Source organism: Pleurodeles waltl, chromosome 7 (assembly GCF_031143425.1).
Source record: "Pleurodeles waltl isolate 20211129_DDA chromosome 7, aPleWal1.hap1.20221129, whole genome shotgun sequence".
NCBI classification, from domain to species: domain Eukaryota; kingdom Metazoa; phylum Chordata; class Amphibia; order Caudata; family Salamandridae; genus Pleurodeles; species Pleurodeles waltl.
In genome coordinates, this window is record NC_090446.1 from 106929678 (window position 1) to 107001766 (window position 72089).

General features: G+C 42.2%; 1 long non-coding RNA gene across 1 annotated transcript; it reads right to left on the reverse strand.

The window, feature by feature from the left end:
* Nucleotides 1–10168: 10168 nt before the first annotated feature.
* Nucleotides 10169–52760, reverse strand: LOC138247208 (uncharacterized). The gene is made up of 4 exons (XR_011194364.1): nt 52715–52760; nt 47291–47334; nt 11500–11623; nt 10169–10256 (listed from the first exon to the last, which is right to left on the reverse strand). It is a non-coding gene; the product is annotated as an uncharacterized lncRNA (long non-coding RNA).
* Between the last annotated feature and the right edge of the window lie 19329 nt (nt 52761–72089).

Here is a 72089-nt window from a genome sequence, read left to right on the forward strand (position 1 = left end):
GGAGTTGCGGACTTCAGCGGGGCTGCAGCGGCATCGGGCCTGAGAAGTTCCAGCAAAGATCACGAAGTCGGTTTCAGGTGGCGTCACCAGATTCAGCAGCGACGTCGGTCCGTAGTCGTCCAAAGTCGATTTCCTAGGATTTCCACCAGCTTTCCTTTCAAGGGCCCAGGGACTGGATAGGGCACCACTTGTCAGAGCAGGAGTCTCTCCAGAGACTCTAGGTGCTGGCAGAGAGAAGTCTTTGCTGTCCCTGAGACTTCAAACAACAGGAGGCAAGCTCTAAATCAAGCCCTTGGAGATTTCTTCACAAGATGGAAGGCACACAAAGTCCAGTCTTTGCCATCTTACTCTGGCAGAAGCAGCAACTGCAGGATAGCTCCACAAAGCACAGTCACAGGCAGGGCCTCCTCAGCTCTTCAGCTCTTCTCCAGGCAGAGGTTCCTCTTGTTTCCAGAAGTGTTCTAAAGTCTGTGGTTTTGGGTGCTCTTCTTATACCCATTTTCTCCTTTGAAGTAGGCCTACTTTAAAGTAAAGTCTCTTTTAAATGTGAAATCCTGCATTGCGCAGGCCAGGCCCCAGACACTCACCAGGGGGTCGGAGACTGCATTGTGTGAGGACAGGCAGAGCCCTTTCAGGTGTAAGTGACCACTCCTCCACTCCCTCCTAGCACAGATGGCTCATCAGGAAATGCAGGCTACACCCCAGCTCCTTTTGTGTCACTGTCTAGTGTGAGGTGCCATCAGCCCAACTGTCAAACTGACCCAGACAGGGAATTTACAAACAGGCAGAGCCACAGAAATGGTATAAGCAAGAAAATGCTCACTTTCTAAAAGTGGCATTTCCAAACACACAATCTTAAAATCAACTTTACTAAAAGATGTATTTTAAAATTTTGAGCTCAGAGACCCCAAACTCCACATGTCCATCCGCTCCCAAAGGGAATCTACACTTTAATCAGATTTAAAGGTAGCCCCCATGTTAACCTATGAGAGGGACAGGTCCTGCTACAGTGAAAAACGAATTTAGCAATATTTCACTGTCAGGATCTATAAAACACATTACTATATGTCATACCTTAACCATACACTGCACCCTGCCCTTGGGGCTACCTATGGCCTACCTTAGGGGTGCCTTACATATAAGAAAAGGGAAGGTTTAGGCCTGGCAAGTGGGTACACTTGTCAATTCGAATTTACAGTTAAAACTGCACACACAGACACTACAATAGCAGGTCTGAGACATGATTACAGAGCTACTATGTGGGTGGCACAACCCGTGCTGCAGGCCCACTAGTAGCATTTGATTTACAGGCCCTGGCACCCCTAGTGCACATTACTAGTAAATAAAATACGCCAATCATGGATAAACCAATCACATACAATTTACACAGAGAGCATCTGCACTTTAGCACTGGTTAGCAGTGGTAAAGTGCTCAGAGTTCAAAAGCCAACAGCAACATGTCAGAAAAAATTAGGAGGCAGGAGGCAAAAAGATTGGGGATGACCCTGCATAAGCAAAAAAGTCCAACAGTTTCCTTGTAAAGGTTTTGCAGCTGCTGCTGCTGGGGGGCAACACTCATTTGCGCTATTGGAGGGGTCGCCCCTGAATAGCAGTGGCAGGAGGAGTGTCACAAAGTGCATTTTCTAGGTTTTATCACAGATTCCTAGACATCATGGTTAGCAAAGTAAACACATTCATATGTTTATCAAATATGCCCCAGTATTTGCAATAGACCAAAGGAATGTTTTACCCGGTTACATAGTTTCCCAGTGCATTTGGCTGTGTTGCTGGCACACATATTGCCAGATGCCCCCCTGTGCAAATGAATATATATATATTGAAATATGAAAGCCACCAATCCGCACAATGGACAGGTAATGTGTGAAGATTCATGCATCACAAGTGACCCTATATGTAAATTATCAGGCAGCACTCATGACTCCTTTATGTTCTGCGAGAGTGAAATACATAACCGACTGTCTCGGGGTGAAATAAGAGAATTGCTGACACACTGCATACAGTGACCAGAACTGTTTGTGTAATGTGACCTAATCCTTTATCCTTTTCATGCTTTTTAAGAAGACAGTGTATATGCCTTGCATCCTTAGATACTGACACTATATTTGACTCCATGAACAAGAAGTCACAGGCAGTTCAATAAGGCACATAAGACAACATGGTCCATCATCGAAAGGACCTTTGGCAAACTAAAGTACAGGTTCCACTGCCTTCATAAAACTGCTGGAGCACTACTTTACAGACCTAAGCCCACCTAATTTGTATGGACGGAGTTGGAGGTCTAGTTTCATTGCTCCTCAAATCTGGAAAAACCCTGGTGGTAAGGGGCAGTGAAAGCCGCTAAATTCTCCCCTTGCTATGGAACAAAACTCCCATGGTGATGGGATAATTTTATTTTTAATTTCCAACAGGATTTTTTGTTTGACAATAATAAAGAAAACAGTTTGGTGCAGCGCTCTGTCATGTAGATGGAGCCATGCAGCAAACTGTAAACAGCACTAACAGGAACTGCTGCGATGGTAGTTCTTGACAATGTTTTAGAAATGGATGCCAGCTTGGTGGTCATTTCAAAATTTGGTGGACAGAATGGTCTCAAGCTGGTGGACATTAAGTCCTCCTCCAGTCCAACGGAGATCACGCCGTCCGCCAACAATTAAATTGGGGCCTTGAACTAGTCAGGCATTGTGGGTTTGTCAAGTGTAAGCTATTCATCAACGAACTATTGTATGCACGCTTGGGATGGATCTCGAATACTAACGGAGATCAACCAATGAAAGTGAGTGGAGTTGGTGGTGCCATAGTAGGTAACGTCCAGGAACTACAGCTTGGAATTGGGGATTCTGGCAATGACTCCCATGTGAACCCGACCATAATGCCTGGTAAGGCAATGCATCCCGCATGCTTTGGCCATGTTCTCCACATTATAGTGGCACAATCTGAAATCTCTGTGTGGTCCCGGAAATGCTTTACCCATATCACAGGGGCACTATGATTTACCACAAGAAAACACTTAATCTGTCAAACACACTCACCTATTTTCAACATTACACATGCTTAACCACCTGTATCCATAATGCATTCACTATAATGGTAGTCAAACATGGGCTATGGAAAATACCTTCATCACACTACCTAATGTAAGCTGTTGAGCTATACATGCAGTGCTCTTTCCAACTGAGTAGAAATAGGGCTCTGTTAGACTAAATTCTGTGTCACTTAGGCCTTGGATATGAGGTGGGTGGATATATCTGCAGGGATACCATGACAGGGGCCAAGGCATGGCTGTATTTACAACCCAAAACTAAAGTAAAATGACTTTTCCTAATTTGCAATTTCCTATTAGGAAGTTGCAATTTAATGATTTCCTAAATTGCAACTGCAAATCTATAGAAATCGCAGTTAGAGGAATACACTCCTACGTACATTTCATATTGCAATTCCTTAATAGCCATTTTTACAAATTTGCTATTTGGAATGAGCTGAGCTAAAATTTCCTACATAGGGCCCTTACTTCTGTTGCAACATGTCTGTTGCAGTAGATGTACACCAATCAGTCCTTATCCTGTTGCACCATTTGCACCCATGTTTCAACTGAAGGGGATGTCGGAAACACCCACATGCCTTGACAGTTGGCACCAGTTCAGAAACTCAGTAATGTCAATGAAGAAGTATAAAGAGGCACAGATGTGGACCACAAACAAGAGATCATGCCTCTAGCCTCCTAAAGAGAAAGTTTAGATGCCTGCATCATCTAAGAGGTGCACTACCTTACACACTTGCCACGGATTTTGACACTGCAGTGTTATATTTCATGCATCAAAACCTTGCAATCAAGTGACACATACTAATTCCTCAGGAAATTGAGAATGGGGGGAGACAGCACAGATGCCTCTACAGCAACAACAAACACAACAGAATGTGACAGGGAATGACATCCAGTACAATATCTTCATACATGTTTTGACAGCGAACACATGCATCATTATGAATCATGTTGATGGCTATCCTGTCCCTCAGATTATTGTGACAGATGAGCAAGGTGAATTAGGTGGGCCTTCTGGCACAGTGCATTATATTGTATCAATATAAACTTCCAATATCACATGAGTTATGTAAGCTAATTCTCTGCTACAGTATGGCATTGTTTCTTTATTTCATTAGGTATTTAATCAATTTAGACATTGTAATGTAATCTCTGCAATTGGGAAGGGGGTTATGAGTGTTGGAATGGCACCCAAATTTGGTGAACATGTTTATTGGACATTGGCAACTATTAACACAATCACTAGGATGGATGTCACAATTTTCTGACAGGCATTCATTTTCGCAATGAAGGTGCATATACACAGACACACCACCATCACTTGTCTCATTTCTTTTATGTTGGGTTCCTCCGACCTCTTGCAAACCACTGATGCCTTCCATTTCAGACATGCCAAGTATGGTCATATGTTTTTCATACCAAGGGCTGCGATAGAGCTAAGGTAGAGAACCTTTTCAGTAGTCAATCAGCTTATGAACCTGGTATTCCAAGGTTTGGAACCGAACCTCATTTTGACATACTTAACATCATGTGGATATGGTGATACAGCATTGATTTTGTCTTTTATTCCATTCTATAATTGTGCTTCTGTTTCCCTTGAGGTCTTTGGCATGAGGTGTCCCATCAGATGGCCATATTGTCTGCCCACCTCTTTCGTCAGGAGTTTCGGCTCAGGCTCTTTATACCTCATAAACAAGCTGGAGTCCATGACAGATGATATTAGCAGGTTTCTGCTTGCGAAAATTAATCATTGCCAGGAGACAGCAATGTCATCTGTTTGTTCTGTTTTAAGATGCTAGGCCACAAAAATTGATGGCTTGCACCCTTCTACACAGGAAGGAGGTGTTTGTGACCTTTGGGATATCCGAAGGACCTTCTGGGTGCTGTCCTTTATGGATTCATTTTCTCACTACATGCACTGTCGATGTCTGGAAAGGCGTCTTCCTGGTGTTTTACACATGCACTATGCACTATTTATTCGGTGTAGTATCTATCACATGCAGTAAATAGTACAGGTTCTGTGTTTCACAGAATCCACTGACACTTTTCTCCTCCCTCAACCCTTTTAAATAGCCTTCAAGGGCCAGACTCTGATTCCTTCGTCTATCCCTATTCATGACTTTTATTGCCTCCTCTTTTCAGGACTCTCTGTCATATTTTGAATGCTCTTATTGTAAGAAGGTAATTGCTATGATTAGGTCCTAGGCACCAGCCCATTTATTTTCTGAAGGTTTAGCGGGTCTAAGTTTGTGGCTGACCAAGTCTGAGGTTTTGTCCCCATTGCTTTCAGATTTAAAAATCATGATATTTTAAAGCACACAGTTGAAAGTAGCTGACAACTTGTTTATTTTAAAGCATGTTAATCTAAAATGAACACAGTTTAAAGGCATTCACACAGCGGGATCTCAGGCTTCCCAGATAATAGGAGGGAACACTGATGCCCTGTGTTGTGTGTATGTAACACATTTGGTTAGTAAAAGTGGTCACATTCAACAAGATTTAAAGACACATTTGCTGAGTTTTTGGCGATTTCCTTGCAAAATACTTTTATCATGAGTTGTGTGGCATATGGAAAATCAGAAAGTACATTGGAACAGTGACACTTGAAATGCCACAGAATGTAAACACAATTTTACAGAGGATTTGGAAGTCGTTTGAGAAAATTGGAGTCAATGTCACTTTTTGAAATATAATGGATCACTAACAAAGATGAAAGCTGGACACAATTAAAGGATTATTTATAGGTCATGCATTAGTACTTCAAGGAATCCAAGAGTAAAATATATGAATTTTTAAAGCAGTTTTGGAACAATAAATAATGTTGATTGGCTGTGGTTTCATACGATTTCCATAGAGAATCTGAGACTGATGGATACACATGAATGAAATTGTTGCACATTAGTGCCAGTTCACCTCTATGAGCTCCATTGTATGTAATAGTACCCAATCAGTGCCCACTAATAAGAATGTCTGTGGAAAGCTCTAAAAGCTGTAGCAATATTAGTCAGCAACTACTATTAGTATTCTGAACAAAGGTGTCATTATTTAAGAACTAATACAAAAGATTTTTAAAATATATTTTTGGAAGTATACGAATTTCATCTCAAACATCTGTTTTGCAGTTTATGAAAATACACAGATTTTGCTACCAAATGCAAGCTTTTCAGTTTGGGAAATTTAACTCAATTTCCCAGAGCAAACGTTCATCAATATATAATTGAAAATGAGTGTTATCCTTAAAAACCCGATTTTTCATTTTCAATACATGTATTTTTGGTACCCACATGTCAACGTTCCAAATTAATCAAGGATATCCCTGTATTAATATGACATATGTTCCCTCTTCTGCCCATATATCACTGTCTCATGCAAATAATGCCCATAATATATTGGGGTCAGTATTGTACAAGAGGTAGGGACTGTCATGCTAATGCTGCCCATAAAATGCAAAAATAATCTTTGCTCTGTCAGGGTCAGTACTATAGTAGGAGTGGGTGTCATCATGCCATAGATGCACGATGCAGCGCCACTTTCAATAAATCTGCCCCTGAATCCGCAAACCCTCACAGCATGAAGTAACGCGTCACAGACAGCAAGTGTTTTTCAGGGACTGCTCTCCTTCCAGATTAAAAGGAGAAACACCCTCCTAAGGCTGTGGATGCTAAAACAAAGCCCAGCAAAACACATAGGGAATCCCTCCGGTGAGGGCAAATGATAGTTAATACAATGTCACTCACACTCTTTATCACAGTTCAAGGGAGTTATTCGGAGTGTCACCATGAAAACCTGGCAATAAATGATGCTAAAAGGTACATTTTCTAATATGTTGTCCCAGTGGAGTGCCATCAAAGCTCCACACGGCCATGTTAATGGCAGGCTGTGCGCCAAACAAATGCCATTGACATAATACTTGTCAATCAGGAAAAATGTGCACTCAGATACACTAAGTGCAATGCGAATCCCGCTGGGTATCAGCCATTGAAATTCAGGACGAAATCATAAAACATGAGCATTATTAATTTATTGTAAAAAAAGTGTCCAGTGGCTGGAAGGGGTTAGAGTCGACAGGGAGTTTCTTTTTTGAGTAATCATTCATCTGTTTTGCAGAACACTGATTACCAGCACATATGGACAGACCTACACTGTTCTCCCATGACACCACAGGAAAGCGCTAAAAGTCAAAACGCGTTAATTGAAAGCAGGGCATCTATAAATAATATTGGATACATATTTTGTGGAAGGGTTTTAATATTACTTAGTATTCCTTTACCAGATGTATTAATTTTGTTACAAAAAATAAAAGCAGGGGACACAAAGATTTTCTTAGGAAATGTCTGCTGGTGCTTCCAAATATCAGGGTTGGTGTATACTAAGGCTGTGTACTCTTGATTTTACCTCATGCCTCTTTCTTCCAACACCATACAGTTTGTCTCTTTATCTCACTCTTGCAAGGTCCTTTTCTACCTTTGTCCTGTCCTCCTAACTTTGCCTCCCTGCCTTGTATTCCCTTTTCAGGTTTTCTCTTTCTTGCTCTGGGTTAAATTCCGATGATGAAAACAAGTCCAGATCCCCAAAAAATATTACAGGTTCTGCCCGCTCAAGAACACACCCCTGAATGACACTTTCAAACAGCAGAATAATAACAAAGATGCTGGTTTGCCATGCTTGCTAGCAGGCTAAATCAAAGGAAGTTTTAAAAGAGGCATTGTGTAGGGTATAAACAGGTCGTAGCTGATCACAGATGGGCCCAGAGGAGGAAAACAGTCAGGCATTATTAGATGCTCTGCTTTTCTCTGTCTCACCTGGGTATGCTGTGGGTAGCAGTTACAGGGTAATTTTATTGTTTCTATGGTAGTCTCTGTTGTGGTCTAGACATATTGGTTAGTGAAGTCGATCGAGATCCAGTGTCAGATGGATTCAAATGCAAACACTAATGCCAAGTTTTTGGAATCACCTGCCCCGGCTGGGGAGGAGGTGATCAGGATCCATGAGAAGCCCGGCGGCAGGCCCTTACATATCTCCGGCCATGTGTGGCTGCCACTAGTGGACTGGGCTTACTGCACTAATAGAACAGAGTGCAGAGTCTCAGAATGAGGGCAGCTGTCAGCATCAGGGACCACGGGTGGGTGACACTGGAGGGTCTGTTGATAGAAGACAATGGCACAGCTAAGCTTCAGGACTGGGTCTGGAGGCCCTGGCAATCAATGGTGTACACTGAAACTGCACAGTTGGGAGCTTAATGCATGAGGTGCACCACCACCACAGTGCACTGTGCAACAGAGGACCATGAAGGCAGAATGGCAGCTGTGGATGTGTAAGAGAGGCACACGTAGATCCAAAAGCTGCAATAAATTACATGCACATATATCATGTCGCCAGGGTGAGCATAACTGGCCTCTTTGGTGTCAAAATCAACCGGGAGCTTGCCAGATGGAGCCCCTATCCTTGGCACTCAGTCTCCACCTCACTTCCTTTCTTAATCCTTTCCTGTGTAAATGATACCCCTTCCACACCTGAGCTACTGACTGATATGGCACACATTACATAATGCCATGGTCTCATCACATTGCAACCCCCAGCAGAAGCAGGCAATGTTGGACTGAGATCTAATAACAGATCTGACAAAAACTGTGATGCCAGCCCTCCACTGCATAGGGGTAGTTAACTCAGCAAGTGGCCTCAAAGCTTTCTAGTATATTTGGGAGTTCTCTTCGGAGAGTGGGACATAAATATAATTCCTGAATTAGACCGAAGAAGTGAGCATAACAAGCAAGCCTGATTTCCAGTACAGGGCATGAGAATATTTCCCTCCTAAAACAATTTTGAAAACGAAAGCCAAACAGGGGTTTTGTTCAACTCTATTCTCACATAAAGGTGCACAAAATAGGTTCAGGAAGGTAGGCATGGTTACCCATTTTATAAGCACTCAACTTACTGCCCTCATAAAGATGGAAGTATGCATTGGCATGCAAGACTGCATCTTTTGACTTGGGGGGGGGGGATGTTTAAAAGATGTCAGGGTGATTGTGCAAGCAATTCCACAATAAATTAAACTGTTTATCAGACGTGTGTCAAGACTTCAACACAGGTAGCTGTCAGAGGAATTTGTTCAAAACTTTTGGGGCAGTAATAGTGTAGGTGATCAAAACAAATCATATTTTTTTTAAATAAACTTCATCTACACATTTCTGTCAGGAAACGTAGGAGCAGCAATTTACTGAAAGAAAATCAGTGACAAAAACTGTATTAAAGTGTAGATATGATACACCAGCAATACAGTTGGATTAAATGTGGATACACTGGCAAAATAGAACTATGCAAAGCATCACTGGGCTGTGTACCGTGCACTGCTGGAGGAAATAAATGTTCTTAATCAGCTTTTACAAGAAGAATATTTTCATTTTTGTATCCTTGCAACAAACAATGTTCAAATACATTAATGTGTACAAACAACAGCAACACACAGATAATATACTTAGGACATTATGCTTGCCATTTCTCTGAGTCAGTCACAACTTGCAAACTAAGGCAAAGTTGTTTGGACCTAGGTGCTGTTTTGTGGAACATGGGGAGCGTATGAATATTTTATGTTTAAATCCGATGCAGAATTGCTTGAATACTGTACAGCTCAAATTCCCTCTGGGTGGTTAAAATACGGATATTCACCTATATTTGCGGACATCTCACCTCCGCCCATTGCAAGGCATGCTCTAACCACAAAGTCAACCAAAAGGAAAATACTCACTGTCTCGTTTGTCCCATCAGCCGGCCTGGCCATCAGGCCTGGATTGGAAGCACATGGCAGAGAGCAGCCCACACTTAAATTCAGGTGCAACAGCTCTCCAGCTTTCCTCCTCCGTTCACCGAGGACATTCCCCACGTGGTACTTAGCCCGCGTTTTCATTTGGCAGGCAGACACTGGGATGCACTTGACTGGTAATAGTAAACATGCTGCTGAGCGCAGATAAAGCAACTAAAGAAGTGGGGAAAAGACATGCATTTAAAATGCTGTAGCACTGGGTTCTGACAAACACAGAGACCTTATACAACCTTTTAATTGCCTTATTAGATCATCTGGACATGTTTATATGTACTAATTACCTCTAGAATCCTGCCAATTAAGAATGTTCGTGGATTATTATTCTTCAGCACAAGAAATGCCCCGTGGCTTATTTCACATTCAGTGTGTGATTTCCTGAAAAAGACACAGTTGTGATGAAAAACTGTAGTTTTTTACTAATGGCCTCACTTGTTGTGGAGTTCAACAACAACAATAATAATAATAATAATAATAATAATAACAATAATAATAATACATAATAATAACATATGTCTGCCGTCCTCATCTTCATCCATTGGCCTATTCAAGTGGCAATCACTTTTCGCCTCTGCTCATCACAGCCTACACCATGAGACAATGGATCAGTCCATTTAAGCCATTGGCTCTCTTCACTGTGAGTGAAGTAATTTTTCTCTTGCGCAATGCCAAATTCACTTAGTAAGTAGTCAAATTCAGTGTCAAGATTATTGGTCCTAACTCTGCTTTCACTCCTATGCATGACACTTTGAGACACTGAAATTTTAATTTTTGTTTACCATTAAAAATTTGAAGTCAATTGCATATACTTGCAAAGGAAATAAAAAAAAAAAAAAAACGCAGGCTTGCCAAGGCTGCACCTACTGACTATAACAATGCATTTTTAAATGGACGTTCTGCCCCAGCAGACACCCTCACACTTGATGGAACACATGCACTGACATCTTTTTCATTTCTTTCAAGTTCATATTCAATAACCAGAGACAGTTAAAACATTATTTATTTCAATTACTCGATTCACAATAGAATATCAAAAAAACTTAAATACATCAATTTACAAAAAATGGGGCACAGCGATTGTGTCCGACATCTGAATCAGACAAGACAAACTCTTAGTTAGAATAAGCTTTTGCATTGTAGTGGAATAATAAAACCCTTGCTTTAGAGTAAAATGTGGTAGTGTCTTCTCACTCAAAAATACCCATACCTGTACTAATTACGTATTGACTCATCTTATTTAATTATAATTGTGAGCAATTATTTTACACATTTCAAATGGTATAGCAAATGAGTTCCTAAACTTTTGACTTCTGTGGATCCCCAGTGAATTAATACTGGGGCCGTGCCCCCTACTTAAGCAATTTTATGATAGAAACCTGAAAACAATACACACAAATACAACTAACAAATACAAAATGAATTAAATACTTTCATCCTCAAACACAAAATTATGCAAGAATTGAAATTTTAATTTTAATGGGAAAGTAGACCTTTTCGAAATTTGCAATCCTATTCACAAACTTACACATTAGTAAATTTACATTTACACGTTTGAGTAATTATACTACTTTAGGCTATTAACCACTAACAAGTGTAAAGTTAATCAAAAGTATTGACTTACATATCTCCACCCTTTTGAAACAGAGTGTATAGCCAAATGTACTGGTGATAAGTTTCTGCAGAGAAGAGTGAACAACAGTAAATCCAGCACCACACATGGTCAACCAATTTTCCTGCAGCACTCTCTGATTGAAAATAATGGATGAAAGAACTTAAAATAGAATCCTCTAGGAAATACTGTTGAATGAGACTAACTTATTTAGACACTTTTCATATATATGATTACCTTAATGTCAAAAAAGTCAAATATAATTGAAAAAGAAATAATAGTTTATGATAAAACACTGTAATAAACTTTTTATTTTTAAAATATTTGTTATTATAATGTGTAACAAATAAAGTAATTTAAAATAATTTTAAACATATCAGTTTGTAATTTCTAAAACATAACATAAATATTTTACTTTTTCAAAATAAATATTTAAAGAAGAATGTCCATTTATTTAATGTTTTCAAAATAATAAATGTTAAAGTTAAACTAAGTTATTAATCGTACAACTTTTTTTAAATTTTGGTTAACATTTGAAATAAATATATAAAATTATTTTGCAATTACATTTAGCCTAAAATATTTTTACTATATATATATGTTTTCAAGTTTAATACATTTTTAAAGTTTTTCCAATAGTTTGCCAGATGAAGAGCTCCAGAATTGTAATATATTGGTTTTTTTCTGAAAACTCTTCTCATAAAATACATAAACGTATATAAAATATATTCAAAATAACTAAGTGTTATTATTACAGTACAAACATTAAGGGCCGTCTAAATATAAACTGTTAAAATTAGTTTTCAGGGGCCTTTTACAATTAGCCTTGCCACTGCGGTGTGGTGTTCACATGTAGAGTGATGATATGCTACTTTGGCTGTGTAAACACCTTCACTGTAACTGAACCTTGTTGCTATATCCTCTTAAACTTCTACTGACCCATTGGACTGGTGTAATCTTTGTTTAACATAATGCAACTTTCTCTTTCGCTGTCCTTGTGATGGTATGGGCTCACAATAAATCTACAAAGGAATGGTATGGTGAGAAACACCCACTTTCCACTCGCTGTGTTACACTTATTTATCTGCAAGGCCCAACATGATACTTATCAAGACTGTCTGGACTTGATTTGTCCTCATATCTCTTACTTCCACCACCCTAAAATTCCTGCCTCCTATGTCACCTTTTAAAGGTTATTTTTCACCTCTGCTTTGTCACTCTCTCCCAACTTTCTCTTCCTTCCTCTTTCCCCATTTTCCACCTTTCTCTCATTGCTCTGACTCAAAGATTGCCAGGGACCACCACCTACACAAATTAAGCACTGACTAGTATTTCAAAAGTGCAAACCTAGCTGAGGGACCACAAGTGCTGTAGATTAACAAGTAGTCGTGGGGAGTCAATACAATACTGTATACATCGCTTGGGATTGATACATTTGAGTTACCCGGTTGATTGTACTAATGAATATCAACCCTAAGAATATTGTATGCAAGAATATCGAGGACAGAATATCAACGGACAAAAAATTGAAAGGTAAGTGTTTATAGGGAAGTATAGATTTAGAGACTGGTTTAGAACTTGGTGGACGGGTTACTCCGTTGCAACGTTTAGGGATATCCCGTCCACGGAATCTAAATCCCATTATATCTTATGGGATTTAGATTCTGTAGATGGGATATCCGTCACCTTGTGATGGACTAACCTGTCCACCGAGTTCTAAATGTTCCAAATTGCACATCTATGTACCTTGAAGGTATATGTACTTTCTAAGTACATATATGTGGAGTTAGGTATAGAAAATCTTTATATACTAGCTGTCAATAATTTGATTTTTACATGTAGTCCTCGATATAGTGTCCATATATATTCTGGGGTCGATGTATAGGCCACACACACCACGAATATAATACATTGCACATATTTAAAGTTACATTGCATTCAAAACATATTCACAAGGCACAGAGGGATTAAGCTGTTAGCCACCAAGCCATATGGCTTTGGTGAAGTTCGATAGCTGGGAGTTAAAGTTTCGGATCTCAAAACCTGCAGCTAATCTACTAGACCACACCCTCTCTCCTTGCAACACCAGGATAAAGAGGAACGTCTCACAAAAATGAAAAATATCATTCTCATTAAGTGCATATGTCATAAAACTACCACAAAGTTGGTGCATTCCTCACAACATGTATTACTAACAACAAGCAGTTATTGAAAATAGGGATGTGGGTTTTTAGGCCTTTCTTAATTACAAGTGTCACTGACTCAAGGCTCCATCAACAATAGGGACAAGTGTCTATGAACATTTATTTAAAACAAGGACTCAGTGGCCAGCCCAGGGCTTATTTTTATCACTGAAATGTGATCTATCGTAATTCTTATGTTTTGGGTTACCCACGTTTTGTGTAATCTTCCCTTCAGGTGGTTACCCTTCTCTGAGCAATTTTCACTCAGTAGAGACTGGTTTGAGCAGAAAATGTCCTACAGAAACTGTTAAGTAATATGTGAACAGTCAAAGGCATTTTCTACTTAAAGCAGTCTCTTTCTAGCCCTCCAGCACTCTAAATATTTTCAATGTGGGAGTAGATTGAGAAGGACTTTTGAGGGGGTGGAGTCCAGGAGGAGGCAGAACTTTAAACCCATAACTATCTTGTCACCCATGAAGTGGGTGGCGGGACTGTGAGGGGTTGGGGCTTAATGCCAAGCACATTCTCCTGATCGGACACCCCTACCGTCTCAAAAATATTACCAGACTCCTAATACTGTCCCAGGAAGGTTACAAAATCCGTGATCAACCAGCAAATCCTCCACACCATATAAAAAAACTTTTTGTCTCTCTCCTTAGGGGTTTACAGCTCACCATCTGCTCACTGTGTGATATCGGCTCTTCTCCGTGAGGCCATGTTGAGAGAGCCAGTGACAGTTGCACTGTGATAATTGGCAAGTCTGCTCTTGCCAGTGCTTGTTTGCACAGTTTATCCTTTTGTACAGATTTCTCACAGGTGACTGGTGAAGTGCATTTCACGTGTTATGTGTACTTTTTGTGAAAAGTATGCACATTTTGGGACACAAAATGTGATTTCGACCACCCATCTATAGGCACTCTTTAAAATCAGAGTGAAGAGGCTTAAGGCATTTGTCAAAAAACAAGGACCAAAGTCTACAAACATTCTTCAAAAACAGAGAGGGATGATTGCATGTTCTTCAAAAAAGGGGATAGTGGCTAGCACTTTGTGTGCAAACTCAGTATAAAAATGCAGCTAAGCTCCAAAACACCAAATAAAATTTGTAGAACGACCAATATAATTGAGATATACATTTCAAAGCTAAAAGTGTGCAAACGAACATTGACATTCTGCTGACTACAATATTATGTCTTACACAAACTACACACATTTTGAAGAACAAAACACAGTATTTATGCAATGGATTCTCTGTGCTTCAATTTGAAACAAAATCATTAATTACTGGTGAATAATATTTTCATTTCTCATTTCTTCAGAGTCCCTTTTATTTTCTAAAGCACTGTGAGCAGTTGATCAATACCAAAGTGTATTTAAATAATAGCTTGCTACGAATGCAATAAAATGTTCCTTATAATTTACTCATAATCACAAAATCGTCTGTGTAATTTTCCTTTCTTGAATGCATAATTCAGGCAAGTGCACTGCATAATTTGTGCCCCAAAACTGCATATTTTCACTGGCTCTGTTTGTGGCGACTACTAATCATTTTAGGATAGTGGTGCATGCAAATATTTCACTGTGCAATAAAGGAATCGAGATTAACTCAAACAACATGCCAGGGAATCCCATCTCATGCCATCATTTATGTACATAGTAAAGCACAGGTGAAGCTATATATTACAGCTGTTGCAGCCCTACTATGGTTTTGCAGTGGAGTGCACAGCACCTAAATTATGGTTGTTTTTAAATAACCAAATACAGCCCTGGGTCTACTTCATTGGTATTATGGCCCACTTGCTCTTTCACTGTAGTGAACTAGACAGCTCTTTAGTTTAGCATAGCTTCCATTGGTGTCAGGGGTGTGGTTTCCATAAGTGCAGCAGGTGCAGTGCACTGGGGCCCAGATATCTCAGGAGCCCGCTGAGCCCTGATTATTGTTGTATTTTATAACTCAGACAGCTGCCAGCGGGCCTACGTTTGTCCTTGAACTAGGGCCACTTAACACACTTGCTGGGTAATGTAATGTACTGTGTAATGTGCTGTTTCAAAGTTATAAATCAATTAGAAGTCACTGACAGATGAAATACTGTGCACTAATAGAGTGAATCGGGGCCGGCTTTAGGGCAGTGCGACTGGTGCAGCTGAAAAATAACTCATGGGTTTAAAAACACTGCACTTCTTTGTGTCCAGCAGTTTTCAGAAAACAACAAAATGCAAGATAACTCTGGTGATTCATGCTCCTGCTGGTGAGAGATTGGAATGTTGTCTAGTGGCAAGTTTGACACATAGTAGTAGCATAGAGGGTTAAAGTGTGTACTATGATGAACGGGTACCATGCAGATCACAGAACCGAGTGTGAGTGAGCTAAGTAGCAAAGGGAAACAAATGAAAAGTATGTCAGAGGGTGCTGTGGAGAGATGAGGGCCCCTGCTGGAGGGTGGTAGTCGGTGCTTTAAATGGAAAAATAGAAGTGCAGGTACTCTCCCATTAAATGTATTGGAGCAGTACTGAGAAGTGCAGGTGCTCCCCTTTTCAAATTAAAGAAGTGCAGGTACTCAGTACCAGACAGTACCTGCCCATTTAAAGCACTGGACTGGTAGTGAGAGAAGCCGTGGAGAAAGAGATCATGGAGGGCGTAAAAAATTGTTCACGCCTCTGGCCACCAGCGCTAAAGCAAGGCCCTGCTTGCCAGGTTTTGTAAAAATCCCTAGTGCAACTTGAACCACTGTAATAAACTTTGGCTTTTTTCTAAAATGTCATGATTTTGTAAGTTTAGGGAACTGATGTTCAAAGAACTAAGGTATTTTTTCCAGGTGACACGATGTGGTCAGATGGGGTAAACTGGGACTAGACGCCAGTCTCTTGGACGGAGCTTTGTGAATGGGCAACCCTGTTAGTCCAATGAATTAAATTGCGGTATATGATTTTTCATTTTCGAAGGTGAACTTGGACTGTGCAGAGTGAGGAAGGACACCATGTTGTATGATGCTGCATCAGTGAGTTGGACGCTCACTACTGAAACACGCAGTGACCTGCAAATCATTAGTATGACTCTCAACATGGCCGACTCAGCCTTCCATCCTTTCGAAGTGTGTACATAAAACGTTTGTTTTACGCATTACTTAGAAACAACAGAAGGGCCGAATGAAGGGTTGTAATAATATTATTATTACCCACTATTATCATGTAGAGTGGATGCTTGGTAAATACACAGTGTGCTCATTCCTTAAATTGTGCAGGCGGTGGGCACCAGCACTCGTTTCTGGGGCTCAAAACTTTCTTATGCTCATTAGACTTTGACCACTGGAAGGCAGGGAGTATGGCAGATGAGGGAGAATGGCGAGAAAACAGTGACAAAGGGGAGTGAGGGTCAGGGTTGAAAAAGAATCAGCAGGGTTGATGTAAACAGGCAGGAAGTGTAGGGTGGTTGAAGCAAAAGGTTTGAGGGGGAATCAAGACTAGGCAGCTTTGGTATTTGGTAACCCTGACATTCAGCGGCACTAGTAGAGGGCTCTTAAGCAAAACCTTGGGCTGCTAAACTTATATTTTTATAAATTAAGCACTGTGTGTACCAGAGACTACCTGACATCTCAGGGAGGTCACTAAATACAGGCTCAGAGCTATTATTAGTGCAACAAGTTCAGTGGTACCTAGGCCAAGGGAGGACCTGAGAACTCAGAAAGTTGCTAAGTGCATACTCGGGGTTCTACCTGTCATTAGACCAGCAGGAACAGTGGAATCTGGACCGAGGGTTGTGAGAAGCCTGAGACCTCAGATAAGTCACTAAACGCACACTCCGTACGATACCTGCAGAAGATGCAGTGGCACGGGGCAAAGGTGTGGGAGGCCCCACTGCAACCTAATTAAGGCCTGATTACAAGTTTAGGTGTTATTTATCATACATGATAAATAATAATACCATGGGGTATTTTGCTTATCAGGTGCAATAAATAACACCTATTTTGGGGTTATTGGGAAATAACGGTGATTTTGGGGTTTAACGCACCACAACTGGCATCATACAATAAATACACAGTATGCTTTCTCCCCATTACATTTCGGTGGTGTGACCTGTTGAAATTAATGGCAAACTCCGGCATTTAACGAAATACCTACCAACTCGTAATTCTGACCTGTGCATAAACAGAGGTTTATGCATGGGAGAAAATACACCTCCCAACTCATAATCAGGCCCATGCTGTTTATGTCAACAGGGGGTGGGGTAGCATAGCCCATAATACCCTTGATAAGCCACTATGCACACTTTTCATTAGAATTTGTAATGTTTTAATTCAAAGGCTGGATGAACCATTTCCCCCACATCAAGCCAGCCTCTGGCTCATGGAGGTCATTTAGGGTCACCAGGGGTCGCAGCTGCGACCCCTGGCACTTCCTTTGCGACCCCTGTCCTCAAAGTTGGCAGAATGAGTGCCTGGAACACAGGGACATCTCTCCTCATGGTTGGGGATACACTTTCCTGGTTTTATGTAATTTTTCACTATCCAAATAGTGAATCACATTCTTCACTATTTGTGTGATAAAAATGGAGTACAATCAGCTGTGATATGACGCTGTCTGGCAGCTAAGGTAAGTAAAACTGCTTTTAAATGTATCATGTACGCATGCCTGCAGGTGAGAGTGTGTTTCTGTGAACAAAAGAGTGTGAATATGTGTGTCTGTGTAAGTCAAAGTAAAGGTCAAATGGCGTGACGTGTGATGTCACTTCCGCTACCCTTGGAATTTTGGTGAATTGACCCATGCTCTGACTGCCAACCAACCAATGCCAGCATTGTGTGTTAATTTTGCAACTCAACTGGAGGTCCCACGAAGCCGCACGACCGTCCGACCTGTTATGATCGGCTTCATAGATTTTTCTCACACTCTATGAAAAGAGCATTAGAAATTTGTGTTTTGATGACACTGTTAGCTTCAAATTGATTTTCTGCCGTCTCCATGCATGTTGATCGGCACTGAGCCGTAGCCAGCAGGACTTTTAACCCTATCAGAGAGCAGAATACAAAGTAGACCGGCTATTTACATCAATTTATTTCCAGGGTGCTTCGTTTGTTCTGGTGGTGTTGGGACGTGGGTGCCAAAATGTATTCTTTTGGGGACCAAGACATATTTTTCATCACCAGTTTCTGAACCTGAGCAAGAGAAAGTCAGAAAAGGAAGCAGAGAGGATAAAGGAAAATATTTAAACAGTGACAAATGAAGAAAGTAAGGATAAAAAAGAAACTGTAAGGCTGATAGGAAGGGACAGGAAGTGTATAGCGGTAAAAGAAAGAGGCATAAATTGGAATGAAGGCATGGAATTAACATAATATTAATGAAGGATGTGCCTGCCCTGGCACACATGCTTCAGGAGCAAAAGGCTTTGGATTAATTTAATTTCCTGTGCTGCAGCCTGAAGGTATACATCTCTGCTCCTTTTACTTCCTGAAATAAATGAGTTCTTGAAAAAACAGTTTTCCCATGTGCTTGTATTATTACATATTTAAAAGTGTTCCCAGTCTGTGGAAATTGTGCAGCCCATGACAGTTTTCACCTTGCTTGAGAATAGTTTCTCATTCTTCTGCCTGATTAAAATGCTGCTATTGTTTACTTTTGTATATTGTGGTATACAGAGTACAGAGTGGCATTTTCGTAGTCAATAAATATGCATTTTCAGACTTGTTCAATTATTTGCTCCCATTTAACCCATGCCAAAGATGATTTTGATGCCAGGGCAAGTCCATGCAAGAAAATGCAATTACTGACTAAAAGAAGTGGGGGCTTGTGCTTAATTTGTAAACTATAAGTGCCGTTACTCAAAGGTTTTCTGAGGAGGTGGTGTGAGCAATGGGGGCAGAACATAGCTGTGCCTACATTATCATTACCATTCAGAACCTCTTGCCACTTCTGTTAGTGGCCAACTATTGCCTATACAGGCAGGCTGCTTGGCTGATGAGCAGCATGCGTTGTATCTGGGACGCGAGAAAGACTCCATTTATCTCCACAGTTTGTCGAAATAGAAGAATGGCTGCCAATATACTCAGTGCTGAAGGAGCAACACATTGACGGTCCTTCTTCTATTTCCATGGTCCCATTGTGGAAATAGAGGAAGTAACATGTTGTCTCTATCAAATCTGGATATGAAAGAAGCTTCAGACTGGGACAGTACACGATGTGGAACTGATTCCTGGTTCCATAAAATAAGCACAAGTGGTGCCTAGCCACAGCAACTGGCACTAATTAAGCACCAACTGGGAAAATTAAAACAAAAATGTAATATCCATACTAAAAATTATTCTGAAGGTCTCACTGGTAACTTGAATAACAATCTATTCGTTTTAGATATGAGATGTGTCTGCTTCCTCCACCTCAAAAAAGAATCTATCTATCTATCTATCTGTCTATCTATCTATCTATCTATCTATCTATCTATCTATCTATCTATCTATCTATCTGTCATCTGTCTGTCCATCCATCCATCCATATATACACACACAATATGACTAAAACAGTGGTGTGTTACCACTAAAACAAAACAAAAAAACACAATAGGTCCAATAGGTTTGGACCTGACATCTAAATAGCGCCATAGCGCCATCACATACAAACAAACAATTTTGTGAGTGTCAACCCAAACATTAAAGGTCTGATTTTTAGAATAGCAATATTATTCAAGGGGGCGGGCACTCCCAGTTCGACCCTTTGGCTCTACCTGCTCAGACAATAACTGCCTGGGAGCACCCTCCCCTTAGATAATATTGTTGAAGTATTAACAGCCGCCATTTCAAGATTGACTGTTCCCCAGGTAGGTAATGCAGGCACAATTTGGTGACATACGGGAAAGTATCTGCAATGCACCATGCATAACTGAAAGCAAGGCTGCAGTGCCAAAATGCTAACAAGATCATGTTTTCAGGAGAGGAGTGGAACTTAGCAAAAAGAGTTAATTTAAAAACAGACATCGTTCTTCAGAAGAAAACATTGGTCTAACAAAAAACTATAACTACAGAGGAAGGCCTGGCGTGATGGCCATGGAGCTCGATCCACCAAAGATATATCATATATCACTTGACCACCCTCCCAATTCCATCACAGGATTAACTACTTGTTCCACCCTTCGCCTGTCATTAGCCTCCATTTGCTTCTGAAGCGCTCAGGAGAACATACTACAGAGCGAAAACAGGGCTCCTCAAACCTCATTTATTTTCTGTTCCTGCTGAAGCTACTTCAAGACTCCTGTGACAAGGCATCAGTGCCGTCAGAAGAAAGGAAGGGGAAACAGAGAAGTGTTTCTCCCCAAGTCCTGTGCTTTTTGAAATTATTTACAGATTTCAAAAACAAAGCTGAATTTTGTATTAATCCCTTGTGTGCCTCGGACAGCTGGGAGCCATCCAATGTCACAATGCTCGTGTGCATAGGACGGCTCCCAGCCATCCACGCACATGGCACAGGAAATCCAACTAGTGCGGACGCAGCGCGTTGTGTCATTTCACTGACAACGAAAGTGAAGTGAGCCGATCGGGTCATCTCACTTTCACTGCCTAGGTGCTCAGGGTGCTATCTCAGTGCTCTGAGTAACTAGCCAGATGGGCGAGGTATCATTGGAAAGGGGAGATAAGGGCAATAGCCTCTGATCACCCCCCCCCCCCCCCGGGGGGCAATAAACTCACTAGGCATCAATTTTTTTTTTTTTATATACACACACAGGGGTGTGGTTACCCAGAATGGGCATGCCAATGACCCCACCCACCCCCATAAACAAATGAAAACAGTCTTTTTGCCCCCTGTGGGCAGATCTGCCCCCAGGGGGAGGCCAGAAAGTTCACTAGACACCAATCAATCAATCAATCAAAAACATTTATATCGCGTGCTACTCACCCGTGAAGGTCTCAAGGCGCTGGTGGGGGGGGAAGATCACTGTTCGAATAGCCATGTCTTGAGGTTTTTTCTGAAGAGCAGGAGGTCTTGGGTCTTGTGGAGGTTGGTGGGGAGGGAGTTCCAGGTCTTGGGGGCGAGATAGGAGAAGGATCTGCCTCCTGTGTTGGTGTGTTGGATGCGGGGGAACTGTGGCGAGTGCGAGGTCGGCTGATCGGAGGTGGCGGGTGGGAGTGTGGAAGTTTACTCTTTCGTTGAGATAGGTTGGGCCGGTGTTGTGGAGGGATTTATGTGCGTGGATGAGGATTTTGAAGGTGATCCTTTTGTCTATGGGGAGCCAGTGAAGGGATTTGAGGTGTGGTGAGATGTGCTCATGGTGGAGGAGGTCCATGATGAGGCACGCAGCTGTGTTTTGGATTCTCTGGAGTTTGCGCTTGAGTTTGAGTGTGGTGCCGGAGTAGAGGGCGTTACCGTAGTCTAGCCTGCTGCTGATTAGTGCGTGGGTAACGGTCTTTCTGGTCTCTGTGGGAATCCATTTGAAGGTTTTTTTCAGCATGCGCAGTATGTTGAAACAGGAGGAGGTGACGGTGTTGATTTGCTGGGTCATTGAGAGGGAGGGGTCCAGGATGATGCAAAGGTTGCGTGCGTGGTTTGCGGGGGTAGGTGCAGGGCCTAGGGCGGTGGGCCACCAGGAGGTGTCCCATATGGTTTTGTGGGGGCCGAAAATGATGATCTCGGTTTTGTTGGAGTTGAGCTTGAGGTGGATAGCTGTCATCCAGGCGGAGGTGTCAAGGAGTGCAGCGAGGAGGTTGGTTTTGGCGGTAGTAGGGTTGCGGGTGAGGAAGAAGATGAGTTGGGTGTCGTCTGCGTAGGAGAGGATGGTGATTCTGTGTGGTTGGCGGATGTTGGCTAGTGGGATCATGTAAATGTTGAAGAGTGTGGGCCTGAGGGAGGATCCTTGGGGGACTCCGCAGATGATTTTGTTGGCAGTGTATTGGAAGGGTGGGAGTAGGACTTTTTGGGTTCTATCGGTGAGGAAGGAGGTGAGCCAGTCTAGGGTTTGTGTCAAATCCCTGAGTTGTGGAGGCGTGTATGGAGTGTTTGGTGGCAGACAGTGTCAAAGGCTGCGGAGATATTTTCAAAATAAAAGGGATGGGGGCTGCCCACTATGGTGAAGGCCATGCTCCCACCCAAAATTAAATAGGAACTAAAGTCTTTCTGCCTCCCCAGGGAGGCAATATGGAATTTTAAAAAATAGAGGAACGGGGGCTGCCCATCACCATGGGCACGGTTATGCCCCTCACCCCAAATGAAGGGGGCAATAGTCTTTCTGCTCACCCTGTGGACTAAAGAATCTCATCCCAATGTCAAGCAAGTAGACATTTGACTTATTTGGGTGTTGATTTTACAAAAGAGCCAGGAGAGCTTGGCTAACTCACAGTATCATCACATGTACAATGGTGAATGGCTGCACTTTTTGGACTTAGGTAGGCTGCCACCGGGAAAATCCTACCAGACCTAGACACTTCTGAAAACAGGACAGTAGGGAAAGTTCAGGGTGGTGTACTTCACATGCACCCTACACCACTTTCCTACCCACAATGCCCTGCAAACCTCCAAAATTGCCTGAGGTGATGATTTTTCACTACATTTCTTTGATGGAAACTTTGCGAATCTGCAAGAATCCACAAAATTCTTACCAACCAGCATTGCCCCACCTGTGCCGATAAAAACCCTGCCGCATTTGTGTGGCTGGGCGCATTGCCAGTGACTGGAACACATCCAACAGAGGTCAATAGGAGTCTCTGCGCTAGTACTACCATTGTCCTTGATTTGAGACTTGAGGGGATGCCCAGTGGAAGGAAGTTTGTGGCTCCCCACAGATTCCAGTACTTTCCATCACAGTAATGTAAAGAAACTGTGTTTTTTAGTCAATTGTTGAGGCTTGCAGGGGATTCTGGTTGAACAAATGTGTTGAGAGCCACAAGGCAGCCCGGCCTGGCTACCCCAGGTGTCTAGTTTTCAAAAATGTACAGGTTGGTTAGGTTTTCCTAGGTGCCAGTTGAGCTATGGTCCAAAATCTAGAGCTACCCACATTGGAAAACAAAGCTCAGTTTTGGTTGAATAAATGTGATGTGCCATGTTGCCTTTTGGGCCGTTTCTTATTGTGGGTATCAGGCCTATCCACACAAGTGAGGTACCATTTTTATTGAGAGACTTGTAGGAGCATACAGTAGTAGAACACTTGTTATTACCAATTAGATTCGGCTGTATTAGTGCCATTTTCAGAAATACAAAAGTTTCCTTGATACCCACTTTTCACTCTTCCTATTTTGCTATAAAAATTGGTCTATAATTGGTACTGAATGAAAACCCATTGCAGGATGCAGCTCAGTTATTTGCTCTGAGTACCTTGGGTCTCTTGAGAACCTACAAACCTTATATATCCCAGCAACTACAAGGGTTAGGTTGACGTAATTGCTTTTGTCAATCTGCCATCGTGACAAAAAGTTACAGATGAAAATGTTGTCACAAATGCCTGTTTTTTCCTAGTCATTTTCGATATTTCTTTTTTCCAACATTTTCTTTCCTTGGCAAAACCTTAAGGGAACTACACATATGATCCTTTGTTGAATTTAAACTATGCCTACGTTTCAGAAATCATTAGCTTTTCTGGATCACCTCTGGGTTTTATACTGGTTTCCACCACAACCTGGAAGAAGGTTGAGACAAAAAAAATATAGGGAAAATAGGCTACCTCTTAGAAAAATGCTAAAACTGTGGTACAAAATGTATTTTTTGATTCAGCTCTGCATGTTCCTTAAAGCTGGGAAGATGGTGACTTTAGTACAGCAAACCATTTAAGGGTGCCATTTTTGGCCGAAAAAACAGACACTATTATCTGGAACACTTTTTCCCTATTGTTCTGAAAAAACTCAAAATGTTGTCATATCTTTCCTATATCCTCAGTCCCCTCCAGGGGCATCCACAAGGCATGGGCACCTTAGAATCTTTGGGATGTTGGTAAAAAAGACACAAATTTGGTGTGGGTAGCTTATGTGTACAAAAAGATATGGTGCTGTAAGTACTGACTACCAACGATTTCCAAAAAAGGGCTCAGCACTGGGGCCTAAAGGGCCTAGCAGTGAAAGGTTTAAGAAAGATGCAGCTTATGTGTCTAATTCTTCTCGCTGGCACCAGATGTCGGTCTGCTCTGCTTTAGTTTTCTCTACTGGAAATACTTGTAAACTTTGAAACAGGTTCTTCCCCTGTCAAGGACCCCGCTTCAATATGATGGCCAGCCCCTCATAAGAAATTCCCGCATGACTGCCAGAGGTAACAGTGACAGTGTAGGGCTGCCGAAGAGTAAGGCTGAAAGAGCTGTCTCTGGCAACCCCAAATTGATGTCCATGTGCTGTGCTGATTCCTGCACAGGAATAACTGGTGCAGTGAGGAAAAACATGCTCCAGTCAACACTGGCAGCCAGAAAACTAAGGGCCAGATTTACAAGGCCCATGTGCCAACTTGTGCCACATTAGCATTATTTTCTATCTAATGTGGCTCAACAGGGCAAAAATCGCTGTGCCACATTTTCAAAGTGGTACAATGCATGCACTGTGCCACTTTGTGACCCCTTGAGCCACATTATGCCTGCGGCAGACATAATATGTGCAAGGGGGGCGTTCCGGCGCTGGGAGGCCCGCAAAAATGGTGCAATTAAATCTACAAAATTTAATTACGCCATTTTTTGTGTCATTTTTAATGCCTGCTTAAACAGGCGTTAAAAGGACGCACCCATTAAAGTCAATGGGATACTCCTTGCACTTTGCTGCACTAGCATCAATATTTTTTACGCTAGGGCAGCAAAGGGCCACAATAGCATCAAAAATGTTGATGCTATTGGGCCAATGTGCGCCATGGGGCATCGTATTGTAAATACGGTGCATTGGTGATGTCATTAGGTGGCTGTGGGGGGGGGAGGGGCTCAAGAAATCTGGTACATCAATACTGATGTGCCAGATTCTTGTAAATCTGGGCCTTAGAACCCCGTCATTAAAGAGCTGGTTGCTCCACATCTACAGAATCTGAGCATAAGTAATGAAGTCACTGAACCAGTGTATTATGGAAATGGCAAATACTTGGGAATTGTATGCCCTCTTTGCGTTTGTACATTGCATGGTACGTTGCATTGCATACTGAAATGTCTCACATGGGACTCTTCACACACCTGGACGGAGCAGAAAGATGGCAAAACCATCACAAGGGGAGAAAGCAGGAACCTGCAAGAGCAAGCAAAAGGGGCAGGGAGTCTCTGGCAGTGAATTAAAGACTATTGGCCTTGGCATTACACATGCAGACCTTTATTGCACCGGTTGCAACTCATAAGAGGCGTTTTGGGGCACCCGCATTCCTCCTTTCACAAATTAAGCAGTTGGTGGAAGCCACCTTTTGGATTATTGTTTTAGTCCCCGGTGGCTGTCATAAATCCTTAGGACTTATTCATTTATGTTTTTTTTTTTAAATGGATGTGTTTTACCCTTTTTGCAGCCACTGTTCCGAGAATTCCTCTCTTGATTCCAACTGTACAGCTTGCTGAGTAGAAAGCCCTCTAGATCACTGGTTCCCAACCTGTGGGCCGGGGACCCCTGGGGGTCCACGAAGCCTCCTCAGGGGGTCCGTGAATGCTTACACAATGAAATAATATGAACAGATTAGGTCCCCAGCTTTCAGTAATGACTCAGTGGGAGATCCCCGGATTCCAAAAATGATTCCGCGGGGGTCCCTGGGTTCCAGTATTGATAAAGTGGGGGGTCCACAGAAGTCAAAAGGTTGGGAACCACTGCTCTAGACTTTGACCCATTCTGTACACCACATTGCCTTTTGAGCCTCTTTAAATCACACTCTCCAAAATATATTTTTTCTTCAGTTTCTCTTCAACCAATTCCGCATTTCGCGTTGGCCATTCAACTTCTCCTTCTCCAGCTGGAGTTTCACTGTTACATCTTCCACACTCAAGCCTTTCAGCTGGCTGGCTTTGTGATCGATACTGATTTACGGTCCAGACATCCTGCTTCGAGCCTCTGATTTGATTCAACCTGTACATTCAAAGTGACCATCAAGGTGGGCTGTTTCTGTCCTATCTTACTTCTTTGCCAATTTTTGATAGTAGAGCAATATTTATTTTAAATCCTATTTACTAGACCCGGGCGAAATGTAAATACTCCTGCGTAATTTGCATATTTTTGAGAATTTCTTGTTAATGGCACTACGCCACATTCTGTAATTACACCATCATTTGTGGCAGAATTATAGCGTGAGGGTGTGTGAAGAAAGTGAACAACAAAAATGCGATTGACTGTTCGCATCTGTTGTATTTTTCTCACCTGTTTTGTTTTAGATCAAAATCCATCTTCGCACCAAATATTGATGCAAGTAAGCATTCTTCACTCAAATACAGCGAGAAATTATGGAGTTTCATTCTGCATAATTTTGTGTCATTTCACGTGATTTTCGTGAAATTTTGCAAAGTAATGCAAAAGCAAATGAACTGAATTTTTCACAACTCTGTTTACTTATTTTTCCGACTGTGTGAATTCATTTGTTCTATAACAGTTTTTGATATCTTGACTGTATTGTTGTTTGCCTATCAGTTGTACAGACATCACATGCATGTTCTCTGGGGACAGCTTTGCTGCTAATAATACCAAGTAACCAGAGGGCACCAATAATTCATTACAGAAACTAGGCTCATTCTGAGAGGTCAGATTGTTTGCTCAAAGTAGGATTTAAATAGACCCTCGTGAAATTTCAATTACGCTAGCGTAATCTTGCATAATTTCAGGATTTCAGAGTACATTCTGATTATCATGCAAAATGCCTGAAATTACACCACATCGATTTCTTGAGACTTCATTTGAGTAAGAATCCTATCACAAGAGCACAGGAAGAACACAAATGAACTAAACGCAAGTGACAACTGTTCCGTCACATAAGATAAGGAACTTCTTTTAAGTGCGAAATGTGTTCTCACAAAAAACAAAAAAACAGGAAAGGGCGCTTTTTCAGCTGAAACAAAGTGCAAAAAAGCCTATGATGTAATTTCTTGTAATGACATAGAATTTGCCATAAAGTTTTGTGCATTTTGTGAAATTTATGGAAAGGAAATTGCACCCATCTCACAGAGGCCTATTTTTTGTCACATATTTTTTGTCACAACTTTTATCTCTGGTTTCTCTCTCTCAACACTATAAAGTCTCAATCTTTTTTCATGAATTTATGTGTATATTTATGTGACATATAGCCTAAACCTAGTTACTGGAATGGAGAAGTTTACAATTAGAACAGAGAATAGAGAAAAAAATGGTAGAGGAGATACCTATCACTAATAGCAAGAGCAGGTTTTACTTCACATATTAGTTAAATTAGAGTACCCTTGCAAGGGGGTCTGCTGGAACCAATGGCTCAGAAATATCGGAAGATGTGGTCTCTTTGGTGGCAGTTCAGTATTGAAGTAATTACCTTGCCACCAGCTGAGTATTCAGTCACATCTAAAAATTAAGATGGGATAATGTTTGCGAAAACTCCACAGCATGCTTTTTTTTAACCTTTATCACTGCAGAAGGGCTTGTTGGCTCCTTTCCCTGCACTTTGTGATTTATGGTCTGATGATGGTGTTTTGCTCCGGGTACTGCAAGAAACAAAAAGGATCTTAATACTGGTTGTTTGGTGGTGAAGCTGGGAGCCTTAGATTTATAAGCTCTTAAATCTTCTTCAAGCTTACAGAAGAAGCAATTGTGGTTCTCTGACGTTTGGTTTTTCTTTCATTCTTCTATAAATCTTTTGTCACTCAAACTGAGCTTGAAGAAATCTATTTAGGAGTTTCAAGCAAATTTTGGAGATACCAGCTAGCAAAGGGTGCTCTCCATTTATGTGGGAGAGGAATAAGGCTTTAGCAGAGTTTATAGCGCATTTTTCTGAGAGAAAGCCCTTCACCTTGTAGAGTACGGACAATTTTTGAGATGCATTTTGCCTTGTTTTCTATGTGGGTTCTCCAGTTAAGTTTCGATTCCATGTAGAAACGAGTCCTTGGTGGAGTTCGCACAGTTCTACTATGTGTATCGCCGCAAAGTTCTGAAAAAATGTTGCCGCGCTACGTGGAGTTCCACTAGCGGCAGAGTTTGGTTAAGTTGCTCTGTTCACGCAGATTTTCAGTGCCAGGAGTTTCTCCTGCGCTGTAAAGTCAGCCCGATCGGCATCAAGTGGAGTGCCTGAGGGTGCTAACTTCTTTCTGCTGCTTCAGTAGATTTTCTACTCGAGCGGCAGCTTCCTCAGTATGAGCTTATTTTGAAAAAATGGGGCAACTCAGTTCCCCGGGACATGGGTGAGGGAATAATGTAACAGAAAAATGTTTTGGTCCCTCCGGGGGAAGGATATGAATTAACCTCCATGACAGTGGTTGTACTATAAGAACTTTCTGTACCGATGAAGTTTGTGAGCAATATATCACATTTATTAAAAACTTAAATTCCACAATTTAAAGTAAAGTAATAGAGGTGCTCCTGTATAACGGCGCAGTGTGAGTGAATTATGTGTTAGTAGAAGTGCTGAAGTGCTATTTACATGAAAACTAAAACCAAACTGTGGTTAAAATCATGACGTCTTAAATAAGCACCTATAACCTTAGGTACTGAGAGCCTGCTGAATTTTTTCAAAAGCCAATCCTCATTTTCTAATACAATGCCGACGTTTCGACTCCAATCAAATAAATTAATTCAGGCGGGTCATCAGCAGGACAGAATACTGAAATAGGAAACACCCCTATTTGATTGTATTCAGACATATCCTAGTCATGTTAACAATACAACTATACCAATTTGCCTTCCATTTCATGTAGCCCTGGTGTGCTGTTATTAATACCACTTTTCTACTTTACCATCTAATTGCTTCAGGAAGGTCTTTGATCGATTCATGAAAATGACCCCATTGTTTAAAGTCCTTTCTAAAACATGTTGGCGTGGACAAAGTTAAGGATCTGAAGCCCTGATTTGATCAGGTGAAATGCTTTGGTTGGTAGATCCATTTTCTGTTCCATTATGCTCAGTGTGAGCGGCCGCTTTCTCATCGCAAGTGGTCACGGCCTACCATGACCACTCACATTCAGATATCTCGCTTGCACTCCCCAACTTATCGATTCCCATTGCTCGCGCTCACCAACGTTATGTTGACAAGCGCGAGCGATAGAAAAACTCTGCCCTGCATACGTTTGTGGAGTTTTTCAGAATTCCGCGCTCCGGGTGGGGCACAGAGTGGGGAAAACTCTGCAAACTCCACCTGTGGAGCAAATTCTTCACCCACCCCTAGTAGAAACCCACAAGTTTGGCACTTTTTGTAACTTAGAGCGTGAAGCCATCCACACTCAGGATTATTGCTGAGAGACATCATTGAACTTGTTGTTGCTTGTTCTTGTTCACATTTCAGTTGGGTGGTCCCACATTAAAACTATAGGGCATGCAAACAGAGTCTGCCCACACTATTAAAGCTCACCAGGAAGCAGAGGCAAACTGCACATGTGAAACAAGGGTTTAATCTTTTGTGAGTATATAATATTTACTGGTAGGTGTCAAAAAGAAGTGCTCCGTGCTCGTGAGTATTCACTCAGTGATCAAAAAAGTAAATGAATGGTATAAAGTATGCTTTGAACAATAATGAAAAAGGAATTAAGGCCTTTGTGCCTCCCTGTTCCACAATAGCATCATTTTTTTACGCTAATGTGGTGTTAAGGAGACCATTTCCCCATGTCATATTTGCAAAGTGGCACAATGGTAGCAGTGCACCACTTTGTAACTCCTTCCACCACATTATGCCTGCGCCAAGTATAATATATGCAAGGGGGGCATTCCCACACAGGGAGGCTACAAAAAATGGAGCAGGTAAATCTACAAGATTGCACTGCAATATTTTTTCCATTATTTTTAATGCCTGCTCAGGCAAGGCATTAAAGTGACGGGCCCATGGTAACCTATGAGCCTCCTTAGTGCTTTGCTACACTTGTGCTCTAATTTATGGGGCTAATCCAGCAAAGCACCACAATAGTGTCATAAATTATGATGCTGTTGTGGAAAGGAGTGCTCTGGTGCACCGTAATGTAAAAAAGGCATAACCATGGTGTCGTTAGGTAGGGCAGGAGCGGTGCAAGAAAAAGGCTAATGCGCCACTTTCTTGCAGATCTGGCCCTAAATGTGTTGGTAAATGGTGACACAGTTAATCAGGTGTCATGGTCACATTCTTTCAATGACTGCCCCATGGGTGATGCATCCTTGGCCCTCTATCTTCTAGAATCAATATTGCAGTTGTTGTCCTTGCCCCCAAATGAATAAATATCATTTATGACCCATCCAGGTATATTCTCTATCGTTGTTTTAAGCCGTTTTTCCAACTCTTTGATCATCTAACATGCCTTATCCCAGATTAATTTGAAATGCAAGTTCTCCCATACTCATCTTTTTACTGATTACGAATTTTGGGTGACTGGTGATGGGTTCACTATTTGGCTCCTATCCTCACAACATATGGTGGATAATTAATTTCTGCTTTGTTACTTTTTAAAATATTTTTTTCTGATCAATTGGATCAAGTATGTAGCCCATCAGCATACTTACCTATTTTATAACACACCTTGCTCATACTGTAACTACATGCATATACTTCTTGCATCTTCCATTAGCACATGGCTGGCTGCTTTGTTTGAGTTTGATCAGTCTCTGATGATGACCCATTATTTAATTCGAGTTGAAAGGCCATCGACATAAAATGGCAAATTGAACATATGTGGATTTATTCACTGGCTGATTTGCTACTTGATGTATTAAGGGGGTCACCATTTATCAATTCATATTACAGAAGGTGCCCTGAAAGTATCCGTGGCTCCTCTATCACACCAAAGTTACTCCAGGGTGCACAGTGTGGGCAAGCACTTTCTATAATACAGTCCCAGACTGTGGCTACGCCATACCTTTTCCCATGTTTCATTGTAAATCATAGTACCTCATTTCATAATCCACAAGCCACACTATATGATTTCAATACTTAAACCAACATCCATTGTTTAATCTATGTTGATCCTAAAAATTGTTACATACAAATATTCAGCCAAGTCAGAAGGAGGAATAAAATAATGATGGTAAATTAGCAAACAGACAGCTGAACCTCTCATTTTTCACAACATACAACTGCATCAGTAATTGTTGTGTATGTTGAAAAATGAACCCGACAGTTTGAATTCCAGGAAATGTGCCTGTTTATAGTCTGGAATTTTTGTAACTGCAGTGATTCCTTTCTACCAGTCAACATGACATATAAGCAAAATGATGTACACCCCAAGTCTGAGATTAACAAACATTTTGTGCTGAGTTTGCATCGCAAGTGTGACACAAACCTGTGCAAAATGTCTTTTTAAATGTACATTCCAGTGGAAAACTTATTTTGCACTGGAACGTTCCCTCAAAGTTCTCAAAAGCAGAGCATAGTGCTTCTTTACTATACTCCACGTGAATTTGACATTCCTTGGATGGTACAGGGCGTTCCCATGCAACCATGAATTGTTTTTGATGCTAAACCCTATCTACTAAAAATAGTAGACAGGGTTTTGCCCTCCCAAAAGAGCATCAATTTGAAGCAGGAGTTAAAAAGGAGAAATGCTTTTATTTCTACTAACGTTTCCAACTTCACATGTATGCTGCACTGTAAAGCACACATCCAAAGTGAAAAAAGTTCTAACTTTAGTCTAGGCATAGTATTTTGTATTGGAAGGGTATCCCACTCGCGCCCTAAGGTACCTATAACTCGCGTCCTTGCCATGCACAGTTTTTTTTATCAATAATGTTATTGCAGACGGTGCAGTGATATCAAAGATGGCATACAAGAGGTCATCAATGACATAATATGTGGAGTAACTAGCTGTGCATGGCGAAGACGCAAGTTATAGTTATCTTTGGGTGCGAGCTATAGTTACTTGAAAGAACTCTAACTATAACTGCTGAATTTCTATGGTTTTGCATCAGTAAATTCAGAACCTAACTATGACGTCTCTGTCACATTTTTGTTAGTGAATTTCTATGGTTTTTAATAATTTTAATGACTATATGTTATTCCAACCCATACCACGCATAGTCTTCAGCAGTGCACGGCAAAGGTTGGTCGCAAGTCCTAGCCTTGCAGCTAGGCCTTGCAGTCAAGCTTTTCTAATCACCCAACCCCACGTCACGCATGGCCTGTGGCCGTGCGCAGGGCAGATTGGCCACAGGGCCTATCTCTGTCAGTGGATATGTGAGTGAGTGCGTGAGTGTTTGAGTGGGTCTGAAAGTGGGTGCGTGAGTCTATGAATGGGTCAGAGTGGGTGTGTGAGTGGGGCCTGAGCCTCTGAGTGCATGTATGAGTGAATGCATTAGTGTATGAATGTGTCTGTATTTTTTCTTTCAAATGTTTCCATATTTGTGATTATTTTGTGAAAATTCATGAATTTTAGTGAATATTGCGTGCTGTGATGTGTTGCATAACTCTAATAAACCTATAATGTGTCCCTAAAACACACCTGTACCACACCCCTGGGGACAGAGTACCTTAACCCGGATCTCTTATGCTACTCTCAATTTGAATTTTCACCCTGGGGACCATGTCCTGTGAAATGAAACAGCTGTCACAACTTTCTAATCAGGTTACAGTCAGCCAATTGCAACGCTTCTTTTTCGCATGCGTATTTGTGAAAATTCACACATTTTGTGAATTATTCACATCCAGAGATATACAAATTTCTTTGCCCTCAAATATCTCTTAAACTACTGAATGGATTTATACCAAATAAGCAAAAAGATCAATCTGCACTGCTGAGGGCATGAGTTATATTTACCTTAGGGCACGAGTTATAGTTACTTAACATAACTCTAACTATAACAGGCATATTTCAATGGTTTTGTATGTTTTAAATGTGAGCCTAACTAAAACATCCCTTTAACCATTGTTTTTTTAAGTGAATGCCTATGTTTTTTTTAATGTAAAGTCATTTTCATTACTATACGTTAATCCAACCACCTCCACGTACGGGCAAAGGCCAGTCCCTGCCGTCAACCCCCCTAACCACCCAACCCTGAGAGAGAAAGAGAGAGTGAGAGTGAGAGAGAGAGCGATTTAGGCTTTAATGAATGATATTCTTAAAATTAGATATTTCCGGAAAAATTGAAAAGAAAAATATTTTTGTCAAATAAAAAGAGTGAGATCACCTTTCAGTATGTAACGTAAATGTTTATGGTTGAAAGGTAACTAAAGCAGGAAATGGCAACCGAGTCACCTAGATTAGAACCCTTAAACTTTAGTGTGCATGTCTGAGACCTTAACCACTAGGCCAGAGGTGACTCCTTACTATGAAGTGTTCAGACTTAGCTATCACATTCAACCCACAGATTTTGAGGGGAAAAAGACTTCAATGTTCCATCACTTAGAATGTTTAACAGTCAAAACAATAGAAAGTAAACAGACACACTACCAAGCAATACTAGGATTTGAACCTTCAGCCTACTGAGTGACAGCACAAGACCTTGACCATTAGGCCAGAAGTGACAAGGTTCTGCTCTGCATCCAAACATAACAATAACATTCTGGCCAAACATATTGCTAGTTTGACTCTTTTGAAGGTATTGTATGGAGAGACCATTGCAATAACAATCTCTCTCTCTCTCGCTCTTCCATTCCCTTGTGGGATGAAGAGAAAGACAGTGACAGGACTGTAGGGGGGGTCTCGGCCATGAAAAGGCTGGTGGGAAGTGGGGTTGTAATCAGTCAGGCAGCACCGATTACAGCACCACCATGGCTGATTACAAGCCGGACCACTGCCAACCCGCTGGGATCCATGACCCTGGCGGTGATGGCGGGCCGACTGCCAGGGTTGTAATCTGGCAGTCAGACCACCAGGAGTGCAGCGTTCTGACTGCCACCGCAGGTTTCGCAGTCCTCGGACCACCAAACTCGTAATAGGGCACTTGCTCATTTATAGCAAGTGGAGTATAAATTACATTGTTTATCAACTGTTGGAAAATGGGTTATTGGTAGGGCAGGTAGGTACCTACACCTAGCAACAAGCCACTAACCTCCACATAGGTACAGTTAGGTCTCAGTAAATTAATCCCAGCTCAACCCTTGGTAGCTTGGCAACGAGCGTCAAGGCTTAACTTAGGAGACAAAGTGTAAAGCATTCAAATATCACAAAACAGTAATTAAATAAAACACAGGAAACAGTTTAAAAATCCAAAACCAATTTATAAAAATAGTTTATATTTTTATCTTTAAAATGACACAAAAACGATTAAAATCGGTTCAGGGGAACCGGAGATATGAATTTTTAAAGAATTATTACTTTTCTAGCGCTTAGAAACAAAAAGCGCCAATCGGGTCATCTGGTTGCACCTCTACCGGGGCAAAGTCAAACTTTCAGGCCGACCGCGATGGAGCCCTGCTCGGCTACAGGTCGCGGTAGGCCTCGGGTAAAAAGTTACCTTCTGACTTAGTCTTTATTTTGAAGTTTTTCTTCACCGGGACGAACCTGCCAGTTGAATCCGACCTTCTGGAGCCCTTGTCCGGATACGTGATGTGGGTTTCCTCGGTGGAGACTTTTACCTTCGGACTTAGTCGTTTTTTCGAGATGAAAATCCTTCGACCGGGGTAAACCTGGATCTTGATCCGACGTCCATGGAGCCCTTCTCGGATACGATGGCTGGGAGGTCCCGGTCAACTTTTTACGTTCGGTCTTAGTCTCTTTTTTGGATGTTTTTCTTTACCGGGACGAACCACGAAGTCAGGCCGGGTCGCGGTTGAGGCAAGCCGGCTAGAATTTCCGCGGCGGGTCGGTCCCTCTCTGGAGCTTTTTTCCAAAAATTCTCAAATCTTTTCCAAACTTCTGGGGCTTCACCCAGATGTTCTTTTAAGGTTCTTTTGGGGTCCACAGCTCACCCCAAGGGTCCAGAAGTTCTGTGATGGTCCTTGGGGGGTGCGGACTTCAACTCCCAGAATGCACCTGGCGCAAACTCCTTTTTGGCCACTGGACAGTGGTCAGCTGGTCGCTTTCTTCAGGAGTTGGTGCAGGGGACTCTGGTTTAGCAATTTTTCACCTGTAGCAAACAGGGAGTCCCTCCTTGAACCAGTTGAAGCCAGGCAAAGTCCTTCTTGTGGTGAAGCCCAAGTGTGCAGCTGGTGCAGTCCTTCTGAGTGCAGGGTCCAGGTGCAGGCCAGGGGTCCAGCAGGGCAGTCCTTCTTCTTCTTTAGTTCCTTTCTTGTTGAATTCTGGAGGGGATCTGAGGCGTGGGTGCAGGTCTGCCAGTTTTATCCTTGCTCCTGGGTGAAAAGCAGGGGGGCCCTGGTTCTCCAATCAGGGACAGGGTCGTCCCCCTGTGATGACCACTTCCTGGGAAGTGTGGCAAAAATCCATCCCAGAAGGCAACAGTCTCTAAAAATCCAACATGGATGAATCTGATTTTTGGAGGTTACATCTGGCTGAGCCCACCCACTGGTGTGGCTAAAAATCATAAACACACCCCTCTCCTGCCCTCTCCTAAGCTAATTGTCTGGGGTTGCAGGATGTGGGGGTGTTGCTGGGTGCTCCAAATGTCCTTCTCTGCCTTTGAAGACCAGTTTGGCAGCCCTCCCCCTTCGTGCCTCACCATCTGCTGAGGGGAGATTCTCTCCCCCAAGCACATTCCTTTGTGTGAAGTCAGGCCACTTCACACCTCATCAAGGTAGCCTGGCAGAAGCTGCTGCAGGCTGGCCAATCAGAGCACAGCAGCAAAAACAATGCAGAGCTGAAATTGGCAACTTTTTAGGTAAAGTCTAAACTTTTTACCTGAACTAGTTATATTAAATCCCACAACTGGAAGTCGTGGGATTTATTACAACAATCAATTTGATACCAAATTCTTGGTATGTAACATTTAAGGAGACTTTAAAATTTAAAATAAAGTCTGCCCATTCTAGCCTATGAAGGCCATTTACTTCCATGAGGGAAAAACGAATTTGGCTGTTTTTACCTCACCAGGGCTTATAAATCTATTTTTATAAAGTCCCTGCTTATAGTTACATGGCACCCAGCCCTAGGGGCACATAGGGCACACCTTAGGGGTGACTTATATGTAAAAATAAGGTAGTTTAAGACTTTGGAAGTACCTTTAATTCCAAAGTCGAATTTGCATATAACTTTAATTTAAAAGCAGCCAGCAAGGCAGGCTTGCTTTTAAAATGACACTGGGCACCTCAGCAATGCACCCAGGTGTGCACCACCTATGCTGTGGTCCCTAAACCTACATGCCCTACCATATACTAGGGACTTATAGGTAGGTTAACTTAGCCAATTATAATTAGCCTAATTTGCATATCCATTTTACACAGAGCACAGGCCCTGGGACTGGTTAGCAGTACCCAGGGCACCATCAGAGTCAGGAAAACACCAGCATAAAGTGGAAACTGGGGGCAAAAAGTTAGGGGGCCTCTGCAATCAGCCCTGTTTTCCCACATCAACAGATTATGAAATGGATTTGCGGGCTCCCATGTGGATCTGCAGATCCACTGCAAATTTACATGGGGCTGGTCTGAATGAGGCAGTGGATCCGCAGATCCCCCCCAAACCCTCTACCAAATTGGGCATCTTTACAGCAGTCTTAGATTGGGTTAAAAAAGACTGATGATTCAGAAGTGGTAAAACAAAAGTCAAATATGAAAGGAAGGTTGTGATTTACTTTCTGCCATGGGTGTCACTGAAAGAAAAGTTGAAAATGTTGCTTTTAATGTTACCTTTGTATGAGAGTGGTATTCCATTCTTATGCTTCTGAGTTCACATTTTCATTAAGAAGAGATTCTAACTGATGCTGACAAAAACAAATTACAAACCAACAAACACATTCAACAGGTATGTGAATTAGGGTGTACTTTTAAAAAGAAAATTGTTTTAAAAAGATATGTGTGAAAGGAAGTGTGTAGGATGTACACAAGAGTAAAAGTGAATATAAAAGGAGGGTACATGAAGATAATATGTAAAAGTACAGAGAACAGCAAAGGTGGAAGAAAAATTTGTAATGAGTAACAACACTTATTTTTGTCATCCTGCAAAAAATGTATGTGTTTTGGAATTAGGTGTAAATGACTGATTACAGTAAATATATGAATAATACATAGATTTGGATGTACAGAAGTGATCACCATACTGGTTCGCCAGAGAGTAACTGACACACTGTAGTAGTCTTTGACACCACCATAGAGACCTTTTGTGATTCACTTGAATTTTAGAGCCATTTCTAATTCCAGAAAGAACTCTGTTAAAGACAGATGCAGACTACTATACATCCAGGTATACGCTGGCCACTGACTAATTTAACTACTGAATAACTACTGATTTGCCTATTTAAAAAAACCATTGGGCCCCTTACACATGCAGTCAGATAATGACAGAGGCATTTACACATTTACTCACACATCTACACTGCGGTTATGTATCCAAAACAAATACAGCCACTTTCACACATAATTACATACCCCCACACTCACTAACACAGCCAGTAAGCAATCCATAGAGGCATTTAGATACCTATTTAGAGATTCATAGAGTAACTAAGACAGGCAGTCATAGACTGATATAGTTACTTTCAAATCCACTGACACAACCATAGAGGCACTCATACAGTCACTTACATATGTACTCAAGTACTGACACACCTAGTCACTAACCTATTTAATCACCTATATTTCCCCTAACATGCTCATTAACACTAATGAAGCCAGTGACATACCTTGGGGCACATTGATGCAGGCACTGACACACTCAGGCATACACTGATACAACCAAATACAAATTCAGCAACTAAAACACCCCGGTACACATTTATGCAGGCACTGACACACATTGATACAGCTACTGATACACCCAACCGAACCCTAATATAGCTACTGACACACCCAGGCAAACACCGATGCAGACACTGACACACCCATCAAAACACCAATGCAGCCCGTGACACACCCATACACACATTGATGCAGACACTGACACTCAGCCAAATGCAAATACAACCACTGACACACAAGCACACTCTGATGCAAGCACTGACACAACCAGGTGCACACCATTACAGCCATTGACACAATCTGCCAAACACTAATATAGCCAGTGACATACCTATTTAGAAAACCATAGAGCTGATCACAAATTCAGTCAGGTGAAAGAGGCACTTACACATCCACTCATACATCCACACAGCACAAACACAGGCACTTTCACAAACAGTTGCATACCCCAACACTAACACAGCCAGTAAGCAATCCAGAAAGGCAGTTACATATCGGTTTTTCAAAACCCATAAAGTTACTAAGACAGGCAGTCATAAACTGATACAGTTACTTACAAATCTAGTGAGAGAGCCACAGAGGCACTGATATAGTCACTGAGAAATTTACTCTATTACTGATAAACTTACTCAGTTATTCATAAACACATTTATACATGCAAACTGAGAGAATTACAATGCATGTTACACACTGCAGAACCACTGACCTTATACACCCGGTTATAGTTTTAGAAAAGCACCTCTGAACCCTAAAGTGGTATAGCTGTACAGTAACTGACACACTGAGAAAGATGCTAAGAAAATCACTCATGCACCCATTTACTCAACAATATGTACACTGACACACTCGTTGACACTCATACAGGCACAGGGTGATGTACTGTGACACATGTACAACTGACTAATACACATACTCAGATATTAACTTACGTATTCACACACCCATTCACTTATCCAAACAGTAACTCTTAATGCATTTATACATGACGTACTTAAAGTGTCAGTTACATACTGACATTATTTATATAACTACTAAAATGCTTAAACTATGTAGTACAATAGTATGCAATGTAGGCTAAATGTTTTTTTTTTTGCTTCTCAGATATCTACTTGCGTTTACAAAGAAAGAATAAGAGTGCCAAAAACAGGCAGAAGCATGATAGAAACCAAAGAAAGAATACAATCTCTTCAAAAGTCAGATTTAAAATGGACATAATGCGGAGAATGTAATCAAAGAGAAAAGAGAAGCTGGTAAGAAAACTAATGCATTTCTTAAAATAGTATGTGGAAAAGGATAAAGTGTGCAAAAACTTGCAAACAAAAAGCGAGGTTTAAAATCAGCTAAGAAAGGAGAAGGAGTAAGTGACATTAAAACTAATAAATCCTATAAGAAAACAGATATTCAGATACATAACGTTTGCCCTACAGAGGAGTCTAGGAAAAATGAGGAGGTGGTATGTGCAGGTGTGGAGGGACAGCACACAAGTATTGGTATTTATAACTTTGCACAAGGTTTCTACTGAGAAACCAAGCTGTGTTTGTATTTATTGTTGACTCACTCACTACAAATGCCAAACTCAAAATATTTTGTTCTAAAAAACTGAACAAGAGAACAGAGATAAGTGGTTTGAACTTGCTGTATATTTATTTGTGGAGGAAAGCTTTGATTTATCAACACAGCACATTATATGTAAATGTTGCTCTGATAAGTTAGAGGACAGTACAATGCCAGCCAGAGCAATACATAAGTTAGAGCTGGTTTCAATTCCTCAAGAACTTCCAGATTCAAATACTTATAAATCAATACTGGTACAATCTATATGCCCTTTTCAAGCAATAGTTCACATGGAACCAAAGACTGGGAAACTACCATTGACAGAGCTACAAAAAGGCATTAGAGGTAGAGTTGTCCACTTACCTTTAAATTTTAAACATAATATCGATACTGTAGGTGTTGAGAGACAGACATAGATGAACCATGTATTATTCTAGTAAAAGGTATGGAGACCATAAACAAAACAAAATTGTCAAGAACTAGTGGATATTAATAAAGTAAAAATGCTTCATTGTAGCTGAAAGAAAATAATGTGTATTACAAAGATGTAGATTTTGTTGCAGATGAATGTTGTATGGGAGATCAAATGTTACCAACAAGTGAACAGATTGAAAAAGTGGATAGAAGTAAAGCAGAATAAATATATGAGCACACAGTGTCCATCCACTGCATTCAGAAGACGTTATGGGCAATGCTATTGACATGTATCAGATGAAACAAGCGAAAGGTGCTCCAATGAGTATGTGGGGAAAGGTTTTGAGGCTCGCTGTTTTCCACAATTATTTCCAACTACTGGAGGTGAGCAGTACAAAGAGCACCCAGTGCAAATACCAACAGCTCGGTACAGGTCAACCAGGTTATATTCAGGGGATCCTAGATGTTGTCAATGTATTCCATATATATTCCATCTGTTATTTAAAAGTGATTTGTCTGGACTTTCATATGCTGTTAACCATATACTTAAGACAGGACCTAATCTTCAAAATCTGTCTGCAAAATACTTTGTTGACAAAATTTGTGAAAAGGAAGAACAGTTGGAATATAATTTGATAAATCTGATGGCATGCCAATGTGGGACCAGTGAATATTGGTATCGTCATCATGGTGGACTGAAATATATGTTGCAAAATTTAGGTGCACATACTTACTTGGTTTGTGACCCTCAGTTTTGCAGCGTATGCATAGTATGACTTACTTGATTTTTTGAGAGAAGTAAACTCTAACATCAAGGACATCAATTTAAAGACACCAGAAGAACTTTGTTGTTTGGATCCTGCAAATGTTTATAGGTATTTCAATTACAGATTTCAGGCACTGCTGTGCTTCACCTGCAATAAAAAATCCACTTCTTGGAGAAGTTACAGAGGGCAGAAAGTATGTCATTTTGTTTTGCAACTCGCAATTTAGGTATTGCAAATTGCGAGTCGCAAAACAAAACACACAACACTGTAAAGCACACCATTTGTGATTCCCAATTGGGTTGCAAAATTCAAAATTTATGAGGTTGGTCGCAATTTGCAACCCCATTGGGAATGGCCGCACTCACAGGGATGGTGGCCTGCTGGGGACAGCAGACCACCATGTCTGTGACTGTATTTTAAATAAAGCAGATTTTTTTCCTCTAATGCAGCCCATTTTCCATAAAGGAAAATGGGATGCATTACAAAAAAAATGAAAACTTTTCTTTTCATTTTTTCGGAGTAGGCAGTGTTCCATCAGACCCTTGCCTCCTCTGAAAAACGTTTTGTGTCCCCATTCACAAAGGGAAGGGGTCACTTGTGGACCCCTTCCTGTTTGTGAATAGTGACCACCAACTTGAAGTTTGTGGTAATGGTGAATGATTTGCGACTGCATTCATGGTTGCAACACATTCATACATGCCAGTGCTCCTCAGTTTTGAGGAAGGGATACCCTAAACACTCCCCTTCCCAATACCGAATCACAAAAGCAAAATGCGATTCGGTAACAAGTTACCAAATTGCATTTTGCCTTTTGTACATGGTAAAACGATTCATACATCTGACCCTGATTTCTTTTGGTGTAAAGAGTACCAAGCAAGAGGTGCTCCTCATATCTGTATGCTCTCATGCATAAAAGATGCTCCAAAAATTGGAACAGACACTGATGACTATGTACTCTCTTTAATACAACAGTATATGACATTTCCCATTCCAAAAGAAAGTAGTGGAAAAGGCTTGAAACAGAAAGTTCTGCTCTTTCAAACACACAGATGTGAGAAATACCGATTTAGAAAATACAGAGTTTGAGGAAAGTTTTACACAAAGTATTGTTTTGGATTTCCAAAACCCATAATTTCCAAAGGAAGAGTTAATTGGTTTTTATCTGCAGCGAGACATACACTTACTCAAAAATCACCGACAGACACATACAATCTGAGAAGAACAGAGGCCTCCAAGTATATTAATGACTATAATCCTGTATTTCTCAAAATGTGGAATACTAATAAGAATATTCAATTTGTGGCAGACAATTCTATAGTTATTACATGCAAGCAAAATAGAGAGTTGAAGTCTTTTCCAGAAATTTAGTACCCTGCAGAGTTTGACTTATAAAGTACAGATATTGTCAAATCAAATATGTTGGACACATACTACCCTAAAAGAAGTCCAAATATTGAAACCATTTGTTGTTTTGAAGTACTTCAACAGTATAGATATAGAAATAATATAACAGAAAATATAGATGAAGGTAAATTTGCAGTAGTTGGTTGCAGTGGTTGTTTGGTGTGACACACGCAAGGCAGTCTAGTTAACCACAGTAAACGTAGGGCCTCATTACGAGTTTGACAGAGGGGATTACTCCTTTGCAAACATGACCGACATCCTGCATGCCGCTTTACAAGTTCCATAGGATATAATGGAACTTGTAATACGACGTATGGGATATTTGTCACATTTGTGATGGAGTAATCACCTCCCCCAAACTTGTATTGAGGTCCTTAGTTGCCAAACTCCTGAAAAAAAAGAGTTTTTATTTTTTATTTTGCACTTCTACTACTGTTTAAGCTTTGGCGTTCTGAATCAGAATTGCTTGAGACTTTCACTGCTGCAAAGACTCTTTCAATACTGCAAAGGATACCATTGAGTGTTTAGTATTTCCTAATTATTTGAAATTGTTAAATGATGAAGTTGAACAGGAAGAAACAATCACTGCTGAGATATCTAAGGACAGTTTATAAAGCACCCAAAGTTTAGGTCCTCCAAGCCAAGACTTGGGCAGCCAATCATTAAAAATGAAGCAGCCATTGCAACAAATGAAGTGGAAATTACAATGCAGCAAGCAAGACAGGAAAGTGTTAATTTGGAACAGCTAGTTAGACAACTAAATGATAAGCAAAAGTATGTATATATGGAGGTAGAAAACAGAGTTGATTATGTATGTCCTCCGTGAGAAGAAACAGTGTACATGCATATCATTTAAGTTGATGCTATTGTAAGTCAGCGGTCAAGCTGGCACCAGTAAAAGCTTTTTAATACAAGTTCTCATGGCTTTCCTACAGAAGACTACGGGTATAATTTGTTGTGTGAAGTAACAGCATCCACTGGATTAGCTGTTCACAACATTAAAGGAATTACTTTATATTGACTTCTCATGCTGCCTGTGAAACATGACAACAACCTGGAGTATCAAAAGTTATTTGATTAAGCTTGTCATGAAGTCTCAAGAGTACTGAAAAAAATAAAGGTCCTGATTTAGAGTTTGGTGGATGGGGTTACTCCATCACAAACATGACGGACATTCTGTCTGCCATATTACAAGTCCATTATATCCTATGGAAATTGTAACACAGCAGACAGAATATTCATCACATTTGTGACAGAGTAACACACCTGCCAAACTCTAAATCAGGCCCCAAAAGGTTTAATCATTAGTGAGGTGATCATGGTCTCAAACGTAATCCTTGCCTTTTTACAATAAAGAATGCAACAGATTCTAAGGACAGACAATGATGTGCTATTTAGGGAAAAACACTTGATTGTGTTCGGTGATCTACAACAACTTACACCGGTCAAATTACAGCCTGTGATCAAGATACTTTTCCGGGATGAAACTCAGAATTCTTGAGGAAGTATTAGAAATATAAACATTTGGTTAAACTTTAAATACAAATAACCACTTAGGAATATGCAACACACATCTGACGTTGAATAGACAAATATTCTCAAGGATATTAGAGCAGGTGTTCTCACAAAACAAGAGAAATATCACTTAGAAAGATGATGTGTTAAGATACGGTTTCCTATGAACAAGACCGCAGCAGAGCTAATGTTCACTTTTATTCAAGAAGGAAAATCCATTGTGGACCTAATGCCTACACTTGAGGAGTGCTCCTGTTTCAATGAAGAATCACTAAAATTATAGAAAGAAGACATTTTGCAACTTTCAGCAAAAGACAAAATGGAACATCAGGGTGTGACAGTATTCCTAAATGCAAATTCTACCACTGAAATTGGATTAATTGGGAAAATCTGTTTCCAGAACTGCAGGATTAGAGAAATGTTGCAGGAACTGTAGAGTAATTTTGCATTGAAATGTAAATGTTTAGGAAGGATTAGTTAATGGTGCTATGGATAAAGTGATTGATTTACTTTGCTTTCCTAATAGGAATAAGGTTGAATACTTAGCAATACAATTTGATCAGGTTGGTGGCATAAATAAGATTGGATGGTCCATTGAATGTTTTTTGCTTGTGAAAGACGTGTATGTTCGGCAGAAGCAATTTCCAGTTTCTCTAGCATATGCTATGACTATTCATAAATCTCAAGCTTTAAGTGTCGATGCAGAATTTATTAATATTGTTAGAGCTTTGTTTAAGGAAGGTATGTCATATGTACCTAATGCAGTTATATCATATCTACCTTTATCGTGATTTAGAACATTGTCTGGTTTGTATCTTGTTGAGTTTGATGACAGTAAGGTGAATGCTGACCCAGGTTGTGTGAAAGAATACAACTAATTAAGATGTGTTTTTGCTCCTCTTTTAGCACAGTATTTAGTTTATGAAAAATGTGCCATCTGTCTGAAGCAAAAACCTTCAAAGGATTGTAGTGATTTTGTTGAAAAGAAGGGAAAGAAAGAGAACAAGGAAGTTGTTAAGAAAAAATATTGACAATGGCGGAGATATTGTTGATTACCAGTTGTCAAACCACTCTGGTGTCAAATGCTATGCCAATGTGGTTCTCAGTGCACTGTTTACATAAACTCATGTTGTTCATGCAATTTAACAGAGAAAACAGAAGATACTATGCTCTGCACTGCTTGCTTTGTTGCAACATCTCTGCAGTGATAGAAGTAAAACATATTGTGTGTCACACATTCAAGACCTTGTAGATGTGTACACTTGATCTGTACAGTTTGCCCGAAACATTCAAGAAGATGCACAAGAATTTTTAATAGAGATCTTTGGTGTTTTGGAAGAAGAGGAAGTACCTATTGGCGACTTATTTGAACATAGTTACTCATGGAACCATGTGCATATTATTAATTGACATCAAGCACAGACATAGATTCAGAGCAATTAATTTACTTAACACTATCAGTTTGCAAAACTATCAATTTTGGGAGATTGTTTAAAGAAGTTGCACAAAACAATACCTGCTGTTGATTAGATCTTATATCAACTTTACATATACAAAGAAGTGGCAAGAATCTTATTCTAATGCTACACCAATGCAGAGCAGATGGCACTAAATTGGAAACAGAGATCAGTGCTATCTAACCTTCCAATTTTTTTAATTCGCTCCTGAAACAGCATAAGAATTTGCACAAAAGAGGTATAAAAACAAAGAGCGGCTTGACCCAAAACGAATGGGAGGTGATAGAAGCATTAAGAGAAGATCAAAGTATAATTATTAAACCGTCAGATAAGGGTGGGCATGATGTGCTCTAAAGCAAAGAAAATTATGTAAAGGAAGTCCTTTGACAATTAGGGGATCAAGGACATTATGAACCCATCTCCAAAGAATTATTTATCCAACATTTCATCCATTTACTTGACACATGGAACTGTACGGGAATGTTGGACTATGAAGAATACCAATTTCTGAAGTGCGATTATCCACAGGTTCCCACTTTCTACCATAATCCCAAAATTCACAAACATCCAACAACATCACCTGGACGTCCAATTGTATCCTCCAAAAGGAGTCTACTAGAAAATACCTCTGTATACATGAATTTCTTTCTCTTCCCATTCGTCAAAGATCTTAGTTTATATGGGCATGATACTCAAGATTCTTTGTGCAGAATTGACGGTATAGAATGGGAAGATCATTTCCTGCTCATCACATTGGAACTAACCAGTCTATACACATTTATTGTGCATTCTGGCGGTCTAAACGGTGCTCAATTTTTCTTACAAAGTCGAGCATTGAAATATTATGAGCATGTGACGGATTGGACCGGACCGATTCGCACATCAACATGTCTTGTGCTGTCCCTGCCCCGGACAACACGGAAGTAACCCGGGAAGAACTCCTCTCCATTGGCTCCCTGACGAAGCCGCGCAAACATGACGCCATAAAAGGGGTGGTTTCACCCATTCAAGGAAGGAGAGACGGGATCCAGTGGTGGCGATTGAGAGAGCCGATGGGAGAATCAGAGGACGAACAGCGGAGGGTGAGGAACAAGGAAGATCCAGAAAACGCTGGGACTCTTCTCCACAGCCAGGATCGGAGTCGGAATCAAGACCCTTGTGGACCCGATACCGAGCCAAGGACCGCTGGCCCCGGGGAGCACACGAGTGAGCCCGCCAAGCTTCAGGGGAAGCGTGGCCACGCCAGGTACGGGATTTTGGGACAGGGAGGAAGGAGAGGGGACGGGAAAAGGGAAAAACACGGGGAAAGCACTAAGAGCACGGGGAGAAGACGGGTGGGGAAAAAGGGGTGTAAGGAATCGGAAAGACAAATACGAGGGTGCTGGAAGGCAGTAAGCCAGAGGAGCTTATCCTAAAGAGCAAGAAGAGAGAGAAGGAAAAGAACAGGAACAGATCAAAGAGAAAGAAAGAAAAGGACACTAGCGAGACGCATACGCCAAGCTTATAATAGGCACAGAAAAGGAAAAGAAATAAGAAAAGACGAGTAAGGGAAAGAAAGGAAACAAAAAGGAAAAACCCGCCAGCACCAGGGAGGAGGGTTAAGAAAGGAAAAAAAAATGAGTGACCGAAAGGAAAATCCAACAGGCTGAAAGAAAAGAGAGCGGAGGAAGATAAAGATAGAAGGAAAAGCCACGCAGTATGATAGTAGAGTGGAGAGGAGAAGTAGAAAGGGGAGAAAAGGAGGGGAGAAAACCCAAACACTTACCACGCCTATTCTTCTTCTGTCCCCACACGCTTCCCGCGAGGCCTCTAGAAGAAAAGAAAGAAGAAGACGAGATTAACGACCAGAAGAAAGAAGACCCTCACCCATACCTACCTACAAGACATCCTCCGACAACACTAGTGATACTGTATAAAGAGCAATAAAGGCAACCTACCTAACACCCATAACAGGTAGTCTGGTGTCTTCAATCGGCCAACCTTGTACAAAGTGGTGTCAGAAGGGGGATAATTCGACCACCGCACAACCAGAATGGTGGAAAAACCTACCATGCGGACGTCATAGCCCAGCTGGCGGAAGGACAACGCCATCTGCAGTTGATGTGGGAGCAGCAGATGAAGGACGCTAAAGAGGAGCGTGAGGCCTTACAAACCGCCCTTAAAAGTCAGGCCACAATCATGGCGAACAACCAACTCGTACATGAGACAGCATTAAGTAAGCTAACGGAAACCATTGCTCACACAAAGGTACACCCCAATGTACCGAGTAGTGTGCTACAAAAGTATCAGGACCAAGACGATCCGGACTCCTTCTTCCCTAATTTTGAAAGGGTAGCTAGCTCCGCCAGTTGGCCAGAAGAAAAATGGGGTCAGTATATTGCCCCACTCTTAACAGGACAGTTACAAGCAACGTACCAAGCCATAAATCCTACCGGTACTCTTCCTTATAAAGATATAAAAAATACCATACTAGAAAGGGTAGGACTGGACAGCGAGAGTTATCGGTCACAGTTCCGTCACATGAAGTGGCTCCTACCGGAAAACCCGCGTACACTTTATTATAGGGTCCAATACGCTGCTGGACGATGGTTACGACCCACAGAAAAGACTCGTGAGGAGATGTTTGACATCATAGTGTTGGAACAATTTTTGGATGCCCTGCCTACATCCACCCGGAATTGGGTTCGTCAACACCCTGGGCTCAGCAATGAAACGCCCATTGAGTTGGCTTGTGCTTTCCATAGGAGCCCAGACTTTAAGGCCAACTCCAGCAGAAACCCGGTTCCATCCCCTGTGCGCCCTAGTATAGGAAAAGGAGTCACCCCACGACCTCAGGGTTCACATGATCCTGAACGGGTACGTGTACCCCATCAGCTCCAAACCACACTTCCTGCAACCGGACCCCAATGTTATCATTGTTCGGAATGGGGCCACATTGCACGATATTGCCCACAAAAACAAAATGATCTGGAAGAACCCATGGAAATAGGGGTTACAAAAGGAAGGGTATTCTGGGTAGGAGAAACAAAACCTACATATACCCTCCCTATCCTCCTCAACGGTAAAGAGAGGGTAGCCTTGGTTGACTCAGGTTGCAGTCAGAGCATTATACGTAAAGACCTGGTGGAGGCCAGGCAAGACTTACCCCAAACCCGTGTATTAATCGCCTGAGTCCACGGACACCAAGCCTATTATCCAGTGGCTATTGTTAAGTTTCAGTGGAGGGGCGAAGAGGAACCCCTCAAGGTGGGAGTGTTACCACACCTTGAAGAAGACATTATTATTGGGACAGATTATACGGCCTTTCCTCGGTTGTTGATTAAAGCAGGGGAGGAACATATGATGAAACAATGGTGGGAAGAAGTACCATACGACACTGAGATAGCCGAAAACAGGTCACCCAAACAGCATTTAAGTAAAAGGCAGAAACGAATCCAGAGACAGCATTATTGGGGAAAAGACTATGAAAGCAACAAGACAACAACCGGAGCCATGGGCAAGGTATACACAGTAGCCGGAGACTTTAGAAAGAGCCAGAGGGATGATCCCTACTTAAAGAATGCCTGGGAGAGGGCACTGAGTAATGAGGAGCCTGGGGTGGGACCGACATTTTGCATTTATAACCACCTCTTATATAGACTTCCCCAGTCTAGTAATGACAGACAGAGACAATTATTAGTCCCTGGTAGCTACCGACAACAGGTATTGCAGCTAGCTCATGGGGACCAAGGGGAAGGGCATCTTGGAAGGGAAAAAACCGAGGAGGCGATACTCCGGAGATTCTACTGGCCCGGGATCTACGGAGATGTACGGAGATATTGCCCGAATTGTCAGAAATGCCAACTATATAATCCGGTCACTCAACCTCCTGCCCCGTTACAACCCCTCCCCATTATCGAAACCCCCTTTACCCGGTTGGGCATGGACCTTATCGGTCCCCTCATCCCCTCCAGTAGAGAGAGACAGTACGTCCTAGTATTGGTGGATTATGCCACTCGGTATCCCCAGGCTATTCCCCTCCCCAGCATGCACACCAAAGTGGTAGCCCAAGCAATGATTGAGTTCTTTTCGCGGGTCGGCTTCCCCAAAGAGATTTTAACTGATCAGGGCACTCCATTTATGTCCTGACTTATGGGGGAAGTCAGTAAAACCTTGGGAATAAAACAAATCCGAACCTCAGTGTATCACCCCTAAACTGACGGTCTCGTTGAATGCTACAACAGGACCATTAAATCGTTACTCAGGAAGAGCATAAACGAAGACGGGAGGGATTGGGAAAAAAAACTACCCCTTGTACTCTATGCAATACGTACACACACACAAACATCCCTAGGTCATAGTCCCTTCGAACTGTTATTTGGCCGACCACCCCGCACTCTACTCGAAATGTTAGTCGAACAGTGGGAAGAGACAGATGAGGAAGCGAAAGACCTCCTGACTTACACTAAAGAGTTGAGAGAGAATTTACAGTCAGTCTGGGAAAAGGCCCACACTAGTCTCCGTGAAGCTCAAGAAAAACAGAAGAAAGGATACAACACCAGAAGTGTGCTTCGTACTCTTAACGTAGGGGACAAAGCACTGGTCCTGCTCCCCAGTAGTGAGAATAAATTATTAGCCCGATGGCAAGGACCATATGAAGTATTAGAGCAGATCAACCCCACAACATATAAATTGGCTCTTCCCCACAGACACAATAGAGAACAGATCTACCACATAAACCTGTTAAAGAAATGGCATGAATCAGAAAACATAAAAAAAATCCAACATATCACTACTGACTATAGAGAAGACATACCATATCCTTCCTTATACCCCTCCCAAAACCAGGAGGAAACCCGACCCCAAATAAATGCATCTCTTTCCGAGCCATAGAAAATGTCCCTCTCTCAGATGATCAAGTCCTATACGGATGTTTTTTCCTGACAGCCTGGTCATACCCCATTAGCAGAACATAGCATCCGTACCAAAAATGAAGCAATAGCAAGACAAAGACCCTATCGAGTCCCTGAGGCCAAGAAAGCCCTGATTGAGCAAGAAGTCCAAAGTATGTTACAGACAGGAATTATAGAGCCATCCAGCAGTCCCTGGTGTTCACCTGTGGTATTAGTACCCAAACCGGATGGGACCACTCGATTTTGTATAGATCACCGGAGAGTCAACGAGCTCACGTTTTTCAACGCATATCCCATGCCTCGTATAGATGAGTTGTTAAAAAAATTGGGCCAGGCCAGGTACATGTACACTCTGGACCTGACGAAGGGCTATTGGCAGATCCCTTTGAAAACGGGAGACAGAGAAAAAAACGCATTTGCAGCTCCCTCTGGATTGTATCAGTTTACTGTCTTACCTTTTGGATTACAAAGGGCCCCCGACACATTTCAGAGATTAATGGACAAGGCCTTGCGTCCCCACCAAGTATATGCGGCGGCATATTTAGATGACATTGTAAGATTTAGCAAAACATGGTCCGAACACCTCAAACACCTAACGGCGGTCCTACAGGCATTAAGAGAAGCTCGGTTAACTGCTAACCCTGAGAAATGTAGACTAGGATTCACCACCATTAGATATTTAGGCTACATCCTAGGTCAAGGGCAGGTCCGTCCACAAATAGAGAAGGTGGAAGCCATTCAACAGATCCCGGTACCAACATCAAAAAAAGAAATACGTGCCTTCCTCGGTCTGGTGGGGTATTATAGAAGGTTTATACCCCAATTCTCCACTATAGACGAGCCACTAACCAACTTGATGAAAAATGATACTCCCAAAACCTTTTCCTCCTTGCCCGAGGCCGGCATGCACAGTTTCATCAGTCTCAGGAATGCCCTGTCTACTGACCCGGTGTTGTGTTGTCCCGATTTCCGTAGTCCCTTCTATTTACAGACTGATGCATCAGACGTAGAACTGGGGGCGGTGTTATCCCAACCACAACCGGACGGTTCCATCCATCCCATTTTATACATTAGTAGAAAGTTACTTCCAAGGGAACAACACTATCCCATCATTGAAAAAGAATGGCCATTAAATGGGCCATTGAGTCCTTACGGTATGATCTCAGTGGACGTACTTTCACCCTCTTAACGGATCATGCACCCCTCACCTGGCTCGCCCGCAATAAGGATACCAACTCTCGGGTGCTACAATGGTTTCTCTCTTTACAACCCTTCTCCTTCCAGGTGGTCCATTCTCCGGGACGTCTCATGGTGAATGCTGATTTTCTCTCCCGCCATCCCGCACCTGAGCGTCAGCAACAGACACTCTCTAGGGGGAGTGTCTGTGACGGATCGGACCGGACCGATCCGCACATCAACATGTCTTGTGCTGTCCCTGCTCCGGGCAACACAGAAGTAACCCGGGAAGAACCCCTCTCCATTGGCTCCCTGCCGAAACCGCACGAACATGACCCCATAAAAGGGGTGGTTTCACCCATTCAAGGAAGGAGAGACGGGATCCAGTGGTGGTGATTGAGAGAGCCGATGGGAGAATCGGAGGACGAGCAGCGGAGGGCGAGGAACGAGGAAGATCCAGAAAACGCCGGGACTCTTCATCCACAGCCAGGACCGGAGCCGGAATCAAGACCCTTGCGGACTCGATACCGAGCCGAGGACAGCTGGCCCCGGGGAGCACACGAGTGAGCCCGCCACGCTTCAGGAGAAGCGTGGCCACGCCAGGTATGGGAGTTCGGGACAGGGAGGAAGGAGGGGGGATGGGAAAAGGGAAAAACACGAGAAAGCACTAAGAGCACGGGGAGAAGACGGGTGGGGAAAAAGGGGTGTAAGGAATCGGAAAGACAAATACGAGGGTGCTGGAAGGCAGTAAGCCAGAGGAGCTTATCCTAAAGAGCAAGAAGAGAGAGAAGTAAAATAACAGGAACAGATCAAAGAGAAAGAAAGAAAAGGACACTAGCGAGACGCATATGCCAAGCGTATAATAGGCACAGAAAAGGGGAAGAAATAAGAAAAGACGAGTAAGGGAAAGAAAGGAAACAAAAAGGAAAAACCTGCCAGCACCAGGGAGGAGGGTTAAGAAAGGAAAAAAAAACGAGTGACCAAAAGGAAAATCCAACAGGCTGAAAGAAAAGAGAGCAGAGGAAGATAAAGATAGAAGGAAAAGCCACGCAGTACGATAGTAGAGTGGAGAGGAGAAGTAGAGAGGGGAGAAAAGGAGGGGTGAAAACCCAAACACTTACCACGCCTATTCTTCTTCTGTCCCCACACGCTTCTCGCGAGGCCTCTAGAAGAAAAGAAAGAAGAAGACAAGATTAACGACCAGAAGAAAGAAGACCCTCATCCATACCTACCTACAAGACATCCTCCCACAACACTAGTGATACTGTATGAAGAGCAATAAAGGCAACCTACCTAACACCCATAACAGGTAGTCTGGTGTCTTCAATCGGCCAACCTCGTAGAGAGCACAACTTTAAGATCATGCAGTTAATTGAGTTCTGCCTTCATAACAATATTTTCACTTTTTCAAGACAACTATACAGCCAAAAACGGGGTACTGCGAAGTGCATATGTTTCTCTCACAGCTACATGAATGTATTTGTGGGCTGGTGGTAGAAGCATGTGACGTGGTCAGAGGACTGTGAACCATGGGAAATTTGCATGGCTCTGTAGGCACGATACATTGATGATCTTTTTATTATATTGTGAGGATCATGAGAATTGGCAGAAGAGTATATAGAAGTTTTGAATTCTAATTCTGTAAATTTAAAATTTACAAGTAATATCAGCAGAACAAATGTATCCTTCTTAGATTTACATATGTACATAATAATGAATTGCATATAGCATTGTTAGAAATCCAACATCAGGGAATTCAATGCTTCAGCTAAAAGCCAGCACCCCCAACACCTATAAAACAGTATCTCCTATGGAGAATTATTAGGAATCAAACGCAACTGCTCATTAGCGAGGACTATAAGGTAGCAGAGGGCGAGGCATTAAGAATCAAATGCAACTGTTCATTAGCAGAGGACTATAAGGTAACAGAGGGAGAGGCATCACAAAGATTTTACTCTTGCAAATACACCACAGGAGTATTAAGAAATGCACAAGAAAAGGTAGGTAATATTCCCAGTGAAGACTTATTGAGGGACAAATAACAAGAGAACACCTATAACAGTCCTGTTAGGATGATCACCAGCTATTCCATCTCAGCACAACAGATTTACAATATTCCCAGAAAAAACGGCAAATACTCCAAGCTGATCGAGTGATTGGCCTCCAGTTACCAACAGAACCACAGGTAACATATAAAAAAGCGACAGCATTGAAAGACTTGCTAGCACATAGTCATTTTACAGACAGCCTAAGACCCAACTCCATAACTCCAGGTATCTTTCCGTGCAATCAATGCAAAGCATGCAAAAATTTCATAAAGTGAAAGAATATGAGATCCCCAATTCGATAACATTAGGCAAAGTAACCAAATTTCGAAATTGTATTTCAATATATACTGTTTATTGTTTTGTGTACCCCTGTAAGAAAAGACATATTGGTACTACCACCCATCCCATCCTGCCAAAAAACAAATACTTGAACATATGAGAGCAATACAAAATAATGATGCCTCATATCCGGTAGCACAACACTTTCAGTCAACACACAATAGTGATCTCGAACTTTAGGGTTTTCTGTTTGGACCACGTACTCCAGAAATAAAGAGGGGATGATAGGACAAGAGCATTTAGGCAACTTGAGTCTAAGTACATCACTAAACTACATACGAAGATTCCTATTGGCCTCAATAGCGATGATGAGTTATGGGTCCATGTAGGAGATTGACACGAGTCTCTCCTGTACTTAATGCCATGAACAGACTCTTTTGAAGAAGTGGGTTATGGCTTGTGGAGTGGGATTAGTAACTGTAAACCTTCAATGTCAAACACTTTCCAAAGTGTAGCACAAGTTGGAGAGGGGTTAGTAAATCTAACCCTCTTATTTTTTAATATGTTTTTCTTATGAGAAAAAACTGAAAGCAAAAAGCAAAAAAGGAAAATAATAGCAAAGCAAATGACGTAACCAACAAAAAATAAGAACTGACATAAACATCATATGTCATCAGGTATATATCCTGAGAGGCAAAAAAGCAGAGTTACTGCCAAATGATAATTAGTTTTTCACAATACCAAATTAAATTAGATTAGATTAGATTAGAGAGTGAGGATTTTGCATATATGTTTCTCATTTTTTAATGATATGGGGGTCATTACGACTTCAGTGGATGGAAAAGCCCGTCTGTCGAAGTCCCAACAGGTAGGTTGCTGCGAATACGGCCAGCTCCCCGCCGGCCCCATTACAAGCTTCCCACTGGGTCAGCGGGCGGAAACAGAGTTTCTGCCCACTGGCCCAGCGGGAAATGCTCTACAGCATTGATGCCAGTTCGTAGTATGCTGTAGTGCGTAGGGTGCACCGGCAAAGCAGACAGTGAACTTTGCAACTGCGCTGACCAAGAGGGCCCTTGCGATGGCCATGCCAAGTGCATCGGCAGTGCAGGGCCTCCCCTGGGGTCTCCTGCACCCCATCTCCGCCAGACATTTCATGGCAGTGCTACCGCCATGAAACTGCTGGTAGAGAAGGGAGTCGTAAACTCCAGGGCAGCACGACTGGAAGCACTGCCATGGCGGATTAGGACCACCAGCACCGCCACACCGTCCTGTGGAGGAAATGTGTCGGGTCTGGCGGTCCAACCACGGCGCTACCGCCATGGTCGTAGTGTGACAGTCCGACTGCCACGCTGACCCTGGCGGTCTTAAGACCGCCAGGGTCGTAATAAGGGCCATAGTATTTTTAGACCACTGTTTTACAATTTAAACAAGGTTTATTTTTCACAAAACATTTTTGATAACATTTTTACACGCAAGATAGGTTTGTATGTAATAGGAAGTACTATAAGTTAATAAATATAAATAGGCCAGCACTTTCTAAATTATTTTAATGTTTTTACTTTGGAGCATTTTTCACTATTGTAATAACATTTTTTAAATAAATATAAATAGGAAAAAGAAAAAAGGGGCTGTCTACTGAGGAGCAGCCACATAGGCCATCCAGAGCTGGAGAGGGTCCCAAATCTTGTTCAGCCTCCTCCTCCGAGGATCACTCTCTATTAGTGCCATTTCCAGCATACTAATGTTCAAAGGATCCCTCCACCAAACCCAAGGGTCAGGAGGCTCATTAGAAAGCCAAAAACGTGCCAGAATCAAACTGGCCTAGGACATTGAAAAAAAATACAAGCCCACTAAATAAGGAGGAATAGCCGGCGAGTGTCCCAACATGATCTACTTTGAATTAAACACAACACTAAAGTCAGACATATCTTACATCTTACCAAAAACAAAATCCCAGAATAGATGCAGCGTAGGGTAAGATGCAAAAACATGGACCCCTTTATCCTCTCCATCCCACTCCAAAAACAGCGATCTCCCATTTATAACTTCATAACCAAAAAGTTATGTGGCATATAATACAAATGATGGATGCATTTAAAATGATGCACCTTAATACGCAACCTATTCAAAGCTGACGGTGCCAATTTATTAATATGCTACATGTCACCCACTGTTAATTCAGTATGGATCAATTGACTCCACTTATTCTCCCTTAACTGAAACGGGTCTATACAATGATCCTGAGACAAAAAATACATTGAGTCATAGACCAGCCCAATATTTCTCTTTATTGGAGCTTTCCTTATAAGCTCCACTAAGGGATTATCAAAGCAAACTAACTCACCTTCCTTGCAGCTAGACAAAAAATTTCATAGTTGAAGATATCTAAAAAAGCAGATACAAGGAAGAGAGAAATGTTGCTGTAAATACTCAAACGAGAGAAGAACATCTCCCGCAAACAGCTGGCCTAGAGTGAGGAGATTAGCCTTTGCCCAGTTCCCCCGAAAATTGTCATGGGCAGAGGAAGGTAGATTAGTATTATATCCTGAATATGTAAGCTGGTTAAGTGGGGTGAGACTAGGAAATATACACGTAAAAGAACCTCATATGAGATGAAAAACATTTAGCATCTTAAAACGAGTTCTCTTAAAATACATTGTACCCACAATACTAACACCAGGGACAATTGCTTCTCCTAATGGAAGAAAATTAGCATACATTTACCCTTGCTCCCATACACCCCCACAGCCAAACGAAGCTGTGAAAAAAAAAGTGGCCAAATAATAAAGCCCACTCGCCTCCTTGGGCTTCTGTAAAAACTGAATCTTGCAGTGGGTTTGCCTATAGCACCATATGAACCTCTGCCACAAAGCCTTAACCCTAGTAAAAAAAGAGCACAAGAAGAAAGAGAGGAATACAGCAAAAGAGATAAAGATAGTGTGGGAATTACATCTTAATGATGTTACAACAACCGATAAGGCCCAAATGGAGACGGTTCCTCTTAGTAAAAACCTTAACTGTTTGCTGAAAAAAGCTTCTCATAGCTGTTCTCCAAAATCTCTGGAATGTTACAGATAAAGTAGCCCCCAGATACACTGCAACCTGTACCCACCTTTTGTCCGGTACGGGAGGAGTCACATTAGCCAATACCTGACTCATCAGAGTTCAGCTTAAACTCGGAGACTACCCCAAATACCCGAGCCACTGCCAGTACAGCCCTTGTGCCACTGACCGGTGGTAGAGCTTAACTCTGCCACATCATCAGCATAGACCAATGGCTTGACTTCATACCAATGTATTCTCAAAGGCTGGATCTCTTCAACCTGCTTAAGAGACTGTATGAAAGGCTCAATATATAAATTGAAAAGCTGAGGAGAAAGAGGGTACCCCTGCCTGGTACTATGAGAAATACAAATAGGATCAGAAAGTGTGCTCGAAGGCCGGAATACAGATGGCAAACTCTGGACACAATGACAGAGACTAAACCAGCGGTCTCCATGACCCCCCCACCTAAGGAAGGTCCAAGAGACACGATCAAACACCTTCTCAGCATCAAGAAGAATCATGCCCATGGTCCTCCACCAGAAAAAAGCTGTTTCCAAAGCTATAATTGCCATATTGACATGAGATGTTGTGTCTCGGCCTGAGATGGATAAACCATCTTGAAGATAATTAAAGACAATCTATTAGCAGGAACCCGTGTGTAGGCCTTGGAATCCACACTGATTAGGGAGATTATGCTATATGCAGCACAAGCAGTTGGCTCTTTACCTTTTTTTGAGAGAATAACTATATTAGTCTACCCCAGGATTCAAGGACCTGATCCAGGGAGTCAATAGAATTGAAAGGACCATAAGCACCTGGGCCAAAACTCCAATGCAATCTGATCAGGTCCCGTGGCCTACCCTTTAGCAAGAGAGCCAATAGCATTTTCCACCTCCAAAAGAGTTATAGGTACTTCTAATGTGGAACGGTGACTATGACTCTTTCTGTTGTGAAACAAATTGGAGAATATCTTCAACGGAGGAAATACAATCATCCCGATACAAATCTTGGTAAAACCATCAAAAGACGTCTCTAAAGTCACCTGATCAACCACCAGCTCTTAGTTTTCACCCCTGATCTGCTAAATCATGTTAAAGCTGGATCTGTCCTTACTCTAAAAGAGAGAATTCACCCCATTTCTTTTCTAGTCTTGAAACTAACCATTTGTCTGACTCAACAATTTTTAACCGCCCATCCCAAAAACCGCTCAACCCGAAGCCCATCCTTTGTGATGATACTACAAGCCAGATTAGATTCTAAAGAGCTAAGAGTCTGACGAGCCGCTGTTGCATCCACCAAAACCATCCTCCACTGGTGAGAAGCAAATTGAAGAGTTTGTCCCTGACACGAAGCCGTAAGGGCTTCCCAGACGACCAAAGGGGGTGATGAGCCGATGTTACCCTCCAAAAACTTTTGTAAACGGAAACTCATGAAGCTGACATACCCCTCCTCAAGAAATAATTTTCATTCAAATGTTCACAAGGCCGTTCAAAATGCCAAAGGTCAACCAAAGCATAAGAGGAAATTAGCTGGTAAAGAGCCCCCCAGAGATGATGCTTACCATCCCGCACCAGACCGTCATAGACATAATCAGAGGCCAGAGACTGAGATGTAGAATCTCTATTAGGACATAGGACCACATTATGAGGCTGGCGGACTTTAGACCATCAGCTTTGCGGTGGCAGTTAGGACTGCCGCTGCTGTGGCGGCCCGACTGCCACATTAGGACCCTGGCAGTCAGACGGTCAGGGTTCCACTGTTGATGCCGGGATTGGTGATCCCGATAGACTGATGGTGGGCAAGATCATAATCCACTAGGGCAGAGCAGCATGCACCGCTGCCTTGCAGATTACGACCTTGATCTCTGCCAGCCTTTTCATGGTGGTTTCACTGCCATGAAAAGGCTGGCAGAGAACAGGTGCATTAGGCTACAGGAGGGGGGGGGCCTGCACAGCTCATGCACTTGGTACGGGAAATGCAGGGGTCCCCCTGCCCAGCACCGTTGCAATGTTCACTGCTGTCTTGCAGACAGTGAACATTGGGAGGTTGCTGATGCACCCTGTGGGCTACAGCATTGCTGCTGGCTCCATTATGAGCCTGAAACAATGCTGTAGCCTGTTTCCCACCAAGGTTTCTGCCCGCTGGCCTAGCAGGAAACTCATAATAGGTTTGGCGGGGTGGTAGCCACAAAGGCGGTGCCCACCCTGTCGGAGTTTAATGTATGGCTTTCCTGTCTGAAAAACTCATAATCGGCCCCATAGTGTTATGGTAAAATCACCACAAACAATAGAGGGTGGTGGGCAGAAATGAAGTTAAGTCAACAGATAATCAAAAGACCCTTTGATCATCATTATTTGGCCGTAAAACCACACAGATGGTAAAGTGAACCCTCTCCTTCTGAATAGTCGCCGGCAACCAACACCTGCTTAAGTCCGTCCTCTGACGCACAACCCCCATTTGCTATCCTGTTCCAGTAACACAACCCACCTCTGCTTGGAAGTGAAGCATGAAATATACATAACTTGCTAGCCGAGCTCCTCGAACAACAGCTTTCTGCCAAAGATAAATGTGTCTCATGAAAGCATATGATTTGCGGCTGAAGAATATTCAAACCCTCCTGTACCATTTTACGCAGTGACTAAATGTTCCAGGGTAGAAGATGCAGCTGCTGGCCAGTCCAACCACAGTTAAGGAGTATAGGCATCACATTCCCAGAGCCACAAGCTACCCCTCCACCACATCGATTGAGCCACATACACATCCAGAATACATTTACAGAGTCAAATAAAGATTTCTATTCCACCACTATCATTTCAACCACAGTGCTTTATACAAAAATCTATTCTCTACCCTTGTGCACCAGCTCCCCCTCCACCTCACACTCCTGGTTCCCATAAGGGCGAACCAACCAATCTCCCTGAACTATGCCCTAAAGAAAAAAGGGCACTACCCCCCTAGGCTTTGTTAATTATTGAGGCTCACAGCTGATGGTGGCACAGGTGGGCCTGCCCAATCCAAACTTCACATGCTTGATAAACACATGCAATAAGAAAAGGTAAATAATACACTTGAACACTAAACTATAATGATAATAGACGGCCCCCCAAAAAAGGAAAGATAGAGAAATAAGAGCCTGATGGGTAGAGAAAAAGAAAGGAGAGAAGAAAGAGAGACACCGTACTCATCCCGCATAGAAATCCACTATGCCTCCCAAAGACCAAAGACAAACTCTAGCCAACATAAAACAGTGCCCTACACAAAAAGTCCACCTTAATAGACCCTGATTTCTATTGAAATAGGCTACAATGTTAAACAGATAAACCAGGTCAAGACATGCCAAACTCAGAAAGCTCTCTCAGCCAACCCTGCTGCCATTTTGTTACCAACTCCTGGAATTTTAGACCTTCATAACAATAGAAGGTCCAACCTCCCATTTGAATCCTCAGACTTGCAGGCTCCATTAGAGAAACCACTGTGACGAGTTTCTGGACTGCTGGAATATACTCGCAAACCTGCCAGCATCTCCTGACCCTTTGATGGCAGAAATCAGAACAAACAAAGAATTCCACACAATAGTCATTAACGGGTAACTTGGAGGAAGCAGCGTGGTAGATCTCTTGTCACAAAATGAAATTCTCTAAGTAAATCAGAATAGTCTAAGGACATTGATAAGGCTTACTAGGTGGTCTAAATGGAAAACAATGAGCCCTCTGGATCATACTGTCCATGTCCAAGACACTCAATGCAGGAAACGCCTCTCGGAACAGACAAACGACAAAGCCTCTAGCGTCATCTGCATCTGCACCTTCCAGAACACAAAAGACCTGCAAATTATTCCTGCATGACCTGTCTTCCAGATCTTCCACCCTGAGTAAAAGGGTAATAAACTGTGAGCCCTTCTGAGTGATCTTTGAGCTATTTTCTTCCGCAAGCTTTTGAAGAGTCAACTGGGATGGCTCCACTGTGCCCAAACGGGACAGTATAACATCCATAATCTTCTACAGATTGTGGAGGACCACTTGGGTTTTCAAATGAGTGCCCTTCAATGGCAACAAGTCTTTCTGATATTCCTCCTCCCTGTGTTGCAGCAAGAGATGATAAATCACTGCCTAAGTGAGGGCCTCCTGTGCCATCAAGAGAGAACCCAACGGGGAGGCAGAGGTGCCTCCCAAGGCTAGATTACTAGGTAGGGGTTGATCCTCAATAGATGCATGATATTGGGTATCAACACCAGAGGAGAACGGTTAGTGGCAATCATCTCAGTGCCATTAGGATCCCACAATAGCTCCTCTACCTCCTCCACCACAGGGACAGGATTGATTATACCATGATCAAAAGCCGCAGATACAAAGTCCTCCACTTGGCCAGCTGGTAAACCCCCTGTCACAGTACCTTGATTCGATTTCCTCTGGAGCAGAAGATAAATCCTCATTCCCAACCCAGACTACTTGCAACGAAATGGAATCTCCGTTTTGAGCACCCTGGAGGGGGAATGGGATTTAGAGAGACCTCCTCAGACATGGTGTTTCTTCTAATACTCAGTCTGCCATTCACTTCTTATTTAAACTGGATAACAGCACCTGAAAATTTAAAATTACAATTACTAGGGACACGCTATTGTAACTACATCATTCATTTACATTAACTAATGATTAATTTCACTAACAAATATTTCACACTCTCTTACCCTGAGTTCCATGAGGATTTTGCCTCTCTCTTTCTCTATTACTGTTGGATGTTGAATAATAGAAATTAATAGTAAATGATTTTCTTAGAAGTTGTTCTCTGTTTTTTCTAAGTGAAGATTAGCTTACTTCTCAACCTTCGTGCTGATATATATTTTGAGTTTGTTTGAATGCACGTTCTTAAATCATTTGGAATAGTTGCTATCTATCTATCTATCTATCTATCTATCTATCTATCTATCTATCTATCTATCTATCTATCTATCTATCTATCTATCTATATAAAGAGAGAGAGAGAGTGAGAGGGAGAGATAAAAGTCAAGTACGATAGTATAATGCGTGAAAATTATATTTCCTGTTGTTTGTTTCATATTTATCTTTTCTGTTAATAATAATCTGTATGCTTCTTGAAATTCATTGTGTTAATATTCTCCAGTAAACTTTTTGAACTCTGGTTGATAATATCTTTATATTTTTTAATTGTTCACCAGAAGCGATTCCAGACGGAAACTCTTTCACAAGCTGCGAAAACTTTCTGTCACTGCCTCTGCTTCTAAACTAGCAAATATTATCTGTGGTTAACTTGAATAGTCCATGAAATGCATGCAAAGCCAAGTTTGCCTCAGAAAACGTTTACCTCACAACGGCGCTCTCTCAACACATCTGGATACCTGTCAGGTCACAGTTGAAGTGCGAAGCTCTCTAGCGGCGCGCGCGTATCATAGCAACTAAACTGAGTGCAACACTAGAACGACAACTTAACTTTTGAACTCCTCGTCGGCCATCTTGGATTCCTTTCTTCATCATTTTCTTTGCAACGTGTGTAGCAAAACTCAACAAACTTTCTTCCAAGAAGGACATCGCATTTTCCACTGTGCATACTTCTTTACCAGCAAAACTTTTGCTGTTATTACATGGCAAGTCTGAGGGTTCTTGACACCCCCAGACCCATTTCTCTTACTAGCTGGGTAATGCAATAACAGAGAGACCAGAGCTCAAAGATGACTTCCCAAAGACCTCTGAGCCCTTTGCAACCAAAACTTTTGAGACACTTGATTCACCTCTTCATCGCAATCACTATCCAACAGATCTGAAAAAAATGCCTCCTTAACATTGCCCAACCTCGCTACAGGTTCCAGCCCACCTGGGCAAGTGGGCTGAGAAGGGTGAAAAGGTGGCACCAATAGAGCCAAGTGTTCCTGCCAGTCTCCTACTTCAGCCAGGGAGGCTGCACATCTGAATTATATACCAGCTCTGGGTCCTGTTGAGCAGGGAGGATGTCAATTGGAGCGATACACTCCTTACTGCCAGTAGGGGATGCACCCAGGGAAAAGAGAGAAGGAACCTGAACTGACAACTGAAAAACCATCAGTCCAGTGTTAGCTGTGATCGGGGTGGCATACTAACCCCCCACGTTCCACTAGATCTAGATGATGCAGCATCCTCAGACACCTTCTCTCTTAGCTCCAAATCTGGATTCATCACATTCTCCTGGGCAAATGAAACAATAGTTGGAGGCTGCATAGCCCCTTTGCCCCCTTCTAGGCCCATTGCAGTTGCAATTGTTACCATCACTCTGTCCACCAGACAACAGTTTCTTCCTCTCCCCATTTAACACGGTCTGGGACCTGATTATGTCCAATTGTCCTCCTCTCTTTAAACCCCCCGACCGGCATCTTATTTTGTGCACTGTCCACTGCGCAAGAACACTTCATTAGGAATAGCAGGTATAGCAGGACTTTGAAAACTTACCAAAGTCTAAATGGTGTGCTGGAAAATAGTGAGATAACCTGCACAGCAAGCAACAGTGTATTCTCCAAGACACACGCCCTGGGGCTATACAAGCTGCCAATTGCTTCAAAGGAAAGGCCGTAAACAAAGTAGCAGCTACAGCGGGAAGCTACACTTTTTTTCCCTACCCTGCAGTGGCAAGGGCAAATTTCCCTGCTTGATCGATTGCCACTGAGTCTGCTGCTAAGTTTGGAGGTGCTGAGCTGGTGACCGGCAATCCCCACCCACTGTCTGAAAACCATGAAGTGTTGCAGAGCCCAGCTGCTCTACCAGGTAACCGCTGAATATGCGCCTTCCAGCACCAGCCCTCCTCCACCTCCCTCCAGCTCACTCCATGCCTGAATAGGCAATAGGCAAAAACAAGCATTTGCAGTACAATAGGTCTCACATTTTTGAGTTAGAGCTATTGCCATTGCAAATTCAGAACTGGACTTTTTTTGCCACCTAAATTGATCAATCCTGTCTCATAATTTCCTCTTTTCCTGCCATGCTTTGGTGGTCCCTGGTGGCTGCTGACATCAGAAATCACAAGCCCTTGCGGAGAGACGAGAAGATAATTGCACTCCCATGAGTTGTGTAAACGTCTGAACAGAAATTGGAAAATAAGGCTAGAAAAGTATTTTATTTTAATTTTAACAGAATGAAAAGTCTTGCAAGCATTCTTGCCTTACATTTTAATGAGCAGAGCAGCCTGAGAAGATTTATGGCCCCAATAAAGGAGATAAGCAATGCCCTGTGAGTGATGTCCGGAGTGCTGGCAGGGAGGGGCCCCCAAGAGAGAGAGAGACTCAGAGATGTGACGCAAGGCTAAGCAAGTTTCACATAATTGTTTCTAGGTTTAGCTACATTCTACCAGAGAGGGCATATTGTGGCTTTTGTGAGAAAAGCTAAACGACCAGAAGCTTCTTTTGTAAAATAGGCTTATTTTAAGAGCCAGAGATAAATAAGGACAGCACTGAATAAAGCCAAAACAAATGTCAGGAACATGGGAGGAGATGGGAGGAACGGAATGCTGCAATAAAACGCAGGCAGCTACCAGCCTAAAACACCCACAGTGAAAGGGGAGCACCAAAGAAATAACAAAAGTAGTCCATTACAGCAACAGATAAAGATACGAAAGTGGAGTAATACATTAGTTGGTTACTGCTCTGAAACTGAAAAACGAGGGAGAAAAAGGCAGAACTGACCACTAGCGAGCAAATATTTTTAAAGGACTCTGCAACCAACAAATAAAATTGCTTTAAACCATAAGAAGTGTACTAAAAGTATACTCAAGGTCGAATGCTTACGCTCGACCTAAGAAGGCAACTTACCCCTGAAGTCAGACAGCCTGCAGGGGCCGAGGAACTGCTAGCAAATGTCAGTCATGGCATCCTGCTCCGATACTGCCATCAGCATGTTCTCTCTCCAACTTTTAGGCAACTTGTAAACAACATTCCAAGATCACCAAAATCACAAAGCCCAGGGGTGTCAGTTTGTTTGCATTCTCCATATCCCTGTCTATGTTACGACTGTGTTCCCCATACGAGCAAGCCCACTGTCCTGTGCCGACCTAGCCACGAGCCACTATCTTGATGTTAGAGCTGCTGACAATTTCTTTTTGAGATTTGATATAGGTGGCTCTTTCTGGCATTATGTCTATGGGTCTTAAAATGTTATACTAATTATATATTTCTACTAACTAAATTTTTCACTTTTTTAAAGTAGTTCTTAGTTACATCAATATTTAAATGATGTAAATGTGTATTATATTATTCTATTTTATACTTACAGGTCTGGTGTTTTATCTTGTAAATATTATTGTTGAGGTGTTGTTTCTGTTGGACTGTTAGGGGACTTTTGCTTTATGTGTGCGTGTTTAAAAAAAATAACATTTGTTAGCATTAGATTTTTTATGAAAAGTTTTAGCCTTTATTTTAGTTCATTTGTATTTTAAACTATACAGTATTTTGGGTTATTTTACATTAAGTTATATCTACTTATTTGTCAAAGTTTTTGTCAAGTTTGAAGTTTAGAAAAATTATATTCTTATTGTCATTGTCTAATTTTCAGCTTTGTTCCACTAGTTGAAATATAAATGGAAAGCATTATATTAACTTTTAGATATTGATTAAAAGTCTGGCTGTTGGTATTTGTTAATGATATTTTTGTGGAGTTAGTATCCAGCAGAATGCTGCTTTCTTGAATTCTTGGCCTTTTGCTGTAAATTAAAGAAAGTTCAGATAATATATAAATTTATCCAGGGTGGTTGCCATTGGCTAGTTATAGTTAGGACCGGGTTTCCATCGGAAATGTCTTTGTTATGTTGCTAATAACTATCGCATCATTTGATGAACCTACCAAAACATTTTTTTAAAGTGCTATTATTTCTCTAGATTGCACATGAACTGTTTTGGGGTGATCTCTGAATTTGGTGGAGAAAAACAGGGGTTTCGCAAAATGCCTTTTCCCCAGTCATTTTGCACAAAGCTACAGCCCAAACGACTGAACAGATTTACACCAAATACGGCTGAAAGCTAGATCTCGGCCCAGAAGGAGTGCTTTTTGGGATGTGGTGTAAATACATTCAGTAGTTTTTGAGCAATTAATGCTCTAACACTTCACATACTACACAACGAAGGAGTCAGGGGCCAACATGTTGCATGGTGAGGTCTCATTGGCTGCCACCACATCAATAAGGATATGTTTTCAGCCATTTTAGGACTTGGGATTTGGGAGACAGTGATCCTTTTGTCCTAACAAAAGATTAACAATAGATATAATGGGCCACGGTAGGATACCCTGAACCCCTAGGCTTGGTGGTGAGATCCTGTAGGGAGTTTGCCTGAACTAACAACTTTTTTTGTTTAATTTTGCAGTAATTTGCAGAGGATCAAGAAATATGCTATAATACTAAAAAAAGAACATCTCCTGTGTGATTTTAAAAAAGGCCAATGGGGACCCCCATTTCCAGGGACCAATATTTTAATAAATGGCGAGGGTGCAGAACTATTGGCTTTATCAAGGGGTGAACATATCAATATATTTAAAGCAGATCTATCATCTTTGTCCAAAAATCATTAATAGTTTTAATCACGTGCTTATTTCATTAATTCACATATTGCAATATTTTCTAATAGTGCTTAGTATAAAAAATGTTTAATAAAGTTTCTGTTAAAAATATCAACATATCTGTGAGTCTTTCTTTTAACATTGTTTTTATGATTGCATTTTGTGGGCTGAAAAATGTCTAAAGAAAGACTCAGGGACATGATGCTTTTTTTCTAAAATAAAACCAACATGTCTTATTTTAATATTTTTAAGCCAACATAATTCTGTCATAAAAACAGTCACAAGAGGGCCTAGCACTCCATCTGAAGAATATAGATCTATAGCTAGGTGTGTTTTGAAAAAAAAAAGGTATGTTTTTCTATGGTCATGGATTTAATGACCCAGAAGACTTTTTTTAATGTTGCTGTGGGGCTACTGTACTCCCTGCAGCCCCTATAGCATTAACAACATGGTTGGTGGTTCCCATGCACCTTCTAGGGACATCACAAGCTCATAAAAAGTGTAAATAGACCTGAGGGGGCATTATGGTGTGCTCCTTCAAGGAGCAGTGAATAATAAATGAGTGGCAATTTCCCGGCAAAACAAATACTTAAAAATTTTGTTTTTTAACTTCTTGGACACTCCACAAGGGCTACTGGCTAGGGTAACAGGGTATCCCTATCGCACCCTCTTATATATTTTTCTTAAACATTTTCAGGAGATAAGACTAAGGGGGTCATTGCAACATTGGCGGTAAAAGGCGCTTACTGCCGTGCAGAAGACCGCCAATACACCGCGGTGGCGGCGGCATTCCGCCACAGCTATTATGACACACATCTTGGAATCCGCCCAAAATCAGACACCCACACAACACCGCCACACCAAAGGTCAGTGATAAACTGGCGGAAACAAATCCTCCACCTCCACGCCAACAGAAACACGCCCATGCTATTACGATCCACTAATCCACGCGGCGGTCTTTCAAACGCGGTATTCCATTGGCGGTACACACCCCGCGCTCAAAATACAGACACATCTCCAAAACACCGCCACATTGGACAATTCAAAATACACACACGTGATACACATACACACACCACACCCACACACCCAATACAATATAAAACACACACCCACATCACCCACAAACCCCTATGACTAAAAATCAGAGACGAAGGCGACAGAGAGAGAGCAAAGAATAGACAACCCCACCACACAGAGGCACACAACACCATCACCCACGCAACATCCACGCACAAAACACCACACACCACTACACTCACCACAACCATCACCACATACACCACCCCACACATCACCCACGCCACCCCATGGCACGCCAAAGACACCGCCGCTTCTCCGAGGAGGAGCTCAGGGTCATGGTGGAGGAAATCGTACGGGTAGAGCCACAGCTATTTGGCTCACAGGTACAGCACACATCCATAGCCAGGAAGAAGGACTTATGGTGCAGAATAGTGGACAGGGTGAACGCCGTGGGACAGCACCCAAGAAATCGGGAGGACATCAGGAAGAGGTGGAACGACCTACGGGGGAAGATGCATTCAACGGTCTCCAGGCACAACATCGCGGTACGGCGGACTGGCGGCAGACCCCCACCTCCTCCCCCACAACTAACAACATGGGAGGAGCAAGTCTTGACCATCTTGCATCCTGAGGGCCTCGCAGGAGTCGGTGGAGGATGGGACACTGGTAAGTCAAATCTTAACTATCATATCCCCCACCCTACCTGCATGCTATCACACACCCCCTCCTTCACCCCCTCCCCTATCACTACAACTCCTCACTAATGTACCCATGACACCAACCACCCATCCCAACACCAAGCCCTGCATGACAGAACTAAGCATGGACACCCAGCACTAAAGCATGCCCACTGCACATACCCAGTACACCCCCACAACCATCACGACACAAACCCACACACAGGAATGCTTGCACTGCGGTACACAAACACCCACCCATTGCACACCATTACACACACACATGCAATAATCATGCTGTTATGCCCATGCAGGAACACGAAGGACCGTCACCACACCAGAGGGTCCAGACAACACCACTCCACCCCCAGAAGAGGCCCACAGTGACGAGAGCAGCTCTGCCCTACTCGATCCTGATGACCAGCCCGGACCCTCGTGGGCCTCGGGACAGTCGGTTCCCCTTGCACAGGCACAGCCCAACACCGACCTTCCACCCTCTGGTAACACCAGCACAGCACCCACCCAGCGGGCCCAATCCTCCCTACCCAGGACAGGTCAATCAGCGGTGTGTCCACCACTACAGGGAACCCAGGATAACCCACCACCCCAACAACAACAGGGACCTGGGGGCAGTGGTAGTGGGCACACGGTCCAGGGGACGGAGGCACAGGAACACAGGGGAACTGGGAGGGCTGCTGTGCGACAGGGGGCAGACAGGCCAAGGGAACCCACTCTCCACGAGGCCCTATCCTCCATCATGGGAGCCTACCACCACTCCCAGGAGACGATGGGCACGTCCTGGACAAGTTGCAGGAGACCCTGCGCCTGCAGGACGAACTGCATTTGGGAAAAAGGAAAAACAAGGGTAGTAAGGGTAAAGAATGCCGCACTTATAGGCAGTAAAACAATAGTTTTTAACAACTATATAAGAAAGAGCAATGTCTGGTGCAACCTGGCCGAGTGCCCTACTACCCAAAAGGCACCAAAACGGGTAACAAAGTACCCACGGACAAAACTGGAACAAATTGGCCAAAGCACACAGAATATAGTGTCCAATAGTGTTGCAAGGATAAAGATCCCTGATGGTGTGATGGAGGTTAGAGAAAGTATGAGGTTGAAGAAAAGTCCTGGATCTCATTAGTAGATGATGCCTTTATTCGTGGGTGTTGTAGAACATAATAACATCATACATAGACAACCATAATAACACCATAGATAGACAGCCAACACGTGTTTCGTCACACAAGTGACTTCATCAAGGCTGCAAAAAGATAGTGAAAAAAAGCAACAATTGGTATATACAAGTGTGTGGAATCAATAATGAACTCATTGGTGATCATGTAGAAAAGATACCAAAACCAGAGACCAGTGACTAGTGTAAGAGCTTGAGAAAATGTGTATTTGAGTGAACATGACAAGCAAACATATGTGAAAGGGACACCAATTAAAAAGACATATATTAGATGAAGTGAGTCAACATGACCATGCAATAAATGTAGAGAACCAATATGTCTCTGATAGTAGACTGTTAGGATGTGAAAGGCGTATATAGAGACTGTGAGGTGAAGTATGATGAATACAAGAGTAGGGCAGGATTGAGAGAGACCAAACATGTGGGTGAGTAAGAACACCAAAAAGGAAGAAACGGAGCGGTACATAGTAAGTAAGTGATTGAGAGAGAGGAAGGAAAAAAGAGCCCATAGGAGCCAAGAACAGTAATTCATACCTGGGCCGTCAGGCCAGAATGCTCAATGTTAATTAGATATGTGGGCTAGAAAAGGTGATATTGATCTGGGAAGGGAAAGAAAAAGAATGAACACGATACAGTTGGTTATGAGTAGCCAGTAAAGGAACAAGATCAGAGAATGTCCGTAGGACGAGGCAAGAATAGTAAAAGAAAAGATAATTTGGAGGAGAAGTCATTGGAATAAGTATTTAGACTAGAAGGTAGAAAAAGTCACTAAGTACATACCTTATTGGATTAGTGAAATTGAAAGTAGTATGGCTGCCCGAGCAGCAGCAGGGTGGTTAGGTGTTGAGCACGTAGGTAAATGCAGGTATAGCAGGCCCTGATAAGCCGTGAGACAAAACCTACAAGGTGTCAAAAAAGAAAATGAAAGAAGGAGAGTCGGTGTAAAGGGAACAGAGGCAAGAACATGGCCCGTGGGAAATGTAATTGTAGTATTGTGTTGAAAGGCCAGTAGTGAGTCCAGTCCTATGGGGCTGCAAGGTAAAAACTGGTGAGATGAGATATGTGCCAAGAAAAAGTACTGAGGGAAGTAAGGTAGTGCGATGTCAATCACATGTTTGGTCTCTCTCAATCCTGCCCTACTCTCGTATTCATCATACTTCACCTCACAGTCTCTATATACGCCTTTCACATCCTAACAGTCTACTATCAGAGACATATTGGTTCTCTACATTTACTGCATGGTCATGTTGACTCACTTTATCTAATATATGTCTTTTTAATTGGTGTCCCTTTCACATATGTTTGCTTGTCATGTTCACTCAAATACACATTTTCTCAAGCTCTTACACTAGTCACTGGTCTCTGGTTTTGGTATCCTTTCTACATGATCACCAATGAGTTCATTATTGATTCCACACACTTGTATATACCAATTGTTGCTTTTTTTCACTATCTTTTTGCAGCCTTGATGAAGTCACTTGTGTGACGAAACACGTGTTGGCTGTCTATCTATGATGTTATTATGGCTGTCTATCTATGATGATATTATGTTCTACAACACCCACGAATAAAGGCATCATCTACTAATGAGATCCAGGACTTTTCTTCAACCTCATACTTTCTCCAACCTCCATCACACCATCAGGGATCTTTATCCTTGCAACACTATTGGACACTATATTCTGTGTGCTTTGGCCAATTTGTTCCCGAACTGCATTTGGGGTTCAGGGAGGAGCTCAGGACCATCAGCTCCACCCTGGGCACCATCGTAGGGGTGCTGAAGGACATACAGCAGACCTTGAGGGACACCGTGGCACTCCAAGGGGCCCCTGACACTAGCATGGACGATGAACTGCCCACCACCTCCGCCGGCGCTAGTGGACAGGACGCCCCGCCACAGGACCAACACACCAGCACCCCACCCCCTGCAGACGGACAACCACCACGCAAGCGGTCCCTGAGATCCAGGAACAGGACAGAGCAAGATGGCAAGACCCCCGCCAGGAAATGAGACCACCCTGATTGTCACCCCACTGTCCCACTTTGTTACCCTGTCCATACTTAAACTGCCCCAGCTCCACTTCCAATGCCCAGATGGGCAGTGCACCTGTGAGACTAATAGACTGGACTCTGCCATGGACATTCCTCCGCCATCACCATTTTACAACCCCCTCCCATTTCTGAGCACTTCAATAAACACCCTTGAAACACAAAACAATCTGGAGTCAGTCTGTGATTTAGTAAAAATGTATTATCAATGACAGTGTCATAATGGGTGTACCATTGTAAAGCTAACATACCTATGTCACACATCACAAGCCCTTGAAGGATGCAAGCAGTTGACACGTAGGTAACCACACCTGTGAAACCGTAATGGGAGGGTACAACTCAGTTACCAAATAGTGATTGAAATCGAAAAACAGGATAGAGGTAGACGTGTGAAAGTTAATGGAATGCTAAAAATTAAAATGTTCTCACCTGTGTCCCACTGGAAATATTGCTGTATGACTGACTCCCTGTTGTCGTTGTCTTCTTCATCAGCTTCATCCTCATCACTGTCCACGGGCTCCACAGGCTCCACAGCTGCTACAACACCGTCATCGGGGTCATCCTACTGCAGAAAAGGCACCTGGCATCGCAAAGCCAAATTATGGAGCATGGAGCAGGCGATGATGATGTCGCACACCTTCTTCGGAGAGTAGAAT